The sequence below is a fragment of the Dreissena polymorpha genome, chromosome 14 (assembly GCF_020536995.1).
Source record: "Dreissena polymorpha isolate Duluth1 chromosome 14, UMN_Dpol_1.0, whole genome shotgun sequence".
In the NCBI taxonomy this organism is placed as follows: domain Eukaryota; kingdom Metazoa; phylum Mollusca; class Bivalvia; order Myida; family Dreissenidae; genus Dreissena; species Dreissena polymorpha.
Genome location: NC_068368.1, coordinates 65,864,262 through 65,926,761, shown reverse-complemented (window position 1 = coordinate 65,926,761; position 62,500 = coordinate 65,864,262). Strand labels below are relative to the sequence as shown.

The 62,500-nt window shown below is 34.9% G+C and overlaps 3 protein-coding genes across 5 annotated transcripts in view; all 3 read right to left on the bottom strand.

Moving 5' to 3' along the window:
- Positions 1-17,128, bottom strand: part of LOC127859071 (uncharacterized) — a 21,423-nt gene extending 4,295 nt beyond the window's left edge. The window contains exons 1-4 of one of the 2 annotated variants that reach the window (XM_052396480.1): positions 16,997-17,128; positions 9,990-10,096; positions 2,040-2,138; positions 1,414-1,509 (exon numbers count right to left, since the gene is read on the bottom strand). In XM_052396480.1, coding sequence (XP_052252440.1) covers positions 1,414-1,509; positions 2,040-2,138; positions 9,990-10,080 — 286 coding nt within the window. In that variant the 5' untranslated portion in view covers positions 10,081-10,096; positions 16,997-17,128. Of the gene's footprint in view, positions 1-1,413; positions 1,510-2,039; positions 2,139-9,989; positions 10,219-16,996 lie in introns of those variants that run through there. The other variant, XM_052396481.1, reaches the window with a different exon arrangement.
- A 7,467-nt stretch (positions 17,129-24,595) lies between these two features.
- Positions 24,596-49,309, bottom strand: LOC127858848 (C-type lectin domain family 17, member A-like). 2 transcript variants are annotated; one of them, XM_052396179.1, is made up of 6 exons: positions 49,142-49,309; positions 44,778-44,863; positions 43,950-44,046; positions 43,166-43,281; positions 41,595-41,692; positions 24,596-24,706 (listed from the first exon to the last, which is right to left on the bottom strand). In XM_052396179.1, exons 1-6 carry the CDS (start codon positions 49,197-49,199, stop codon positions 24,685-24,687), a joined length of 477 nt encoding a protein of 158 aa, XP_052252139.1. In that variant the 5' UTR covers positions 49,200-49,309; the 3' UTR covers positions 24,596-24,684. The 2 variants fall into 2 exon arrangements, with proteins under 2 accessions (XP_052252139.1, XP_052252138.1); XM_052396178.1 differs by lacking the exon at positions 24,596-24,706 and adding an exon at positions 40,268-40,378.
- A 5,625-nt stretch (positions 49,310-54,934) lies between these two features.
- LOC127858751 (zonadhesin-like) overlaps positions 54,935-62,500 on the bottom strand; it is a 13,075-nt gene continuing 5,509 nt past the window's right edge. Inside the window, exons 5-10 of the mRNA XM_052396006.1 lie at positions 60,838-62,166; positions 60,562-60,702; positions 59,698-59,850; positions 57,964-58,200; positions 57,036-57,248; positions 54,935-56,829 (exon numbers count right to left, since the gene is read on the bottom strand). Coding sequence (XP_052251966.1) covers positions 56,782-56,829; positions 57,036-57,248; positions 57,964-58,200; positions 59,698-59,850; positions 60,562-60,702; positions 60,838-62,166 — 2,121 coding nt within the window. The 3' untranslated portion in view covers positions 54,935-56,781. The remainder of the gene's footprint in view (positions 56,830-57,035; positions 57,249-57,963; positions 58,201-59,697; positions 59,851-60,561; positions 60,703-60,837; positions 62,167-62,500) is intronic.

Here is a 62,500-nt window from a genome sequence, read left to right as displayed (position 1 = left end):
GTCTTCGACTGGAAATGAACCCGAAACATGAGGACATGCATGGGCCAATACTGAGTCTTCGACTGGAAATGAACACGAAACATAATGACAGGCATGGGCCAATACTGAGTCTTCGACTGGAAATGAACAGAACACATGAGGACAGGCATGGGTCAATATTGAGTCTTCGACTGGAAATGAACACAAAACATGAGGACAGGCATTGGTCAATACTGAGTCTTCGACTTGAAATGAACACAAAACATGAGGACAGGCATTGGTAAATACTGAGTCTTCGACTGTAAATGAATATAACACATGAGGACAGGAATGTGCAAATACTGAGTCTTCGACTGGAAATAAACACAAAACATAGTGACAGGCATGGGCCAATACTGAGTCTTCGACTGGAAATGAACAAAACACATGAGGACAGGCATAGGACAACACCGAGTCTTTGACTGGAAATGAACACGAAACATGAGGACAGGCATAGGCAAATATTGAGTCTTCAACTGGAAATGAACATAACACATGAGGACAGGCGTGGGCCAATACTGGAAATGAACACAAAACATGAGAGCAGGCATGGGCTGATACTAAGTCTTCGACCGGAAATGAACACGAAAAAAAGGGACAGGCATGGGCCAATACTGAGTCTTCGACTGGAAATGAACATGAAACATGAGGACATGCATGTGCAAATACTGAGTCTTCGACTGGAAATGAACACAAAACATGAGGACAGGCATAGATCAAAACTGAATCTTCGACTGGAAATGTACATAACACATGAGGACAGGCATGGGCCAATACTGAGTCATCGACTAGAAATGAACACAATATATATTCCAGCCATTAGAACATGAGGATAGGCATGGACCAATACTGAATCTTCGACTAGAAATGAACACAACATATAGAGTTGAAACGTTAAAGTGTAAAAACTACATTGTTTTACGTTGTACATTTTTTCTCCCCAATATTTAAACTTTTCCAAATGTTATATATGTTTTTGGAGTTAATGTTTTGCGTATTTTTGTAATAGTGTACTTGTGTCAAAATGTTATGACATGTTGTTATTCTGCAAGTCTATGTTTATATTGTGTTGTCAGCTTTCAAATCTTCTTATATATTATTCATCTGTCAAACTTTTACAACTTTGTGTCTGTTTGCTGTTTTTGATGCAATACAGGATTTTCATTATTATGCGTAACGTACTTTGGTGTAACAATGAAAATTACGGTAAGTATTTTTGAACCAGAAAAATCCACTTTTATCTCGACACTACTAGTTGTTGATTTATTCTATTATGTATTATTTAATGTTTGTTTTTACGTGTTGGTGGTATTGTTTGATTTTAGCATGTGTCTGTGCATTTTTTTAAGTTTTGTTAACTTTTTGTTTTGTCACTAGTCATTGTATAATACGTACGTTTAAGTCCGACTGTCTCGAGGATTTTTGCGGTTTCATTCCCGAACTCCTCAATCATGATTGCAGCACTTTCGCACTTCGCGTACAGGGCAGCGACTAAGAATGAAACAGATTTCAAAAAATAAGCACCGCCCTGATAAAACGGGGCTTCGTTCATGTGCACATAGGCGTTAGACCCTGTTTTTCCAGAGCTGTTCTAAAATATTTCACAATGTGCTACAATTATTTATCAAACTAAAAGCCAATATGTGTAGTATTAGGCGTGTTGATTGTTACTAGCAACTGCAACGTAAAGGAATCTTCATTCGAATGTGCAACAAATCCTATTAAAAGTAACTAAAAAACTGCCCTATTAGTGTGTAACTTAAGTTATATATTGGAATCAAACATAATATTTACTACATGCATGTACGTTAGCCACACCTCTTTATAATATGCAATCTAAGTTAATTAGTACTAGAGCAATTTAGCTTAAACCATCAGTGGCAAAAAAATGAGTTAATTAATGTAAACAACAAACAAAACAAAAACGGTGCGTTTAAATCGAGAGATATATTGAGATATCGAATAGTGCACTAAATGTTAATACCTACAACATATATAAGGTAATGACAAAGGGAGCTTACATTCCATCCAGCCTTTTGGCCACGACACTGCATCCTCTCCTCCATTGTCCTCTTTCTCATCGGCGGAACCAATGTTAGGCTTGTCTGGGAGGTTTTTGCCTTTTAGGCATGAAATATATTTTAATATAAAACAGATGTTACATTGATTAAATGAGTCGCGATCTGAGAAAACTGGGCATAATGCATCTGCGTAAAGTGTTGTCCCATATTAGCCTGCGCAGTCCGCACAGGCTAATCAAGGACGACACTTTCCGCCTAAAAAAGATTTTTGCTAAGAATAGACTTTCTTTAAACATACAATGTCATAAAAGCGGATGGTTTCGTCCCTGATAAGTCTGTGCGGACTGCACACGCTAATCTAGAACGACACTATACGCACATGCATTACGCTAAGTTTTAACAGAACGCTTCAGTCTGGTAAATCTCTGCGTAAGCGTAAAGTGTCAACCCAGATTAGCATGTGCAGTCCTTACACAGGCTATTCAGGGAGGACTCTTTCGTTTAAATTAAGTCTCTTCTAAACGAAAATCAAGTCTGGTCGGAAGGTGTCGTCCCTAATAGCCTTTGCGGGCTTAACAGGCTTCCCTGTGACGACACTTAAAGCACATGCATAAAGTCACACACTCATAAATAAAAACAATAAAAAGGCATATTCTTCTTTATAATTTGCCCTGTACGTTATATTCAAATATGCTACCACGCCCTGTGCGGTACTCGTCACACGTACCGGTAATTAGGACTCGATTGGTCATTGTTGGCTCGGGTACTACTTCATGTACCCCGGGTACTCTTAAGTATACTTACATGCACACTGGGTACAGTAAATATACTTAAACGTATAACCGAGCATTTTAACGCAAAATCGGTCGTTGTCGGTTGTTGTTTTTAATTAAAAAGGTTAACATTTATATCACGTTTCTGTTAAATGGCCTCTATATTATCGAAACTCATACTCAACAAGGGACAAAATTGTCACAAAACCAGGTTTGCAGTTGAAAAAAAGTCTGAAAAAGGGGGACAATTCAAAATGTGTTTTGTTTACCACATTGTGTAAAATTGACCTTGATTTCAAGAAAACAAGGGCTGTTTGTAAAACATGCAAGCCCCCCATATGGGCTGTCAGTTGTAGTGCAATCCATTGTGTGAATACGTTTTTTGTCACTGTCACCTTGACCTTTGACCTAGTGACCTGAAAATCAATAGGGGTCATCTGCCAGTCATGATCAATGTACCTATGAAGTGTCATGATCCTAGGCCTTATTGGTCTTTAGGAATCATCCGGAAACCATTTTACTGTTTCGAGTCACTGTGACCTTGACCTTTGACCTAGTGACCTGAAAATTGATAAGGATCATCTGCCATTCATGATCAATATACCTATGAAGTTTCATGATCATAGGCGTAAGCATTCTTGAGTTATCATCCGGAAACCATTTTACTGTTTCGAGTCACTGTGACCTTGACCTTTGACCTAGTGATCTGAAAATCAATAGGGGTCATCTGCCAGTCATGATCAAAGTTCCTATGAAGTTTCATGATCTTAGACGTAAGCATTCTTGAGTTATCATCCGGAAACCATTTTACTGTTTCGAGTCACTGTGACCTTGACCTTTGACCAAGTGACCTGAAAATGAAAAGGGGTCATCTGCCAGTCATGATCAATATACCTATGAAGTTTCATGATCCTAGGCCTAAGCGTTCTTGAGTTATCATCCGGAAACCATTTTACTATTTCAAGTTACTGTGACCTTGACCTTTGACCTATTGACCTGAAAATCAATAGGAGTCATCTGCCCATCTTGATCAATGTACCTGTGAAGTTGCGCGGTCCTTAGGCCTAAGCGTTCTTGAGTATCATGGCCGGGGCACTGGAAATTTCAGAAATGCTTCAAGTGTTTCCCACCTAACTAGAGTTGTACTGGTATGAAACCCAGGTAATTCTCGCGTGTATTTGTTATACTATGAGCACGTAAAAGAACCAAGGTATCTATTCGCAAAGAGCTAGGGTATCGCACCCGGATTCCTTGTATCCCAATACTGTCTCTTCTGCTTGCTGTCTCTCCAGCAAAACCAAAGGACCCCATTGGAAATAAGTGCTTGCACTTTTGTGGGTTATCCTTGGCCGCAAGGTCAAATAAATACATACATACATACATCATCCGGAAACCATCTGGTGGACGGACCGACGGACCTACCGACATGTGCAAAACAATAAACCCGCTCTTTTTCAAAGGGGGGCATAAAAAAGTCTGATAAAGATAGACAACTCAAAATCAAAATGTGTATTGTAACTGATTGTTCATAGTTACATAGGTGTTTCAAAATCAACCTTCTTTTAGTTGTGGCGACCTTGACCTTGGAGTTATTGGCGTAATTCTTTCGTGCGACACACCGTCCAATAATGGTGAACAAATGTGCCAAATGATTTTAAAATGTCACAATGAATGACATAGTAATGACCCAGACAAGCTAATTTATGGCTATTTTTGACCTTCAAACTCAAATTGTGACCTTGACCTTGGAGATATCGACGTGATTCTTTCGCGCGACACACCGTCTAATGATGGTGAACAATATGCCAAATGATTTTAAAATCTCACAATGAATCACAAAGTAATGGCCCGGACAAGCTAATTTATGGCCATTTTTGACCTTCAAACTCAAATTGTGACCTTGACCTTGGACATATCGACGTGATTCTTTCGCGCGACACACCGTCTTATGATGGTAAACAAATTTGCCAAATGATTTTAAAATCTGACAATGAACGACAAAGTTATGGCTCGGACAAGCTCATTTATGGCCATTTTTGACCTTCAAACTCAAATTGTGACCTTGGCCTTGAAGATATCGACGTAATTCTTTCGCGCGACACACCGTCTAATGATGGTGGACAAATGTGCCAAATTATTTTAAAATCTGACATTGAACGACAGAGTTATGGCCCGGACAAGCTTGTTCCGCCCGCCTGCCAGCCCGCAAGCCAGCCCGCCCGCCGACATTTGTCAATCTAATAACCAGTTTATTTTTCTACGAAAAAACCTGGTTATAAAGCATGCATTTGCTTTAAAAGAAGTTTGTTTAAGGTAAAGAATATAGTTTTACGATAATCGGTAGCGCGTTCTAAGACAGCGGATTTTGGGCGGGAATGCAACTCGGGTACACTCTAATATCGACCGGGTACGTTTAAGTATATGTACCGTACCCGGGGTACATGTTAGTATACTTAAGAGTACCCCGGGTACATTTAAGTAGTTCCCGGGCCGACAATGACGAATCGAGCGTAATTAGACCGTCGTCTGATCTTTGTATACACATATGCTGACGACAAATTATGTAGAACTTTAACTGACACTTGACATTTCCTGTAAAATGCAATAAAGCTGTATCGGTAGCATTTACTTTGTTAAGGTCGAATTGATAGGATTAGCGCTTATTGTTAACAACTTTATTGCCCATTGTGTGTATTGTGTATTCCATATATATTCTCCCCCTTGTATTGTTGTCGATGAAGGTAAGATTGTCATCAGTTTGGCCATTGTTGTAATTAAATGACTTATTGGAACATGGCTTCGTTTCTTCACACACAAGGACGTGGGATTTACAAGCACATACTATTATTTTCTCATGCGCCGTCATACAGAAAAATATCCAAACGTCGATGCAATATGTATTCTTAGGGGTCTTTATATTTTTGGACACTGAAAATAAGTTTTTATCTATATAAATTTTCGAACATGAAAGTTCAAACGATTTAATTAGCTTTAAATGGACCGTCAACCACAAACGACGAAAAAAAAGTTCTAAAATACCGTATTGTTTTATCATTATTAGTTTATATTGATTAAAATATCACGACTGGTACCTAACATTACTTGAAAACGTTGTTAAATTTTCATATTTTCAGTATATTTGGTAATATAAATTTACTAGGTACAGGTACCAGGTAACTACCAGTTAACTATATATAAAGCAAGTAGATTGATCATCATCGTCACGCGGTAAACCCAGGAATGCAAATTGTGCATGCGTAATGAATTGTATATATTATATATATAGAAGTATCAATCTACTTGCGTTATTTATTGTGTGTATATCGTTATGTCACCTATTTTCGCGATGTACTTTAGATTTCATATCGCGGAATTTTATAACCGAATATACTGAAAAGAAGTCTACTCTCGTTCGGCGGGAACAAGAAAAAATATCGAGATAACGAGAGCTTGATATATCCGATTAGGCGTTTTCAAAGAAATAACAGATACAAATCAATTTCATAGAATTCACTTCTTTTTCACGAGTGGAGCTAATCTTAATCAAGTTAATTAATGCGAAAATTACCGACAAGTGTACGTTTTTAACAATAAAATATATAATTTGTAATAAGATAAGTACATTCCGAATGAATGACACCGATGATTCCTTTATTTGTGTTAGTTAATGAGAAAAACGAGGCCTTTTATCGCGTGACGAACATAGCATATTTGACACGGCCGAAAGATGAAAGATTTAATGTTATGTTAATGTATGCACACCTTATATAAAATGTTTAGTAAAAGCGTATTTAAACGCTTATTTTCAATTAGTCTTTCGGCCTTGAGACAGGCTTTGTATTCATTGCCGTTAATTGCAGTAAAAGTGACAGACCCTACTCAAGTTTTAATAGCAAACCACATTAGACACGTGTGATCATTGATGCAATTAACGGATCAACTATCTACCGCACAGTATCGGGAGCAGCCGGGCGAAGCGGGACGGTGAAGTATCAAAGAAAAAAACTCTCATCTTTGCCGACACTGGGAAAGTAATTCGCACCAGAGCTCCAGATAATTTTTTCAGCCGAGGGGTATTTCACTCATGAAATTTTTAATTGATGAGTAAAAATCAAAATCCAATAATTTTAAGGAGTATTTATGTCCAAAGGATCAGAATTAATAATAAAATGTACATGTAGTGTTAACTCGCTATTACAAGCAGTCTTGTACACAATAAAGCAATCACTTTTGTTTTATTTAACAGTTGTTCTGTTGTTGTGTTTTGCCCATGGCTTATAAGCAGCCATTAATCTATTTTTCCTTCTTGATTTGGCAAGCCACTGTTTAGCACACACTGCACAGCCACGATCAAAATCTTCTAGGCTTGGCCCACAAAACTTGTTTATTATATGTGTATTTCGGCTGCCATTTAAAAAGTGCTTAAAGGAAAAAGGTTTGTACATAGTGCCACACAAGAGATGAACTGATAGCAAAAATTAAATGCTTGAACTTGGGCGATTCGGGGTTTATCGAATGTGATGTCAAATGTTTTCACCATAAGCGTATATCGATTCTCAACAATGCAGCGGGAGCCCGTTGTGTCAACATCGGCCTTTATCGTGGGTCAACATGAAATAATACCGTTCTGACTGAGGAGTGAATAATGTCGGGAACCACATTCTATACATAGATGGTCATGTCACAAAGTTTTAACTTGTGTGGACACAATGACGGGAACCAGTCATGTTTACATGAATTTATATGCATGTATAAACGGCTAATACGCATTAAAACTGCACACGATGCGTAATCCGAATTTAGCCAGGAGTTATTTTACGCAACAAAATTTTAAGTCATGCGTATTTCAATTGGTTTCATGCGTATGTTACGCAAATTCGCATCTTATCTGGCCCTCTGATTCGCACTTGAGATAAACCACAGTAAATACATGTAAATCGGGACTCGGGACAAATTTTACTATCGAGACATCGAATTATTCGAGATAACAAAAATCGAGATATGCGATGTTTATTAATATAGATAAAGAAGGAAAAAGGTTGGGACATTGAGCTTACCTCGACATATCGAGATAATCGAGATAACGTGAGTAGACTTCTTTCAGGTAATATATTGTGTGAACTTCTTTTAGGTAATGTAAAATATCAGTCGTGATATTTTAATAAATAAAAATTGTAAACAAATACGGTATTTTAGAACTTTTATTTTTTCGTCGTTTGTGGTTGACGGACCCTTTAAGCGTTCGAAAAATTAATAGCTTCGACAGTGCATCAATATGTTCCTGCGTTGACGCTTTTAATCGCACAATGTGCTTAACAATTATTCATTAATGACGTTTTGCACAGGGATAAAGTAACATCATGGGGATTTGGTTAAGTGACAGTTTTGTCCCTAAAAGTCTTGACCCTTTATTTTGAATAATTTTTCGGAAACGAAAAAAAGTTTTAATTTTCCGAAAAGCTTCATTAATAGTCATTTTACAAATGGGACCCACCTTCTGCAAGCGACTTCCTGAGATCCGCGAATGAACGTGTCTACGAAATAGTCTTTTTTTTAATTAAAAACAAACATATATGTCGACTAAAACGGTTTCCCAGTATGCTGATTTTAAGCATATACTACTTCACACATATGCTGCAGACACATAAAGTGTCTCAGGGACACTCTTTTTTTTTGGATAAATTGACACTATTGACATCCATACCGGCAGCATTCAAGAAACAAAACGCAAGCGAAAAATCCTCACAAAAAGGTACAAATTGCATTGAGAAATAACAGATAAACCCCCATTGTGGCTTTTTCAAAGTATTTTGTTGACGGCACCACTGATGATTGAACAGAGCCGTGCTCTGTGAAAAGGGGGTTTAATGTATGTGTAAAGTGTCATCGCAGATTAGCCTGTGCAGTCCGCACAGGCTTATCAGGGACGACACTTTCCGCATAAACTTTATATTTGCAAAAACAGAAGTTAAAGAAAATATCATAAAAGCGGAAAATGTCGTCCCTGATTAGCCCTTGCGGATTGCACAGGCTAATCTGGGACGGCTTTTTACGCACATGCATTAAACCCCCTTTTCACAGAGCACGGTCCATTAATATATTTATGGATGTGTTTTGAATTATACTAAAATAAGCCATAAAATTACAACAACAAAATACATACTGGTAGTTCACAATATGAATTTTAAAGATTGTTGATAGGATATGACCATGCACAGTTAAACTACTGAATACTTGTGTTTAATGCTGTACGAGATGTTATATGGAAAACGCATAAGCGTCATGCGGAGGCGTTCTATAAATACTCAATATGATTGTTTAAAGGAAAGTCTTTGCCATTTTAGTGTTCATACCAGTAATTAAAGCTGGCAAAGTCGATATGTTACAGAGCACCGATTTACAATTGCCTTTTTACACATGTCGATGAAATTAAGCTGTTTTTTTTCCCTGCGCCGGAATGTGTAGGATACCAACTTTAAATAGGCTTAAACGCTAATTCGATTGAAATTGCATATATGGACAGATACCTGTATTTATATTGTTTCGTGGCAAATTCAGCCTAATATTTAATGTTTTTCCGACTGCCTATTACCTCAATTAAACACAATTCTCCCGCAGATAAATTTTCCCATTTATACCTAGCGTCTAGAAAAAAGGCCTAGGCAAACATCGTAGACCCAGATGAGACGCCGCATGATGCGGCGTCTCATTATGGTCTGCGCTGTTTGCTTAAGTCAATTTCTGCAATAAATATTCTAAATATAGAAATAAATATACAAGACATCCCTAATTTTGGAAATAAATTGATCCAATTTAGAAGGATGGGAGAGTCCACTAGGAATAAATGGGTTAAATAAAGCTACTTAAGACGCGCAAGTAAATACCGATTCTACAGACCATTCATGCCATTCATGTGTTTGAATTTAAATTCAAATATTGTGAAGCAAATCTTCATTAATATATTCGTTATTTCAAACTTGATAAGAACATAAAACTTCATAATATCGCATGAGATTTTAATGCACAACACTAACTACTATATCTTACCGAAAATTCGTTCAGTAATCTGCTCCTGAAGTCGTTTGTTCAGCAGATTCTGAACATAAACTTCTCTGTATTAAACGCTAACCTAGTATTCTCTATTTATAAATGAACAAAAAAATCAACGGCGCCTTACCTCGTGAAACTGGTTTTTGTTTATATTGCCCCCTGCATTCCGCCAGGACAGCGAACAGAGCGAGTCCCAAAACTGCCAGAGTAGCCTTCATGGTTGTTGTGTCAAGTCTCGACCAAGAGTGATGACAACGGGTAAAAGGTGACAAATATATACCCCCGCCCGGAGCTCGGGCGATTCATTATCAGATATAAACTAGGTGGTCAGTTTTCGGTTTTGTAAATTTCCATTAAGGGGTGTTGCTGCAGTTTTGATGATTTTTTTCCATCTAATAACTTTTGCTCAAAATTTTTATTCAAGTACTACATACAAATACTAAATGAAAAATGCAATAAAAACATAGGGTCACCGGCTTTGTTTGGATTTTATTCACCATTATATAATATGTACTTTTTCATTAAAACTGAAAAATCTCTAATTGCATAATAATGATTAATAACCTATGAAATTGGAAACATGTAGAGATTATATAAGCTAATATATATCATATACCGTTTAAGTAAACCACAAACAACCAAAAAAATGGAGAACACAAGTTAACTTTTAAGAAATTTAATTTTTATAATTTTTATGTCACCCAAAAAACGTCATTTTTTTACTATTTTTACTACAAAAATGAAATTTAAAAAAGGTCTATTTAATAACTTTTTGCGAAACTTCTCAAATATGTTCATCTATGTATTGTTATCATGAAACAAAAATATAAAAAAAGGGGGTCACCGCACTTTTAACGGAGATTTTTTGTTTTAATTATCCCTACCGTCTAGACGTCAAATTTCATTAAAAAACAGCAATAAGACAAAACCCAAGTACCGGTACATAGATTGTCAGAAATATGCATAAACATTAGAAATTGTTTACAATCTTAACTGGGATCACAACAGCTTACAAAAAGAAATTAATAAAAAACAATATTTAATCACAAACATTATACCATACAGTATCAAACTCGGCCTTAATCATTAATAACTTACATGTTCACAGATTTCGGCATGTTTTGAAGTTTGTGTTTAAATGCTTAAAATTGATAAATGTAAACAACAGGACTAAAGAGCTCCAGTATAAAACAAGTATGAAATTAAAGAAAGAAAAAAAAGTAAAAAAAAAGTTAACCCCGCCTGGAATCGAACCACTGACAATTGTATTATGAACCAACTCGGTCATTTCTGATGATACTGATAACAAAAATATTGAGTCGTGATAATAGCATCATCGGTGTTGCTAATATGATTATAGGTGCTACCTAATTTACGGGCAAAAGCTTTTTAAGTTTTTTTGATAACCATGTATCAGGGTTCGACACTAAGGCACGTCCGACAGACATTGTCTAGTAAGATCGGTGGTCGGGCTAGTAAAACTGCGGGCTAGCTTGTCCGACTGGTCGTACATAAAAAATCTATACTAATTCATGTAACTGTTACTAATTGCTGTGAAAACCTTTATTTTTAATGGGTAAAATTACTCTCGTATCCGTTATTTACATTATAACAAAACTAGTGTATATAAATAAACGCGGAGCATTCACATGATTCATCGCTATTTTTAGACACAAAGGAGAGCTTCCTGCAGAAATTGCTTGTTTCCATTGGTCAAGGGGTCATGCATATTAATGATTTTTTGCAGTGTTGTAAAACTGAAGAGCATGATTTTATGACTTCTATCGAAAATCGGTATCGTCAATGTAAACATTTTTGCGTAGCAGACAAGAGAATGTAATTTAAAGAATGGCTTTGTTCAAGTTCGGCTTTTCGTCCGACAAATCAGTAAATAAAAAAGAATCTGACGCTTAAACTGACATGAAACTTTAATATGAAGAAACAAGAAAACGTCAATTGTATCCTAGATGGAAAATCGAGTCAGCTCCCATGGCTTGACTTTGACGAAGAAAAGCAAAAAAAGAGTTTTATTTTATTGTTTTACTCTATGCATCAAAAAAATCTGTTCACTGATTATTTACTGATAAATTCTGATTAAACAGTTACATGACACAATTGTGTTAATTTACTATGTCATTTATGGTCTAGTAGACATCAGGTTTGGGCTAGTACATTTTAAGAGGAGCTGGTCCGACGGTCTTGCTGTAAAAAAAGTTAATGTCGAACCCTGGTATTATTATTAAATATATGGACATGATTGTGTTCAAAATATGATAATTGTTGCAATAATTTAGTAATGCATCCAAAAAAATCAATCTTAAAACGAGTTACATGTTCCAAGCTTGAAGATCTAGCATCATATATATTTTTTTGTTTTCTAGCCACAGGAATTTATAGCTGGTTCGATGTCTGTGGTATAGTGGATGGGGTGTCTGCTAACTGGCTTAGTCACTGGGAGGTCTCTGTATTGATCCTTTAAGTGGGAGCATTCTTTAGATAACCCTAAAGACGTACTATGGCGTACCATTTGGGTTGAAAGTCAAGAAGACCTACACGTTAAAAAGAGAAATGTACGTCGAAGTACAATAAGTACGTCGACATGAATATAAAATACACTTCCAAGTATATATTTGTACGACTAAGTACAATTTGAACTTTGAGATACATGTTTGTACTTCTACGTACACATTTTCTGAACAGCCAATCAAAACACTAGTCTCTTGAGCCGCTTTTCCTTCAGATTTATTCATAATAAATGTTTAAAACTTTAGTTGAGGACAAAATGAATAAAAATGAATAAAAATATCAGAATGTCAAAATAACGTCACATAGAAGTTTCAAGTATTTAATGCATTGAAATAGATTATATACAAATTTGAAGAAGATTCAATTGTTACCTTTTTAAAATTAAAATTGTTCAGCATATTGTGCGTCTGAAATGATCATGCGGGGCGGAGTATCACGACCGTCCAGCGCATTACTGTGTTGGAAATTCCCAACGGTAACCAGTTACCAAGCATTAATGGGATAAATAATGTATTATAAACTCCCCGTTGGTGGTATTTTGTGATAACCATAACTTGCATAAGTCAGAGGTTAATTCCGCCACGCCAGGTCAATAAATACGCACAATATCTATGAGTTAGCGGTCGATAGTCGCATAATTTGGTATTAATTATAATAATAATAATGTTTCATAAATACGCACAATATCTATGAGTAAGCGGTCGATTGTGGCATAATTCGGTATAAATAATAATAATAATGTTCAATGTCAAAAATCTCTAAAAGCAACAGACGTAAGGTGTCTTCTGATTGGCTAACACTTAAGGGTCGGTGAAAATTGTACGTCGAAGTACATTTCTCGATCTACTTAGTAGGTCTTGCAGACTTTCGACGTCATGGTACGTCATATAGACACTAAGTACTGGTCCTACTCAGGAAACAGTTTGTTTCATCAAATGTCTCAATTCAACTTGACAGCTTGCTAAAGCAGTTGCATTTAGCATACAGTACACTGATTTAACATAATCAAAATCATGTGATGTGTCAAATCAATTTTGATTGACAAATTTGACAGGATTTTTGTTTAATCCAATAAGTTTTAGACTGTCAAATAACACACACTACGTATTGAAAGCCATACCTGGAGCTTTCGTCTGTATATCACTGACTTCATCAGAAGAATGATTTCTACTGTTGGGAAACGTTAACACCACTAATTGTCTTCTTATTTATTATCAATGTATAATTATGTGTAACAGCATAACAACATACTTGATTCGCAATTAAAATATTTAATAAATACAGGTATCTTGCAGGTTTCTAATTTTCTTTCGCAAACTATTGTTGAATAGTTTAAATTTTGTCGCCACTAAAAAACTAGCCATTTTGTAGCAATTCTAAAATCACAGTCTAAACTGCATACACTTAGCTCTATAGTTACAATATGAATGCAAATATTAGAATGGCAATGCATCATGTTATATAATCCATTTTTTTTTATTTAAACATTCAAATAACACATAACACAGTACATATATAAAAAGGTATGTGGTATTGTGTGGAGATACAAAACACTTCACATCATTTATTTGCACATAAAATAATAGTTACAAAATAAGTAAAACTAAAACACAATCATCAACCTACATTTCAAGAATATTTACGTATATGAAATTACTAAGTGGTGTTATTGTATTACCTTTTACAAAATTAACATTGCTGGTTTTGTACTAGCCATAAAACATTTATCATGGATTAACAAGTAACAACCAATTTATTAATTACACAATAGAACGGAAATCATATTAATTACATTATGCATTTACTAAACAAGCTATTTGCTACTGTTTAGAATTACACTATCTTACTAAAAATGATCACAGGTACTTAGTGCTTTTACATACTTGTGGTAAGTTTTGTATTACTAGTTTGACAATTATCGGCAGACACTTGTCGATATACAGACAAAATTTGCATGGGAACTTCCATTTTTTTTCAGCATAATTGCCTTCAAATTGTTAATTTAACAACCCTTTGAAATTGTTTGCACATCTGATCTTATTATACAATAGCTGATTTTTGTTTATAGATAGACATATATAGACTTTTCAAAGTTCTATAAAAGTTCACACATGTTCCATCCAAGTAAACAAGCAGAACCAATAAAGATCACCACAGATAATAACTGTGTGTATAGCTTGGAAATTTGATAAATCAGGAATCCCTCCTTTGTTGATTTCTGTAAACCAAAACTGTAAGTTTTGCTGGATAGAATGGCTTGTATGATGCTCAGCTCTTGCCTTCGGCTTCGCAGAACAGCTTCTAAAAACGGAAAACCAACAAATATCGTAAAATTTGATCAATTATGCAGACAATTTATAAATGTCTTGTTTTTTGTTGATTTCGAATCTGGAAGATTTTTTACGTAAGATTGTAGTACGAAAATCCAACGGTATCGGATTTTGTGGTTTTAGGCCTAAACTAATTATAGTGATATGTAACCTTTCGGGATATCGGTAAAGTGCGAGCAGACGAGGTGTAAATACGTTAAAAATTAAAGCTAAAAGACTAAAAAGTTAGATCGGAATATCTTTAAATTTTGTGAATAAATGTGTTTCTGGTGGATAACAACGACAATTACCAGAATATTGCTCATAATAACACGTAAAACGTCTTTCTGAGACATTGTGTACACACCGGTCTTACTCACAATAACGAAGTGACGTCACCATCTATGTATAGAATGCTTTCTGAGAGCGAATGAAAATGCGTCACATATTCTGACAAATAAACAGTAGGGTGTCGTTATTGAAATACCGCGAGAATACTGGAAGAATAGAGATGCCAACTATAATGTTTAAAACAAATAATTTTTTAACAAGCGTTTGTGATTTGTCAGGATAATAATAACAATAAGATATCGAAAAGATCAAAGCAAATACATTCGACAGAAATCTAAGATTCGGCAATATATTTAAGACGGGTTATGTTCACTTAAATTGTGTTTGGTAAAGACTGTAACTATATGTAGTGAACCAGTCTTCGGCTCATACTCACTGAAGAAGAGCATTCAGGGGAGATAATTGAGTAATGACTTAATTCTGGAACGGTTGCGAAGAAAAACAAATAATGCGAGAATATTTAGTGCGATTCGCTACACAATTATGATGTCATTGATATAACTTTTCCTGAGGTATGTATTTACATGTGATTTAGCATATGTCAAAGTGTTTTTGATTTGTTCAAGGCCATAAATAGCATCGCGAAAATATATGTCGCGTGGCAAATTTTTTTGAGACGTATCCATATGTAGTATTCTTATGTAATTTTATGTCTAAATTCCCATATGTATGAACGGTCAACGCCCGCTTCGCGGGCTTTTGCCCGTATAAATATATCCTCGGTTAAATAAACTGCCGCAACACCCCTTAAACCATGTCATTATTGGATTGTCAAATACAAGGACAAAACGGAGGCCCGATAAGGGTTAAATAATTAAGTAATGAAATCATTGCTAGAATGCCATATGCAAAGGCTCTTTAATTTGGTTATCGTTTCAAATCCAAATGTGTTGTCTCGTACAATTATTGCAAAGAACTTACATAATGAGTTACTTTAAAGGGGCCGTCCAACAGATTTTGGCATGAATTAGAGCTTGTCATTAACTGCTTTAAATGCTTTATATTGATAAATTTAAACATTTGAACAAAAATGTCCAGTAACAAATAAGAATACAATTAACGAAAAGAAGAAAAAACGTTAACAGGGCTCGAACCACTGACCCCTAGAGTCATGGAAGCTTGGAGTAAAATGTCTCCCGACTTTACCATTTGACCATCCACGCTCACGTCAAATGCGGAGGTTTTTTTTTTAGCTATATAAGCAATCCTCGTAGTTTTCCAAAATATCGATTTGCGTCGAACTACGCTTTAATCTGTTGGACAGTCCCTTTAATGTAATCTGCACGATATCGAACGCGATAAAAATGCTCCTCCCGTACATTTCAATTTTCGTCACCTGTAACATGCTTAAAAAATACGGCATAACAATACTATATGATGTTTCACACTATCCACTACACGATACAAAACAATACAAGATGTCCTGTCACACTATGCACTACAAGATACCAAACAATACAATAAGAACTGTCACACTATGCACTACAATTTACCAAACTATTCACTTTGACCTGTCAAACTGTGCACTACAAAAGACCAAACACTACATTATGACCTGTCACATTATGCACTACAAGATACCAAACAATACACTATGACCTGTCACACTATGCAGTACAAAAGACCAAATAATACAATATGACCTATCACACTATGCACTACAATTAACCAAACAATACACTATCACCTGTCCACTACCAATGACAAAACACTACATTATGACCCGTCACATTATGCACTACAAGATACCAAACAATACACTATGACCTGTCACACTATACACTGTACGCTACAAGTGACCAAGAAAATCAGTAGACTAATGTGCTAAGCCATTATGCACTATGTACTAGGAAAATATTACATGTTTACGAGTTGTCTATCACAACAAGCACTGTAAACAAACATAATGTGCTTTGTGAACTAACAATGAACACTATGAAAAGTATACCTGCCAGGAATCTGCTTCGTGTAATTGATTTTAATTTAGGAAAATACGTCAAGAAGTATATTAACTCCTGGAAATGGGTTTTAAAAGTTTAAAATTGACACGATCGGGCTTGAGAATTCGTACCAATAAAATTTGTAAACATTAAACTATGAACTCTCATATCTTTCACTTTTAACGTGCATATAATGTACTATGAATACTGATGCAGTTTGTAATACCGGTATTTTGAAACTCGCTATGATAATGCGTGTGAGCTACGTGTCATAATGCGTTATGTTAGTAAGTTTCTTTATGTACGATAATAAAGATAAACCCAATGTGCAGTTGAAACTACCGTTATTAACCATTTATGCCTAGTGGACTCTCCCATCCTTCTAAATTGGATCAAAATATATTATATATAATATATATATTATTTCAAAAATTAGAGATGTCTACTATATGTATTTCTATATTTAGAATATTGCTTACAGAAATTCCTTTAAGCAAACGGCGCAGACCCTGATGAGACGCCGCATCATGCGGCGTCTCATATGGGTCTACGCTGTTTGCTAAGGCCTTTTTTTTCTAGACGCTAGGCATAAATGGGTTAAAATGTATGCTTTGAAACGAAATATTTGAATGAAAATTGATTGAGAATCTTCAGCTGTTATGTAACACGTTCGTGGCATTCTTTTTTTCAAATAATTTTGCATCATTTAGACGTATTTACCAAACAGGAAATCAAGAAAAAGCACTTATATGTTTTGTTGGTCATGAAAATGTGAATGCGTTTACAGTTATCTTTGAACGGGCCTCGTTTTATTTACTTACTTTCTTAACTTTTCCCAGGACACATACAATATCCCATGCATTTAATGCGCCTGGTTCTTTGCCAATTTCTATTGTTATCATCTATTTGAAAGATGGTCAAAATGGGTGTAATTAACAGATTTTGGGGAGCTTATGAATGACTGTATTGTTGTTCATCAATGAAGATTCGAGTTGCTACCATTTTCTTTATGCATAAAACGCTGTGTTTAGAAATAATTCCCTTAATTGAATACTTTGACAATAACAGTGTATTTTTGTACTTAATTTTATATAGAATATTGCGAGGGTGGAACATTTCGAAATTTAATCTCGAGTGTCCTTCAAATAGGCGAGCTCAAAAACACATACGACATAATATTTCCTTTTCCATTTGGAAGAAAAAAAAACTCTGTAGTATGTTATTGACGGTGTACTATTGTATTGACTGAAACAAGCAGATTGTGTTTCGTTTGTTTTTAATTCGACGTACATATGTAGTGTAGTAGAATGCGTAATACGTGACCCGGCGGTCGAGCGCAGATGACTTCAATCGCTTGACCGATACGTTTTTGATTCACTTGGTGATTGCACATTAAGATCACGCTGGCCATGCGGATACTTCGATATCGGATGACAATTCGATAACAGAGAAAAACAACAGCCAAGGGCGAAATACAAGTTTCGATGTTTGGCTTCATGGTACAGTTGATAGATGGTATATCCATTTGTATTGGGAATTAAAAAAATCAATAAAGAGTGGTAGATTTTTTTGAGAAAATTATATCGGAAAGAACCATGCAATGGATGATCAGTACACATTTCAATAAAATAAACATACATAGAAATATTGCAATACAATATTTAATATTCCAGCATGAAGAGAAATTACCGTGCTTTAAATACTGTTATTTTGATATTGCTCAATGAAATATGAACGAAGATAGAGCATGTTTTAAAAGGTGGTATGCATGATGTTGTAAATATTTTGATGCCCGATAAAGAGACGGATAACATAGACTCTCAACACATTTGGCACTCTGAAATCCGAATGTTATCATCTTCCATAAATGCGTTTATTTATGTAGTTGCTATTCTAACCAATGTGTTTTCTATTTCAGCATGTCGAGCTATAATGGTGCTAAAAATACTGAAATGGTGATAGTACTCAGTACGATATGGACGAAAATAGAGCAAATTTTAATAGGTGGTAAGAATGGTTGTGTGGGCACCTTGTTTCCCGATAACGGACACGTAGGATAACGGAGACTGTTACCAAATTTGACCATCTGATATGCTTTAGACCAACGAGAGTACTGGTGGAGTGTTTAGGAAGTAGACATCGAGAGGAATTTTGTAAGCTTTAATTCTAACAATCGATATAAGAAAAATAATTTTAAACTTCACGCTAAAATGGTCAGACGTTAATCCCCAAGATGTCGTTTCTTAATCGAATGTGCCATGAAAAACACAATCATGCTCATATTCACCTTGGTAGCATTGCTGGCAATGATTCCAGTGATAGCGATATCAGCGGTAGCATTGCTGGTGATGATTCCAGTGATAGTGATATCAGCGGAGTAATAGCGATATCAGCGATAGCATTGCTGGCGATGATTCGAGTGATAGCGATATCAGCGGTAGCATAGCTGGTGATGATTCCTGTGATAGCGATATCAGCGGAGTTATAACGATATCAGCGATAGCGTTGCTGGCGATGATTCCAGTGATAGCGATATCGGCGGTAGCATTGCTGGCGATGATTCCAGTGATAGCGATATTAGCGGTAGCATTGCTGGTGATGATTCCGGTGATAGCGATATTTGCGGTAGAATTCCTGGTGATGATTCAGTGGTCGTGTTAGTGGTTTTATACTATGAATACCGATGTTTCTGATGATACCAATGATGACTAGACGTGTTATGTTTATGTATTGAATATGACGGACATACAAATCTATGGATGGGATTGAGATGAGCATTGTGATCATGATAACTTTGATGATAATAATGATAATAACAATGATATGAGCACCAACATAATTGATATTTACGTTCAGATTAATAAACAATATTACTATGTCACTAAGATTTTCAAATTAAGATTTAAATGCTAAAGTCCATATTGTGTTTTATAGAGGATTTATTATTCATCAATTTAAGTTATACAATGTTTGTCGATGACTTTTTTCTTACAAAAAAATACAATAAAGGTTGCTAACTGTCTCTCCGCATTTTTTTTTTTTGTTTTAACGTTTAACATCTATATAATTTCAAGAAATGTTTTATGTAAGGCATCAATATGGCTGAACTGTAAAACTTATACGTCTTACAATCAATTAAATGATAATAAGTGTAATTAAGTCTTAATGTCCATTTTGACATTATTAAATAGGCCAGGTATGCTTTTTTATCCTCGATTGACTTGTTCAGACAGAGCTTATACGACATAAAACATATTTCTAGTGTTTGAAAACTTGATTCCCTTATTTCAGGAGTAGCCAAATATTCACAATGGCTGCTCCTACAATTATGAACTATTGATAATTGTTTTGACATTGAAGTTTCTTAAGTATACAATTTTACTGTTAATATAATTTTAAACCACATTATTTCGAGTATTTCGATATGCTTTTAAGTTGTGCCTGAAGACATAACGTATTGATGGAAAAAATGCTTACCGCTGTGTACATGTGACCGCTTGTACATGTGACCGATGTGTACAAGTGGCCGATGTGTACAAGTGACCGATGTGTACAGGTGACCGATGTGTACATGTGACCGATGTGTACATGTGACCGATGTGTACTGGTGACCGATGTGTACAGGTGACCGATGTGTACATGTGACCGATGTGTATATGTGACCGATGTGTATATGTGACCGATGTGTACATGTTACCGATGTGAACAGGTGACTGATGTGTACATGTGACCGATGTGTACATGTGTTCAATGTGTACATGTGACCGATGTGAACATGTGGTCGATGTGTAGTAATCGATGAGTATATGTGACCGCTGTGTGCAGGTGATCGCTTTATTCAGGTTACTGTTATGCCAAAATGGACTGTAAATGCCAGGGAAGGGATGGGCTTGCCCTGTTTTAAAGTTTAAACTGATTCAAAAAGCAAATAATTCTGAATAACACATGTCTGATGTGAATCAGACACATGAGAATAATTTACGTACATATAATATATTATATTAATATATTATATTGTTTATAAATTAAATGCTTATTTAAAAGACTGTAAAAGTCTCTATAACGCTCAAAATCAACGAAAATTTCGTAAAGTATTTCGTAAAATAAAGTTAACAACTAAATAATCAGTGTTACTTATAGCAATAGCCACAATTTCAACGCTAATCACTAACCGTTTTTATGATATTTTTTCGTTTCAATAAAATCTCTTCTTAGAAAAAAATCCAGTTTAGGCAGAAAGTGTCGTCCGAGGTGAGCCTGTGCGGACTACACAGGCTCATCTTGGACGACACTTTGCGCACATGTATTAAACCCCATTTACACAGAGCACCGCCCATATCTACATGTATATGATTTTGAACATGATCTGGCGATCCATTTTGTAATCGCTCTTTGATCAATTTAAGATCTTGTAGTTGTATATGTACTGTCCCACAGACAGCCCGGACATTTCATTGATGTTTTTAACAGCTAAATTTGTTTTCCAATATATAACTGCCGTTCTAATCCTGTAAGTGCATCTCTTTACTTTTCTTGAAAAGATTTTCGTTGCCTTTTATAACATTTATGCATGGTCGAAGTTTATGACCTCAGGCGATAAGTCTTAACTAAAGTAAGATATTTCTTTAATAAAAATTTACGCAACGTATTGTGTCTACAACACACTATTTTATTTCGATTTAAAATGGTCAATACAAGAGATTTCGCCTTCCTGGCGTTTAGATCGGTTATTAAATCAATACGAGTTTAAAGCTTACACCGATCCGTAACACACTTTTCTGAATACGTAAATTACAGTCCCAATTTAATGACTTAACGCAATATTGTTGAGATGACTGAATGCCTTTATTTCGCAAGGTAGACTTAGAGTACAAACAATATATAATACTGTTAACCGTGCTTACTGAACTATGAAACTTCATACCAGTATTGGTCATATTTCTGCTTGCCATATATGTTAACTGTATTATGTGACCCTGCTTTAGAATGTATCATTGTCGACAATAGTTATAGCAAATTATATGAGTTCATATAATTATATACATGTATATAGAGAATAATAGGTAAGTGTTAATTATAGATCAGGTTTATCATGCGAGGCTTAGAAAACAAAAAGCAAGAGCCTTGCAGAGTGCTTTTTCGTTTTTGTGCCGAGCATGGTAAAACTGATCTATAATCAACACTAATCTTTTATTCTATTGATCCCACTGTTTATTTAGTAAACCTTTTTATTTAAACAAAATTAGTTTTCATGAGTGTTTGTCGTACTTTGATAATGACTGTAGTGTATCCAAGGTCAGTGTATTACTCCGCGTTCCAAAAATAAACGCTGATAAAATAATCATTTTTTTAAATCATTAGTTCGTTCTGTGACAAAGAGTCGTGAGTTATTTTTTTATAATGTAATTCTATCCTATCAAGAACTCAAAACCTATTAAAAGCTTTATGCGACTCGACGCGCTTCTAACCAAATAAACAAAAGTAGGTGTGAAATTTGTGACCGGGACTTAAAAATCTGTTGAGCAATCCGATAATAAACTGAATTAAAGCCAATATAGATGTATATAAATCTATGTTGTACATGTCTATGTAAATTGATTATATATATACATGTATTAAGAAATGAATAAAACTCACTCAAACAGGAAACAACAAAGTTAGTTGTGGTTAATGTTCCTGGACAATAGGTTGTGTTTCCACGATGGACAATCTTGGCACATCCTCGAGTATGTAGGTTTACCCAACCTTTTGCCTGATAGTTGGCCAATCCTTCTGTCTGTGGGTTTACCAACTCTTCTGTAGGTTGGTTTACCCATCCTTCCATCTGTATGTTTACCCAAACTTCCTAGTGTAGTTTACATCTGAAGGCTTATCCAAGCTTCCGTCCGTAGGTTTACAAACTGTACGTCTATAGATTTATCCCCCCATCTGTCTGTATGTTTACCCACCTGGTCTGCAGTTTACCCACCTGTCCGTGTGAATGTTAACAAACAATTTCCGTCTGTGGGTAAACTCATCGTTCCCTGCATATGTTGACACACCATTCCGTCTGTTGGTTTTCTCACCTGCCCGTCTATATGTTTACCCATCATTCCGTCGTAAGTTACCCACTATTCCGTCAAAAGGTTTACTTACCTGTCGGTATGGTTACACACCCTTCAGACTGCAGTTTCACACAACAGTCCGTCTGCAGATTTACCCACTTTCCATGTCCATCCAACATAGCGCCCCGTATGTTTGCAAACCCTTCCGTGTGTAGGGTTATCCATTCGTACGTCCATAAGTCTTCACATCTTTCTGTTCGGTTTACACGCCCTTCCGTCAGTAGGTGAACCCAGCTAATAGTCTTCTTTTTGCAATCAATAAAACGTTGCTGATTCATATGATGGTGGCAATTGTGTTTTACACGTAACTTTTCTTCTGTCAAGTATAAAGAATGTGTTCAATTTTAACTGACCTACGCATTCCGTTAATCCAAGACAAAGCAGAAGTGTTTGAACTTAGAATTGTGAAAATTGCAGCTGTCACTGCGCAGTGGAGAAACAAAAGTCTTTATCAAAATCGTTGACCACGTTGGTCATACGACAATGTGAGGAAACGATACCAAGTCCAACTAAGTCATAATAAACTGTTAATATTTTTAAATGTTGACAGTTGTTTGCTTCAGTGCTGAATTAGTTACGTTGACGACAACATGTTGGGCTATATTTTTCCTGAATATTATTGTAACAAATGTGAATTTGAAATGTGGAATATTTTATTGCGTCAGTTTTGTAATTAGCATTTGAGTCAGGTTTGTTATATTTTATCGATTTATGTTTATACAATGTAATTGAAATAGCACGCGGACGCGTTTAAACAGCACATGCGCATTACAATTATATATGAAACTGTCATGATTACGCACATGCACATTTATATTTGGTTGCATAGTAATGATAAACGCATATTGAGAGCGCACATTTCGTGGCCAAGTTTATTAATTTAAGACTTCAAACAACATATTCTGGTTACGTTATTTAGATACGATACTATGACCAAAACTAATTTTTCAAATACATTAATTTGTATATATAGAGCTATAACAGAAAATAATAAGATAACCAAATTTCAATCGATAAACTTCAATTGTTCTAGGAACAGTGTGCTAACTCTGAGGTAAAAAAAAAAGTTTAAAATGAACTGCGAATACAGAGCTTTTTGAGTTTGTTTTTCAAGTGATATTGACTAAGCAATAACATCAGACGCAGCGGGGCCAATCTCATCAATAACATTGTTCTGCCAAACATTATGGTTTGTCAAACGGTCGAAAAAATGGAAGAATACAAAGTCACAAAACTCACCGATACGGAATGTTTAATATGTATCAAACCGCAAAGTAATAAAATACTGGAGGATTAACCTCCATTATTCAAACTAGAAAAATTTCCGTTCGTTAAAATAGAAGAAAAAGAAATGTATTTGCTAATGTAACATTATGGCAAAGAAATATTTCAGGAAATAAGATCTTAATTTATTTTAACCATCAACGGCATTGGCAAGCGTGAAAACTAAAATTGCAATTGAAAACAAAATTCTATTTCGTATTTTAGATCTGAAGAACGAGGTTCACATTGATTTTTTTATTTCATTTGAACTAAAGAAGTGGAGTTTATTTGCACCGTACACTGTATCTTTGATGAAATGCGACCAATTTTCAACCCACTGGTCTCGGTTCCCTGGAAAGATAACGCATCGTGATAAGCTAAGGGATCCTTTAAAGTAACATTTCTACTCAAAATCAACATTTTTTCATAAAATAAACTTAACCAATAAAAATTAGTGTTCCTTGTGGCAATAGCCGAAATTACAACGCCAGATGTGGTCTGGTAAAACAGATGTGTGTCGATACAAAATGCTCGTTTTTATTATTGTTTCGCATATTTAAATCCATTTTAATTTCCCGCAACGATATCTTATCATACATGAACACTAACTGGAGTGTGTCGTATGAATAGATATATTCGCGGGAACTTAAACGGAATTAATTGTGTAACATATACATAAAAACGAGCATTTTGTATCTGCAAAAATCTATGTAATCATACCATATCTAGCGTTAAAATTGCGGCTATTGCTATTAGGTACACTGATTGTTTAGGTGTTAACCTTATTTAACGAAATACTTTACGAAATCTTCGATGATTTTGAGCGTTATAGAGGCTTTAAAATCGCGTATCGATGGCTACTGCAATTCAGTAGTATAACGGGAGCTGGCGCTGAAAGCATAGTTGCAAGATACAGGGAAGTTGCTGCTGAAGTAAATGTTTAGGTCAAAATATACTTAATAGTTTCCTTATATGTTTCGATGTAAAAGTGACAACTTTGAGCGAAAATAAATACAACATTTTACACATAGAGACCCCCATAACCATACCTTTTCTTGACGGGCATTCTTAGCTGAATCGATTTAAGCACTTAAAAAGATATGTCATGTTCAAACCAAAAAAGAATTCGACTCAAATCAAAATCGTTTGTTTTTGCGCCTTGTTTTCGGCCGTTTTCTAGTGGATTGTAACCTTTTGCAGTGCCATTTTTTGCTTTAATCTCCAACTTTATCCTATTTCAGGGATTTAGTAGTGAACACCTATGCTTACCCTATCAATATCTCCAAACGATAAAACCAGAACAACAGTCTAAAGCGTATAACATGCCTTCGAGAAAAATATGATGATTTGTTTAGAGAGTACAGCCCTTCATGACTCGATTATTTAGTATATTGTAACCTTAACGATTGCTGACATCACGAGTCGCCCCCCTTGTTGTTGCTACCAAAATGTTCTATTTTTAGAAACGGGAATTCTAAATAGTGACGAATGTGAATGGTCACAAAATGACATAACTATGAAAATAAATACGTACAATTACATTATTTCACGCATACCATTATGCAACCATCCGTTTTCTTTTCCGACTTGATACATTTACAGCTTTCCATTTAATATTTTACAGACACAACACTCGTCCAGAATTCGCGCGAATCCATTAAATCAGATGCCACATTTAAACTGTTAGCTCTACTCGTAACGTTAATATCTGGCTCAAAGTAAATTATTTTAACTTCAATTAACACATCTCTATTACTTTTAAATTCTACTTCATCAAATCCATAGAAAGTCAGGTCAGAATCCATGTCATAAATCAGAAAACATTCATCGTACTCCGCCATTTTTTACACATTTTCAAAGAATAAAAGTGCTTTATGCCCTACTTCCTGCTGAGAATATGTTTTAATTTCTATTTAAAATTAACCGATGAAATGATACATATCCTTAAAACAGGGCCTTATGAATTCAGTTAAGTAAACATTTGACCTCTCACAAAACAGTAAACAAAGGAAATAGAAATTAGGTGTGAGGTCACTTTCAACAAGAACAGAATTGTTTTACGAACGAAATTTGTTTTAGTTTCTTAGAAGGTTTTTTCACGTAAAACGGTCTTAGAAAAATTCACTTAAAACGGTGTCAGCAATATTCTTGGAAGAAAACTTTAGAAAAACGTTTCTAAAATAAAATTGTAAGAATTACCATGTACTAAATTAAATAGATATTTCGTCTGATTTTTGATCAGGTAAGGCTTCATAATGGTCAACCGATCGATGTGGGTTTTCGAAATGTAGCTTATACCTTAAGCATAGGTGCGTTGTAAGGAACCTTTTGGAGCAAGTCAAGTTGAGGTCAGGTCGGTTTTCACCTGGTGCCTGTTATGCATGTATTCGCTTAGGGATATGGTAATAAATCGCTGTTTATTGTTGTCGGTGTAATGAGCGTGTAATGCACCTGCGAGTTATGCGTGACTTTTGGTATTAAAATCGATTTTATATCGGAGCGCTATCGATTTGGCGCTTTTTTACGAACCTGATATAATTTTTGAAAAGCGAGCGGTATGGAACCACAGGCGCGCAGAACGTTTACATGATTTGGCGCTTTTTTGTGTGCAAACCCTATATATGTTTGAATGTATTTAAAAAGCGAGAACTTATTTGGTATAGTTTTCTACAATGTTTGTCAATAGTGGACGGTTATAGAAAAACAAGATAAATTCAGATTATGTTTTATTTGTTGAGCCTTAGATAAATGGGCATATTGTACGTGTAAAGAATGCATGAGCATTCAAGCAATATGAAACTAGATGCAACCACATAATATTAAACTAATCACATAAAGGAAGTATTGAGGAAAAAGACAATACACGCAAATATTCATCACTTTAAATATACCAAGGCAAAAGAACTGTTAGCACATTACGTTTTTGTGCTTTTTTTGTGTGTAAACCCGATATATTTTTGTATGTATTTGAAGAGCGATCATTCCTAGTGAAATTTACACTCCATTGTAATATTTAGTAGCCGAGTTACGATACTCTCACTTATGTTAAATATCAATTGAAAATGTTCGAGTAAACTGTCATTAAAATTTGCAGTAGAAGTTAAATACAATGCAAAACTTTAGGGACCCGTTGTTTTCAAAAGTATCGTTCAATGTTTACAGTTAGATAAAACACGTTGATTGGTTCGATCATGAGTGTATAATTGATCGAAATCAATACCTTTACGCTAAACAGTGTTTTAATTTGAATAAGCCTGATTTTAATGGCGTTTTGTCGACATGATAAACGACAAATAAAAAGACAGACACATTAAATTTCAACGAAAAGTTAAGGAACGCTGAAAAGTAAAAAGTAAACATGAATTTCGGAAATATTTTAATTTAAAAACGAAAATGGCAAGAACATTTTGTAATTCAATTCCTGATTATTTTGAAAGCTTGAGTAACGCTACTGCTAATTTGTTTAAAGATGAAGCTGAAGAAATCAGTTCCTATAATACTTTTTACGATGAAAATTTGACATTGAACTATATCAACCGATAACGGCAAATGAAGTTATGGATTCACTGAAACGTTTACAACAACGTAGTAAAGCGATAGGCAGTAATTTTTCACATGAATATTTTATTGAAAGTATTCTTATTATACTCGTTGATTTTGCTGCCTGTAATAGTATTTTAGGTTTTGAGATTAAGATAAACATGTTTAAGTATTGATTCTTTTCATATATTGATGTCGATTAGGCTGCATTATTTAAACGAAAACACACGTTTGCATGTTATTTTTGTTTATCTGCTTATATGTTTTGATATAAGGCGTATATGTCGTAGAGAATTATGGCTTTAAATGTACGTGTAAAACAATTTTACAGCACGGCGAATAATATGGCCGCCACGACAAGAAAACGTGACTGCTCTACTTCATTGTTTTTTTAGAACCATGAAAAATCAAACTGACCAAACAGGCTGTATACATTTTTGATTTGCCATTATTAATATGTCGGTTGACCGACTCTCTTATGTTCCGATTTAATGAGCGGTCGGCAGGTGCTTTACAGAAATTATCTTATATGACCATGTCAACGAATATTTTTGATGGCTTTTCAAGATAAGTAAATTCGGACTGTGTTTCATAACTAATCTTGATTGACATCTTGAAGTATATACCTTTAGGCAGTAACGTTTTAATTTGCGCTGTGATAACCGTGGTACGTTTTGATGTAAACTTAATTACTTTCTCTTTTCATTTGGTAAATATTTAAATTAAGATTCTATAATTTTCTTTAAACCATTATTATCTCTATAATTTAACAAATAGAACATTATATTCTTTATAATTAAACATCTATAAATAATCTCCACAATTCCAGAATCCTAGTTATGAAATTATGGTTGTTGTGAAAAACGATTTATGAATAATTTTCTACGATAATTAGTTTATAAATACCAAGTATGTTACAAGGATGAAGACACTAAGATCAGTTCCAATGTATCATTCCCTTACTAAGAACAGTTACAAGAGTTACAGAATTTGTATAAACTTAGATGAGCTATGAAAAATTTTCATGACGAGAGTCAGCCTTTTATGTGAATATATGAACCTTGTTCGGAGAAAATTGGGCAAAATGCATGTGCGACGACACTTTCCGCTTTTATGGTATTTTTAGTTTCAAGGAAGTCCCTCCTTACCAAAAATCAAGTTTAGGCGGAAAGTGTCGTCCTTGTTAAGCCTGTGCGGACTACACAGGCTTATCTGGAATGACACTTTACGCACATGTATTATGCCCAGTTTTCTCAGAACAAGGCTACTATTAAGATGATTATTAGTACAATCCCCTAAAAGTACCAGGTTCTTAAGCGTTAATATCAACTCTGCGGTTTTATTGATTTGTAAAGTTAATTAACAGTGTGTTTCTAATAATTACATATTTCTGTTTCACGTACATTGCTCTTTTTCGTTGAGTGTTTTAATCGTTAAACATGCGATAATACTATTCTGCAGAAGTCTGCAATAAACAAAGGCATTTGCTCTTTTGATTGTTTTTGTTTTGTTTTTCATTTGTAAGATTTTTTACCGTTTTCAACAGTATTTCATTCCTATTTAGGATAACTTTTACACAACTGACACGTGTCCTGGTCCAAAATGTTCACCTGTAATGTGTGCAAATACGTATTTCAGTGGCTGCCCTAATTGTACTAGATTAACCCATTTATGCCTAGTGGACTCTCCCATCCTACTAAATTGGATCAATTTATTTCCAAAATTAGGGATGTCTTGAATATTTATTTCTATATTTAGAATATTTCTTACAGAAATTCCTTTTAGCAAACAGCGTAGACCCTGATGAGACGCCGCATCATGCGGCGTCTCATCTTGGTCTACGCTGTTTGCAAAGGCCTTTTTTCTAGACGCCAGGCATAAATGGGTTAAGGTGAGATTAAATTTAAAATTTGCCGTTTAAGAGATTGACTGATAAATGATGACATATTTTATAATGTCGGGCGGAGAGCGAACCCGAACCTGCTTAGAACTGCACGAAAGTAAAGACCTTTTTGCCACAGACTTTCACAGTATCACGGCCGTGTTTAAATTTGTATCCCTGATAAAAACACGTTACTGTATTATACAGTGACCAGTTTGAAGGGGTTTTTATCGGTTTGCAAAGGTTGATTATTTCCGAGTATCCAATAATCTTTTAGTCGCGCCTGATTTTTGTTATGTATCACTTCTGGTAAATCTAGTAACAACTTTATTTTTCAGAACATGTTTCTTGTTTATTATTGAACAAATCATAACTTTTTTGAATGACAAGAATTTAAACATTGTTAAGACTGAAACGGTGTGCTTCCTATAGTCATATAGATAATTTATAACTTGCGATTCTCTCACGTCAATTACATATTCGAATAGGATGATTGGGGTTTGTGAATAAAATGTATCAAAAAATAATAATTGCACATCTGCTTGGTCATTAAAACGAAAACCTTTTTTATTATTATGGTACACGTGGTTTACTCGACCATATGCTTAGTTAAGGGCTCTTTTCTTTCAGTAAGAGCTTTTGTATACGGCATGGAATATTTATAAAATTCATGAAAGACAGTTTCAAATGACCTAAAAAGATTATACTAATTACCGGCTAAGTATATTTACAGTTTCTTATTTTACAAAACATTTTACCTTAAGCCAATGTCAAATTTACTCGCCACGGTTGAACTGGGTCGTGTTTCCTTTATCAGATATCACGTTCAATCTTTAAAGATTACTCTGATTTTGTACGACCATAAATACAATTGCTATCTCAACCTTACATTAATTATTCAGGTTCAATCGGCAATCTGGTTCATTTCGGTAAAAGATGCTACTGCGATACAAAATCGGCCAATGGTCATCCACAAAAGCATCTTATCAAGAAACACCATCGCATTGGTTTGATCTTAATGGTCACGTAAATGGTCATTTAAATACACTTATTGCATCTGGTTCATTTCGGTTTAAAGATGCTGCTACGTTTCAAAATCGGTCAACTGAATAATAACCCACTAGGGATATACATAAGTAGCTTATCAAGAAATACCATCGCATCGGTTTGATCCAAATTCGTAAATGGTCATTCAAATACACTAATTGCATATAATAGCTTGTCTCTATTTAACAACATATCACAAATACCCTCTGTAATATGTTTACACTATTATTATATTTGATACTTCGCGTATATTTATTAGGTAGATCCGATTCTAAAATAGTAGAAAGAACTAAATGTTTGATGAAAAAATAACTAAATAGATATACGCCTACGACATTCATGATATGCCTTTAACGTGGTTTTTTGATGTTAAAGATATGCAAACACATGTAATGAAGATTACAATTAAGCTTCTACGGATCTTGTTAATATATACATCAAGTCCGAAAATGCTTTTTAAAAACTTTTATATAAGGAACCGAAATAATGAACCATTGATAATTGTTTTGACATTTAAGTTTCTTAAGTATACAATTTTACTGTTAATATAATTTTAAACCACATTATTTCAAGTATTGCGATATGCTTTAAAGTTGTGCCTGAAGACATAACGTATTGATGAAAAACAATGCTTACCGCTGTGTACATGTGACCGTTGTGTACGTGTGACCGCTGTGTACATGTGACCGATGTGTACAAGTGACCGTTGTGTACAGGTGACCGATGTGTACATGTGACCGAATTGTACATGTGACCGATGTGTACTGGTGACCGATGTGTACAGGTGACCGATGTGTACATGTTCCAAAGTGTACATGTGACCGATGTGTATATGTGACCGATGTGTACATGTGACCGATGTGTAACAGTGACCGATGTGTACATTTGACCGATGTGTACATGTGACCGAAGTGTACATGTGACCGATGTGTACATGTGGCCGGTGTGTACATGTGACCGATGTGTACATGTGACCGATGTGTACATGTTACCGATGTGTACATGTGACCGATGTGTACATGTGACCGATGTGAACAGGTGACCGATGTGTACATGTGACCGATGTGTACATGTGACCGATGTGTACATGTGATCGATGTGTACATGTGACCGATGTGAACATGTGGTCGATATGTACATGTGACCGATGAGTATATGTGACCGCTGTGTGCAGGTGATCGCTGTATTCAGGTTATTGTTATGCCAAAATGGACTGTAAATGCCAGGCAAGAGATGGGCTTGCTCTGTTTGAAAGTTTAAACTGATTCAAATAGCAAATAATTCTGAATAACACATGTCTGATGTGAATCAGACACATGAGAATAATTTACGTAAATATAATATATTCTATTAATATTGTTTATAAATAAAATGCTAATTTAAAAGACTCTTTATCATTTTCCCAGTTGGTATTCCAGTCGGCATATTTGCCCTGATACACTGTACATTGGCCCTGCATAAAATATGTAATCATAATATTTTTCCCGCGGCTGCCCAAGATATGATCGAGCATGATTTTAATCAATAGAGCGACCGTATCTGTTTGACCTTTTATGGTATTTTTGAGAATATTTCATGGTCTGTTTATATTGACTATTAAAATGTCTTCGTTCGGCTGCGTCTAAAAATGATTCTAAAAACCAAAGGCATTGTATTGACCGCTTTTACACTTTTGGTTATAGCAATTGTTTTGTTATAGAAGGATCGCATAAAAGAAAGCATTCATCAGTTTATGAAAATCGTCAAACTTTTGACACGCACAACGTTTTTCCTTAAACAAATTAGTGTTTTAAACCTGATAGTAATATTATTAAAATATGAACTCAAGAAACCTTCACTGTCACGGTATTTATCGGCCAAGAAAAAAAACGAATTGAAGTTAAAGGCGAATTAAATACACCTGGTTATAATTATTATATGAGCCTCGCTCTGAGAAAAAGGGGTTTAATGAATGTGCGTAAAGTGTCGTCCCAGTTTAGCCTGTGCAATCCGCACAGGCTAATCAGGGACGACATTTACAGTTTTAATGATATTTTTTCGTTTCAATAAAATCTTTTCTTAGAAAAAAATCCAGTTTAGGCAGAAAGTGTCGTCCCTGATTAGCATGTGCGGACTACACAGGCTCATCTTGGACGACACTTTGCGCACATGTATTAAACCCCATTTACACAGAGCACCGCCCATATCTACATGTATATGATTTTAAACATGATCTGGCGAGCCATTTTGTAATTGCTCTTTGATCAATTTAAGATCTTGTAGTTGTTTATGTACTGTCCCACAGACAGCCCGGACATTTCATTTATGTTTTTAACAAATTTGTTTTCCAATATATAACTGCCGTTCTAATCCTGTAAGTGCATCTCTAAGTCTTGAAAAGATTTTCGTTGCCTTTAATAACATTTATGCATGGTCGAAGTTTATGACCTCAGGCGATAAGTCTTAACTAAAATAAGATATTTCTTTAATAAAAATTTACGCAACGTATTGTGTCTACAACACACTATTTTATTTCGATCTGATCTATAATCAACACTTATCTATTATTTTATTTATCCCACTGTTTATTTAGTAAACCTTTTTATTTAAATTAAATTAGTTTTCACGAGTGTTTGTCGTACTCTGATAATGACTGTAGTGTAACCAAGGTCAGTGTATTACTCCGCGTTCCAAAAATAACCGCTGATAAAATAATCATTTTAGTTCGTAGTTCGTTCTGTGAAAAAGAGTCGTGAGTAATTTCTTACAATGTAATTCAAATTGAATTGCTAATCTAAAAGTTTTTAAACATAAATATAGCATTAAGTTGTTATATACGAGGAACTACATTTGTTTACAACGTAGCCTAACAACGTAGCACGTGCCGTTGACTATAGATAAAATTTAATAAATGGGGCTTGAATCAACCGAATTCGCTGTAAAAGTGGGATTTATAAGTATTTCAAGACACTGTATGAATTGGATCAGTGATTATAATTGTATCCATCAACATATTTATCCTCAGCGCCTCAATCCGTTCGCGTTTAGTTCTCTATTGTTTACTGCGTGTCTTGTTCTGATAAAACTGGGCATAATGCATGCGCATAAAGTGTCGTCCCAGATTAGCCTGTACAGCCCGCACCGGCTCATCAGGGACAACACTCTCCGCTTTAACTAGATTTTCGGTAAAAAGGGACTTTCTTTACACGAAAAATACCATCAAAGCGGAATGCGTCGTTCCTGATTAGCCTGTGCGGACCGCACAGGCTAATCTGGGACGACACTTTACGCACATGCATTTTGCCAAATTTTCACAGAACAAGGCATACTGCGAAACAAGAGGGCCGTGATTGCCTTAACGCGGTCGCCTTAGTTTACGGTCACTATTTTGAAGACTTGACCTGGTGATCTAGTTTTCAGCCACCTGTGGCCAGTATTCAATAATAGCATTTATAAAACATGAATTTATTATAAATACAATGTACAGTTTCAAGTAATGAACATAACGATACAACAAAATGCATGAATATAGTAAACGGATTTTTCCGAAATATTATAATCAGTTCCAGGATTGTTTTGTGCGTGGTAGTTGAAAAAAAAAACGTATTAACTGAAAACATCTTCACATATTGTGTTTTGAATAAGACTTGCTTCGCTATATGTCTTTGTGTCGTTGCTGAAATAATATTACTTGTGCCCGTGGATTAATAATTTATCTGGACACCACGCGTTTTAAATAAGAACGTTTTGTAAGTTATATAGTAATTTAGTTACATATTTTATCACTTACTAAAGTAGTTAATTCAATGTAAAAAAATCGGTTAATTAATAATCTTTCGTTTACACATACACATGAGCGTCTCTATGTTTAACAGTTCGTCCGAATGCAGTTTTTCTAGCCATCATGTTCTTCGCATGTTTACCAGTCAGTCCGTAGATTTACTCGTCCTTAAACAAGTTAACTCACCAACCTGTCCGTCTGTGTGATCAACCGTCTGTCTCTAGGTTCCCACCCACCCTTCCAACTGTATTTTATCCTCCCCTCCATGTGTAGGATTACACAACCTTCCATGCGTATGTTAACGCACCCTTTCATCAATGGGATTACTCACCCTTCCATCTATAAGTTATCCCACCCTTCATCCGTTCTCACGGACAATCGTTCTCCGCTCTTTTTTAACAAACCGGCCTTTCGTTTCCGCACTGGAGTCGTCGTGATTGCCCACATTAATAATTTAATTAATTAAATGTAACGGTCAAACTCACAAACATTCATAAATCTACATCCATGCGAAATAAATAAATTAACCGTTGGTGGTATAAAACCCACATTTGTGTGACGTAACAAACCAACATGACTTCACTTATTTCAAACTTCCTGATCAGAAAATATGGCAGATGCGCAACTTCTCATTTACATGTATTTGGTTACTTAGCCCTTATTCAACGAAGCTATATTTTTCTATATCGATTTTTAATCCTAAAAATCAAAAATGGTTGACTACAATCTAGTACTCACTGTAATGACATTACTTAGGAACGAATTTTCAGAGTAGCAATAATGCAGGATACATTATCTTGTGTGTTAATATAATGTAAGAACGAATTCCCGGGCTGTAAAATAACGAATTTTTGATTTCAGTTTGCGTTTATTAGGCAGCGACAGACTTGTATGTCCAGGGGCAGAGTATTTATAATGCCTATACTCTGCAATATTTTCTATTTAGAACTTAACAAAAACTGAAAATTTAATGTTATCTAAAATATTTAAATCCGGTTATTATACATAAAAGCAAATATAATAATATAAATGTATATTAGATCAGCTCGTGTTGACGGAACACATTTACGGGACACTATATAAACATCACATAAATATTTCACAACACTAAGTATTCATTAAATCAATAACGTCTGAGTCGATGAAATATTTTACTCAAATCAATTTAACGATTGAGTCGATGACAAGTTAGCAAAGTCTGTGCCATCAATTTTAGAGTGACAGTTATCAAGAACTCAAAATCTTTTAAAAGCTTTATGCGACTCGACGCGCTTTTAACCAAATAAACAAAAGTAGGTGTGAAATTTGTGACAGGGACTTAAAAATCTGTTGAGCAATCCGATAATTGACTGAATTAAAGCCAAACACCAGAAATGTATGTGCATAAACATCGCAAATTCGGGTTTCGACTGTATATGGTTATTTAACATTTAAGAAATACGTTGTTGCGACCGTATTTATGTTGTAAGGTGTAAGTTTGTGATCCTTATGAATTGAAATACTGTATTATTTATATTTTGTATGTTACATCTTGCTTTTAGACAGGTAATATTGCCTTTATTGATGAGGGGTGAAAGAGGTCGCTCTTATTTGTTTATCAATTATCTTTAATACAGTTTTGCCAATTTTCATGTAATATATCTGTGAGAAGTGTGTGGCACATGGGAGCGGACAGAACCTTTTGTTTAGAAAAAAATTGTGTGTTGGTTATACCGTTTGTATTATGATATGGTGTATGTATAGCATAATAACGACAGCAGTTGTTTGACTGGTAAAAATCTATACGCCGTAGTCTGTATGCTAACGTTCAATGTTTTCTCTATGTTTATCTTTTCCAGAAACCCGTTTGATCCATGTATTCCGCGATTCCGAAGGCGTGGCGGGAAGACTTCATGGAGAATGTGACCCTGGCGGAGCTGAACAATACCTTGGTGGAGCCGCAATCATCTTCTTAGCGATCCTCATGGTTGTCGGTGTGTTTGGCAACATTCTCATTGTCTACGTCTTTACCTTCAAGAACTCACCGTCCACATACCGCTCGTTTATTTTATGGCTGGGTTGGAAAGACCTCATAGCTTGTACTGTTGGGATGCCTCTCTTGATCGCCAGTTTATTACATCCGTACATGTTCCCGTCCGAGGCAGCGTGCAAGACTCTCAGATTCTTGCATGTGTTTTTCGTCGTTGCTTCAGCGTTTATAGTAATAGGAATTGCAATCGAGAGGCATCGGAGAATTTTCTATCCGTTGTCGGCAAAAATAACTCCGATTAAGATTAACATAATATGCTTTGTGTCTTGTGCTCTTTGATGTTCCGTGGCTTTACCCGCCATATTTGTCTTCGGTGACGCACCCGTTGCCACAGGAGTTCACGGAATTAATGGAACCGAATGCTTTATTGACCCGAAGATGAACGAATCAAAATTGCCACAAGGTTAATTATGGGGATATTCCACGTTCGGATTGGTAGTACGATCATGCGTCATCATAAGTTTATTCGTGCAAATACTTGTTCATTTATTGGCATGAAAAGCACTACGAGTGGAGAACAGGAGTCTCGGAAGACTGAATATCTTCGTGTTGACGAGCCGGAAACTAGCCGGAGTTCAATTGGAATGGTCTACGGACAAAGCAAGTGACTTTAATGTTGTTCATTATCAAAGTTGTGTTTGTGTTAAGTTTCATACCTCACTTGGTTCTCATGGTGACGATTTCCATAAAATCTGACTTTCTTAAAGAGATGTCTCCGGCTGGTGTGGCGATGTATAATATATTTCTCCGTTCCTTTGTGATCAACCACATGGCCAATCCAATCATATACGGCTTCTAAGACACAAAATTCAGATGCGAATGCGCTAGTGTGGCCTCAAACGTGCGTAGATTTGGGAGAAGAAAGTAGATTAACTATATAACTATTGTTAAATTTACATGGACATACAAGTCTTAGAGAATCACGTACTTTATTTGGAGCCTTGTTTCATGGTATATAGCCTGATAAGACTAGAATAAATTCATTCATTCGTGTGGGATTGCACTCGTATTAATGGGAACTTTGTGCATGAAATTTAATTTTCGAACCAAGTTACGCGTGTTCCTTAAAACCTAGCAATGTTCATAATATACTGCATATATAATGTCATTAATGAAAAATGACTGTTGTTTACCTAGCAACTCTCATTATTTTAATAAATTTGCTACATGTGTTTTAACTTTTAAGTTTAACATTACGTAGTTTGCATGTCGAATTCAAAACTAATTTTTTTTTTAAACTGTTTTCTTTGTGTAAAATCAAATACTGTTTATAATGTTGATTACCATTTCAAGTAGCTAATGGTACATACTTGCAGTTTATGAATAAGTATATATGTAAAGTAAACACAGGTAAAAACGCATAAGTTAGTATGTAGTTTCAGTTTGTGCTTTGATAGTTATAGCACAGTTAAAACACATATGGTAAAATAAATCTATGTTGTACATGTCTATGTAAATTGATTATATATACATGTATTAAGAAATGAATAAAAATCACTCAAACAGGAAACAACAAAGTTTGTTGTGGTTAATGTTCCTGGACAATAGGTTGTGTTTCCACGATGGGCAATCTTAACACATCCTTCCGTATGTAGGTTTACCCAACCTTTTGCCTGTAAGTTGGCCAATCCTTCTGTCTGTGGGTTAACCAACTCTTCTGTAGGTTGGTTTACCCATCCTCCCATCTGTATGTTTACCCAACCTTCCTAGTGTAGTCTACATCTGAAGGCTTATCCAAGCTTCCGTCCGTAGGTTTACAAACATGTACGTCCATAGGTTTATCCCCTCATCTGTCTGTATGTTTACCCACCTGGTCTGCAGTTTACCCACCTATCCGTGTGAATGTTTAAAAACAATTTCCGTCTGTGGGTAAACTCATCGTTCCCTGCATATGTTGACACACCATTCCGTCTGTTGGTTTTATCACCTGCCCGTCTATATGTTTACTCATCCTTCCGTCGTTAGTTACCCACTATTCCGTCAAAAGGTTTACTTACCTGTCGGTATGGTTACACACCCTTCAGACTGCAGTTTCACACAACACTCTGTCTGCAGATTTAACCACTTTCCATGTCCATCAAACATAGTGCCCCGTATGTTTGCTAACCCTTCCGTGTGTAGGGTTATCAACCCGTACGTCCATAAGTCTTCACACCTTTCTGTTCGTAGGTTTACACGCCCTTCCGTCAGTCGGTGAACCCAGCTTATAGTCTTCTTTTTGCAATCAATGAACCGTTGCTGATTCATATGATGGTGGCAATTGTGTTATAAACGACACTTTTCTACTGTCAAGTATAATGAATGTGTTCAATTTTCACTGACCTACGCATTCCGTTAATCCAAGCCAAAGCAGAAGTGTTTGAACTTAGAATTGTGAAATTTGCAGCTGTCACTGCGCAGAGGAGCAACAACAGTCTTTATCAAAATCGTTGACCAAGTTGGTCATACGACAATGTGAGGAAACGAGACCAAGTCCAACTTAGTCATAATAAACTATTAATATTTTAAAATGTTGACAGTTGTTTGCTGCAGTGCTGAATTAGTTACGTTGACGACATGTTGGGCTATATTTTTCCTGAATATAATTGTCACAAATGTGAATTTGAAATGTGGAATATTTTAATGCGTCAGTTTTATAATTTGCATTTTAGTCAGGTTTGTTTTATTTTATCGATTTATGTATATACAATGTAATTGAAATAGCACGCGGACGCGTTTAAACAGCACATGCGCATTACAATTATATATGAAACTGTCATGATTACGCACATGCACATTTACATTTGCTTTCATAGTAATGATAAACGCATATCGAGTGCGCACATTTCGTGGCCATGTTTGTAAATTTAAGACTTCAAACAACATATTCTGGTTACTTTATTAAGATACGATACTATGACCAAAACATTAATTTGTATGAATAGAGCTATAACAGAACATAATAAGATCACCAAATTCCAATCGATAAACTTCAATTGTTCTAGGAACGGTATGCTAGCTCTGAGGTAAAAGTTTAAAATGAACTGCGAATGCAGAGCTTTTTGAGTTTGTTTTTCAAGTGATATTGACTAAGCTCCTTGAACTGTTTAATTTAAACGGGTAGGCAACACATGAAATGAAATAGTAATTAAAAAATGTTTCATTTCATGTTTTAATTAATGTTTTTGATTGAATGTTTACTTTTGTTATTTATGTTTTAATAACATTACTTTTAAAGGTGATTCATATTTTTTTTTTTTTTTTTTTTTTTGTAACACGTACAAAAGTGATAAATCATCAATTACATCAGACGCCCCGGGGCCAACCTCAGCAATAACATTGTTCTGCCAAACTCTAGGGTTTGTTTAAGGGTCGGAAAAATGGAAGAATACAAAGTGACAAAACTCACCGATACGAAATGTTTAATATGTATCAAACCGCAAACTAATAAAATACTGGAGGATTAACCTCCATTATTCAAACTAGAAAAAATTGCGTTCGTTAAAATAGAAGAAAAAAGAAATGCATTTGCTAATGTAACCTTATGGCAAAGAAATATTTCATGAAAGAAGATCTTAATTTATTTTAACCATTAACGGTCATTGGCAAGCGTGAAAACTTAAATTGCAATTAAAAACAAAATTCTATTTCGTATTTTAGATCTGAAGAACAAGGTTCACATTGAAATTTTTATTTCATTTGAACTAAAGAAGTGGAGTTTATTTGCACCGTACACTGTATCTTTGATGAAATGCGACCAATTTTCAACCCACTGGTCTCGGTTCCCTGGAAAAATAACGCATCGTGATAAGTTAAGGGATCCTTTAAAGTAACATTTCTACTCAAAATCAACATTTTTTCATAAAATAAACTTAACCAATACAAATCAGTGTTCCGAATAGCCGAAATTACAACGCCAGCTGTGGTCTGGTAAAACAGATGTGTGTCGATACAAAATGCTCGTTTTTATTATTGTTTCGCATATTTAAATCCATTTTTATTTCCCGCAACGATATCTTATCATACGACACATGAACACTAACTGGAGTGTGTCTTATGAATAGATATATTCGCGGGAACTTAAATGGAATTAATTGTGTAACATATAAATAAAAACGAGCATTTTGTATCTGCAAAAATCTATGTAATCATACCATATACAGCGTTAAAATTGCGGCTATTGCTATAATGAACGCAGTTTGTTTAGGTGTTAACTTTATTTAACGAAATATTTACCGAAATTTTCGTTGATTTTGAGCGTTATAGAGGCTTTAAAGTCGCGTATCGATGGTTACTGCCATTCAGTAGTATAACAAAATGGCGCCGAAATGATTGTTTTTATACTACTCAATTCGTGTATTACATTTGCAAACTGGAATTTTAGGTACTATATTTTAGAAATTGTTGCATCTTTGGTAAGCATATATGAATCGTTTTTATAAGAAAATAATAACATATTTTTACTATTATTTAAAAAACAATATTGATGCCCGCTGATGAGATGACAACGACGGCCAGTCAGGAAGTTATTGATACCCTCGGTTAGAAAAGTATCGCGAATATAATTACACACATTTTTTAGCGTTACATATAACGAAATTTTATATTTTAATTCGTACTCCATGTAGTACTACCACCAAATATCCATTCGTTTATACTGATGTCGTTAAAGCATGCATTACATTATTTATTGGCGAACAGGGGCTTTAAAACGTTTTAAAGTAAAAAAAAATGTGTCGCGTTCTGAGAAAACTGGGCATAATGCATGTGCGTAAAGTGAGGTCCCAGATTAGCCTGTGCAGTCCGCACAGGCTAATCAGGGACGACACTTTCCGCTTTTATGTTTTTTTTTCGTTTAAAGGAAGTCCCTTCTTACCGAAAATATTGTTAAGCGGAAAGTGTCGTCCCTGATTAGCCTGTGCGGACTGCACAGGCTAATCTGGGACGACACTTTACGCACATGCATTAAGCCCAGTTTTCCCAGAACGCGACTCAAATTTACTGAGAGGCATCCGTCTCACAAATGTAGTTCTTCAGTTGAGAGCATGGAATGTCGTTCCAGTCTCCGTCAGGCCTCAATTGTGCGCAGTTCTCGTCATTCTGAGTTGTAGAATATGCGCACATAAAGTTTCAACATTTTTCAAACGTGAACATATTTAGTGTATATACATATTACATGTTATTGTATTCTACAGTGAAATAGTATTGAAATATGCGAATTAAATGTTTATAAAAACAAATGGGCCTATTTTTATACCAGCGTCCTAAATGGGCCCTAATATATTAATCAATAATATATCAATAGTAGCAAAATGTCAATGGCATACCTTTTTTCAGAGATTTTCGTTCAAAAGTGTTCATTAAACTGAACAAACGCATCATAGAGGGATCAAGAAATATATTTTTAATTATTTATCAATTATATATCAACGTTTTGAATTGTAAACATTATTAACGTAAAAAGCGTAGTCCAGTTGTTTTTTTTACTGTTTACGTTTATTGGTTAAGATACCAATGTGTTTCGAAAGAGAATCTTTACATGTTATTTGCTTCAGTTCATCCCATCTAACCTTAACTAGATTCATCATCCAACCGACATGACCATACATATCAGGTTTATATAAGAGTCACCTCACATTAGAATTAATACATTTAACTGACATGTTTCCCTAACTAGATTTATTAGCCTATATGTTTTCAAGACTATATTTTCCAATCGTATGCTTCTTTAAAAAGATTTAATATTCATCCCGTGTTCCTATTATTTGACTTACGTTTCAAAAGTAGATTTATTATTCACCTCATGCTTACATGGCTAGTTTACTATTCATCTGTTGTTTTCAGATCTATATGTATTATCAACATTTATCCCAAAACAAGAATAATCATCCATCCGTGTTTCAATAACTATATTATGTTTAAATTTCATATGTCCTTAACTACATTTTTTATCAAACTCATGTATCCATAACTAGATTTATTATCTATTACATGTTTCTATAATTAGATTTTTATCCATCCCATGTTTCCATCAAAGGATTTGTTACAATACATAGATAAATAATCCATCCCGTGATGGAATAAATAAATTCATTATCCATTCCAAGTTGCAATAAATAGATTCATCGTCCATCATACGTTACAATAAATATATTCATAATCCACCCTACGTTACAATAAATAGATTCAACGTCAATCCCACTTTATAATAAAAAGATTCATCTTCCACTCCACGTAGCAATATATCGATTTTTCATCCATCCCGCTTTAGTAAATATAGATTGATCATCCATTTAAACGAGCTATAGGCTTAGCGTTTTTGCTTGGTTATTTTTCAGGTATTAATGTTCATCACATGTGAACGGCATTGATGCTCGATCCGTAATCCAAACAGGCAAAGACGCTAGAAGCTTAATATTACCACCTTATCATACATATCGGCGTCCCTTCACATGTTTCTGTAAATCAAATCAATGATACGCATTGTTTCTATAAATATATTTTATTATACAGCCAAAGTTTATAAACATAGATTTATTACCCTTCCCATGTTTACAAAAATAGATTCTTTACCGTCCAATTGTCTGGTTCCCCAGGTGTCCACTTGGTGAACTCGGCATGTCTAAGAGAGTGGCTCCACACCCACTGCCCCTCCTCTGCTAAATCGTTCAGGCCAATTCGGTAATATTCTGTGTAGAAATTTATAAATACTGTGTTTGTTTTTGTTTTGTTTTTTAAAAAGAAAAGACCAAAAGATCATAAGTCTTTGTATAGCTGAACTTAATCTCACTGTCTAAAATTTTATGTATTAATGATATTTATTTTGCCGAGAGCTAGTATTGCTGATTGCTCAAATAAAAACTCCAATTATGAACAACATATTATATACGTTTCTAAACATTGCGACTATTTTTTAAAAACGATTCAAATAACTTTGTTACGATTGAATCAAGTTTCTTCCTATTGTTGTTTGTTCCTGAATCCGTGACATGTTTCTTGAAACGCATTTTATTACTGATACATTTTTCATTGGGACAGGTTTCATATTATTAGGACTTCTTTGTTTTAATGACAACAGTTTCCTATGACTGGCAAAAGTTTCGTATACTTGAACAAATAAGCTAATCCTTGAGTTAATTTTGATGTGAATAATAAAGATTCGAATGAGACAAATTTCTTACGATTAAGGAAAGTTTCTTACGATTAGTAAGTTTCTTACGATTAGGCAAGTTTCTTACGATTACGGCAAGTTTCTTACGATTAGGCAAGTTTCTTACGATTAAGGCAAGTTTCTTACAATTAAGGCAAGTTTCTTACTATTAAGGTACATTTCTTACGATTAAGGCAAGTTTCTTACGATTAAGGCGCTTTGCTTCCCCCGCGAGAAAGTTGTTTTCCTCCATCGAGTCGATTTCCACCAAATAACCGTTGCCGAGGTCCTCGCTACAAATTGCCTTAAAACATAAGAAAATTGCATTTGATTCATTTGTGTTAAAAAAGAGCTTATCTCGTATAGTATGTGTACAAACCGATTATTGATAGACAATTGAAACATCTTGCTCGAGCTACTATTATTGCAAAGTGTAGGTAAACAGGAGCGTCTGTAGGTAAACAATGTTTGTACGGATGTAAACTTTTTCCAACATGAAAGAATTTAAAAATAATTTGGCAAAACACTTATGACACGAGTTGCCGCTTACAAGCGCTAGGCCCCTAGGTCCAAATTTCAAGGTCGAATGTTAAATTTATTAAAACTGTCTTTTTACTATTTTTGAAACATAATTGTGTCTAGCATGGATGGATTCTCAAAGTCATCGTCAGAACTGATTAGCATGAGCCACAGTTATGTGCTTAGGAACCACTTCCCTATGTTTAATGTTGTAGTCATTATTCGAGGTAAATATAAATATAGAAAGGAGACCTTCAACTTTGTCCGGAGTATACCTTTTTCGAGAAGTAAAAATGAAATGTCCCGCACAAAAACAAGATCCCATTTTGAAGCTTATGGTCATAAAAGTTCAAAGTTAATATTTCGGGCCCTGTTTCATGCGCTATCTTTAACTATCGTCGTCTCATCGTGCTGAGGTTTTTTGAGCGTCTCAAAAGGTCATTGTTCTTGATACATTTTTAATTATTAATAACTCTGTGATTTGATTTATTAAGTTATGACGCATGTTACGCTTACCCTAGCTCCGCTGTATGTCTCTGTGTCATGGCTGAAATGGTAGCACTTTTCCCCGTGGGTCAAGAACCCGTCAGGGCACCGAGCGCCTGAAACGGAAGGTGTTGGTTAGCTTTTCTTAAAGTTGGATGGTCGATTGGTTTGATGGTTGGTTGGTTGACTGGCTGGTTGTGGTTGGTTGATCGGGTGGTTGGTTAATTTCTTCGTTCGTTCGCTTATTGACTGATTAGTTTGATGTGTCATTTTGTGTGGGTGTAGATTGATATTTTTCCGTTTGTACCTGTTTTTGTTTGTTTGTTACCGCATAAAAGTTGATACGGTTTAATTGTATTTATTGTAATGTAAATTATTTTATGCGGATATGTAAAACTATGCTCCAGTACATGACTACATGTGCCAGTAAATTACTTCATGTGTAAGTATATGACTTCATGTGCAAGTATATGACTACGTGTGCTAGTAAATAAATTCATGTGTCAGTAAATGACCTCATGTGTTAATATATGACCACATGTGCTATTATATAACTTCATTTTCCTGTATATGATTACATGTGTCAGTAAATGACTGCATGTGTCAGTATATGACTGCATGGTACCATTATATGACAACATGTGCTAGTATATGACTACATGTGACAGTATATGATTACATGTTCCAGTATACGACTGCATGCGCCAGTATACGACTGGTTATCCCAGAATATGACTATATGTGCCAGTATATGGCTTCATGTGCCAGTATATGACTACATGCTTCAGTATATTACAAAATGTACCAGCATATAGCTAAATGTTCCAATAAATGACTACATGTGCCAGTTTATGGCTAAATGTGTCATAATATAACTACATGTGCCAGTATACGACTTCATGTGTCAGTATATGACTACATGTGCCAATAAATGACTACATGTGCCAGTATATGACTACATGCGCCAGTATATGGCTACATGTGCCAATAAATGACTTCATGTGCCAGTATATGACTACATGCGCCAGTATATGACTACATGTGCCAATAAATGACTTCATGTGCCAGTATATGAATACATGCGTCAGTATATGACTACATGTGCCAGTATATGACTACATGTGCCAGTATATGACTACATGTGCCAGTATATGACTACATGCGCCAGTATATGGCTACATGTGCCAGTATATGATACATGCGACAGTATATGACTACATGTGCTAGTATACGACTTCATGTGCCAGTATACGACTTCATGTGTCAGTATATGACTACATGTGCCAATAAATGACTTCATGTGCCAGTATATGAATACATGCGTCAGTATATGACTACATGCGCCAGTATATGGCTACATGTGCCAGTATATGGCTACATGTGCCAGTATATGATACATGCGACAGTATATAACTGCATGTGCTAGTATACGACTTCATGTGCCAGTATACGACTTCATGTGTCATTATATGACTGCATGCGTCAGTAAATGACTAAATGTGCCTGCATGTAGCTCCATGTGCCAATAAATGACTACATTTGCCAGTATATGACTACCAGTGCTAGTATATGGCTACATGTGCCAGTATATGTCTACATGTGCCAGTTAATTATTACATTTGCCAATGTATTGCTAAATACATTGTGTATGCCAGTATATGACTTCATTTGCCTGTATATGACTACATCTTCCAGTAATTGACCAGTCGCAAAATTATCGATCGCTTCGCTCACATAGCCACGTGGTCTAGGGGTTAGAAAACTCCGACAAGCAGATCGCAATGATAGCGGATTAGGCGAGTGAAATACTATATTTGTAACGATGTATCATGCTATTTTCTACAATATAAATTGTTAAAGCCGCACAATAAACTAAACTGCTTTGTTCATAAATGCTTTAGAGAGAAACGGCATGATCAATATAAATGAGTAAACGACAGACTATCAGAAACGATTCATATACATATTATATTGAGTTGAATAAAAATCCGTTGTAAAAATGAGCATTTATTCATATTGATTTTTAATTTGTATTAAACAGCCTTGCAGTGAATCCGGTGGCTATTCATATATAATTATGTTTTGAAAATATTTTTATTAAATGCAAATGACACATCTATATCATTATGTTTTTTTTTTGTTTATTAAAAATGTTAAGAAATGTGTTTTATTGTGTGCGTTTCTTTGTATTAAGATATACATGAATTTTTTATTGTAACAATAATTTAATAAAGGCACAATTTCGTGGTATCATAAACAGATACCGGTAGTCTGATATGCATTTTATTTAATGCATTTTTAATGCGAACCAGTTACATTTGACTATCGAAAAATGAAATGTTTGCATAAAGGTGCTGTTCACGAACATTCGAAGGGAAAATATTAAGCATATTATGCATTTGTTTATTTACAACAAGATGAACCTTATATGTTCATTGCAATGTTCACATTCCTCTCCGTATCAATATATGTTGTATTAGAAATGTTGTTGTTGTTGTATTATAAGCCGTACATTTTACACCTGAAGTCGCTAAAGCTGGCTAAGCCGCGTTGAAATCACCTTTTTGTTGTTTTTACTTAAGTTTAAACAATATTTAAATTTTCAATTTATAATGATTTTCTTTGTTTACGATCCACAGAAAATAAATATATAATTTGAAATCATTCAAGTAATTAAATAGTTTTCTTTTCTTGTGTACAGTACCTAACAATGTCTTAATGTTCCTTCATTCTGAGATCCGCTCAACATACTGTCATTTATTAATCATCGACAATTACGCTGAGATTATTAATAAGCACGTGTGGCAATCATTATGCTGCCCAAACTGCTTAATAATATTGTGCATCAAATGGTTTAACACGTTTTTATAAAACACACAACTGTTGTGGTCAAACTATTATTGTGTTTGTTTTCATATTACTCGTTCATATGTTCAATGAATAAAGGCTAAATAATGACCTTTTATAAAGTATGTATAACACCTACAATTTTGAACAGTAATAATCAGGCCTTTGACATAAAATCTGTGTTAACTCTTAACAAGAAATATCTTTAAAAAAGATATACGGCGTTGATAGTTCAATGAATGAGATCAAGGATAGCGAATGTCTTTTTCTGTGCAGTTCTTAACTGCATCACACGCAGTACGGGATGTTACGCGGAGTTTTCGCGGCTTATTTTACATTATTACATATTGCTGGTCATAAACCTATAGAAACAAAACAGAAAACCAGAAAAAGAATGGAAGTGAAATTAAAACATATGAGTCAATCGGCCACACGCGAAGTATCCGTATTTATAGGCGCGTTCTTCGAACAAACCTGTTTTAGTGGTGTGTCGGGCATTGCCATTTGATTCGATTATTAACAGTATCGAGAATCATCACGCCCATGCTTAATACATAAGTCAATATGGTGGAATAATTATTGTTAAATTAATCATAAATAATAGTTATCATTATATTAATGAAAACACATTAAGAATCTATTATTGACATACCATAATTATATTTCTTCATTTAACATATTTCTGGTCTATAGAAAATTCCAGGTCACCTAGTTCACGCATAGCGTCTTTATTATATAACGATTATTTTACTGGCCGCGCGAACTCCGGTGATGACCTGTATGAAAACTCGATACCTCGCGGGTTGAAATGCAATCCATTAAAGTGAGGCTTCGCTTCCACTGCTCTTTATACTTTGTTTACATGTTGACAGGAATATGGAAGTAAGTACTAAATATGAGAACATAGCCTTTAAGTATAAACGCTTTTGCGCTGGTAATTCTATGAAAATAAAAGGTGCACGCACAAATTGTATTGATGTCGAGAATTGATTGTAAAACTGTTCTATCTATTTAGCCTTTTCATTAGAGATAAAATTGTTTCATGCAGTAGAACACTGTTACAAAGACGCGGATATGTTTTCAATGTTCTGGTGGTATACTCAAATCAGCCAATGGACTTAATGAAGTGTATGCATTCGTACCTAGCCGTTGAAATTTTATTTGAATTTAATTGAACACTTACAAAGGTCAGGTAAGGTGAAAAGCTGGCTTAATACAGCTATGCCGAAAAATACGTACATTCCATACGTACGACACGCTTTGTTTTTCGGACAAAATGGCGGCCAGATAAGCGTTGTTGAGGACTGTGAAAATCGATATCTGATTGGCTGATCGGAAAATTTGATTGACAGGTGGCGACTGGTTAATGGACTTCATCTCGCCAGCAAATGACTGCATGTGCCAGTATATGACTACGTGTGTATTGATTGCGTAAATTCATCAATTGGTCCGTTGGTTAATCTGCCTATATCAACGTCTGACAATAATATTCATCAAACAAAACTTACAATAAAGTCAGAAACTATAAAATAAGATTTTTAACTTACCTGCGCATGAAGCTAATCCAAGAGAAACCAGAAATGTCAGAACAGAGTGACGAGACATTTTCAGCTATCATACACCTCTATAGACAAAAATGAGAAGTGGCCTTAAACAATTAACTGAACTTAAAACCTCGTAATATTGTGAGATAAGAATCGTCTCTTTTTCATAACAGCAGTTGTTACGATTCTCAATTAGATAAGATTGCACGTTTGATTTGCGACAACCTTCCCCAATATTTGCAAGCAGGCGTTGTTGGACCATATTTTCAGATTTAAAAATCGCATTCTGTACATTTCTTTGATATGTAATCTAATTGTAAAATGCAGCATTTTTTGGAAAGATAATTAAAAAACATGTGCAAACCACATACGTCATATTAAGCATGATAAAACAAAAATTATATATGGTCCAAAATTTTAGATTGTTTCATTTCGGTTCTTTAATATTAAATTATTGTTAAACACCATGTAAGTTAACGAAAGATGAAATTGCTATTCCTTATCACCATATTGTCTTGAATTGTATTATGATGTGTATATTTAATTAGCATTCATTATTATTATGTCTTGTACTGGCCCTTTTAAAACACCATTTCTTTCAAATAAAGTGCTTTAGGTATTTTCTTATTTTTTTAATTTGAAGAAATCTAATGTGATTGTTAATTATTTTTCATCTTGCATCAAGTGTTTTAAATGTTTTTGAAAACTTCTTTTGGGCGGCTAATCGATTAGCGCAGTTGTTGGTGTTTTCATCCAGGTTGTCTTATCTTTTAATGTTCATTTTATCGAGTGCACCGAGATTCTTCTATATGGTCATCGACCATGTTTTGTTTCTAAAATTACGTGGAATTTTGCAATATACAGGAAATATACATTCTACGGGACAAACCTGGATCTTTTATTGACTATAGAGGAAACCTGCTGTTTCAATCCGGGTTCTCAAGTCTCCTTTCACCAGCAACATATAATCACTAAACTTGCAAAATGTTTCAGTTAACCCATTTATGCCTAGTGGACTCTGCCATCCTTCTACATTGGATCAATTTATTTCCAAAATAAGGGATGTCTAGTATATTTATTTCTATATTTAGAATATTTCTTACAGAAATTGCTTAAAGCAAACAGCGCAGACCCTGACGAGACGCCGCATCATGCGGCGTTTCATCTGGGTCTACGCTGTTTTCCAACGCATATTTTTCTAGACGCTAGGCATAAATAAGTTAAAAATATATCATCAATGAACATTTCAGCTGTGATTCTAAATTTGACTCAGATGTCGATGGGTCTGAAACAACGGTGCAAGGACATCCCAGAGCTTTACATAATGTTAGATCGGCGCTGAGAGTCTTCAATATTATTTCGAACAAAAACAAGCTTATTGTTTTTATTGTATGGATACTTCCATAAACATTGGCAAGAAAGAGACATATGCTTTAAGATCGGTCTGTATTAAAAGAAATTGGCTTAAAGTCTTTGTCGAAATTGTTTTATCTGTTCTGTACCAGCTACTCTTTCAGAATTTTCGACCTTTTGTAAAGTATAAAGGTATAAAGTATAAAGTATGTACCAAATTAAATTCCATAGGTGATATCATTTTGATACGACTCTCGAATCATATACCGAACATTTCAGTTTTTAGCCTCCCGTCATTTGCTTTTTCTCCACCTCTTTGAAAATTTATGTATATATATATATATATATATATATATATATATATATATATATATATATATATATATATATATATATATATATATATATATTTATATATATATATATATATATATATATATATATATATATATATATTTATATTTATTCATTTATTTATTATTATTATTTTTTTTTTGATGTTTATGCTGCAACATGAATGTTTGGAAAGCAACAGTTTAATGTCAGTAGTGAAATAATCGGATGGTAATTATTTCTTTACACAAAATCATAGATCCTTTGGTTCAAAATTGCGCCAAATCATAACTTAGTTAGCTCAGTTTTTCCGAATTTAGAGTATTTTAATGCTTTCGTACATTTTTGAAGGAATTACTATCAATTAAATCGAACTGCATTGTCCGATTTTTTAATAAAGGAGAACATTTTTTTAAATCAAATCACTTTCAAGATTTTTGGCAACATATTAAAAACCTTTCGGTCATAAGCGCAACCACGGAAATATCATCGGCTCGTTTATAAACGCATCACCAAAAAGAGGTAACGTTATGTAAGAGTTAAACGAAATGGCATAGACGTCGTCTTAAACAATATCATTTTAATACGCACCAACAACTTAATTCCGAAATATATCAATGATGTCATTGTTCAAAAGTCTATTCTCGTGACATTGCTATACATCACAACTTTCAACTTCTTACACATGGGTATGTACCATATTGTACTTGTGACTCTATTGATTCATAGCATATCGCATGCTCAGAAGGAATCGAATATTTTCTGTTGATGTGACAGTGTCTAGAGTATTATTACCCATACTGAAGTAGCTATTACAAGTTTTATATGTAGAAGTTTGTGTTTTCGAAACTCTTAGTTGTTAATGGTCATCTGCAGAATGTTAAGTAACTGCATTGGGACATATTTACGATCAATACAATCTTTTATAGAGTCATAGTTAAATCAAGCAAATGAGACATACATTTGAATTTTGTAGTCTCTTTTTCGCTTTGTAATACGTTTTGAAATATAGAATCTAGTTTATTTTCTGATAATTGGTTTAGGCTCAAATTTTGGGGTTGCCTTGTAACCCCATATGCCTACCTCTTGGACGACGGTAACACACTTCTGTGATCGGCATAAGTAGTCCGTCCCAAATCACGTGATTTCAAGTCATATGATCAATACATTCAAAATGGCGACACTCATTAAAATGTCAATATCAAGACATTTAAAGTGTTGTGTATCCAGAATAAAGTAGACAAATGAGTGAACATGGAGTTAAATCGTCCAGACGCTGTAAGCGAACGTTCATGTATATTTATAAATGATAATTGAAAAGGCGTACGATTTAATTGTTTAACTAAAGACTTTAGAAACTTTAAAGTGACTCGCTTTGATAAATGAATGTTTTTGAATTTTACTGAATGCGGCCTGAGTGTACTACGACGAGGGAACAGTTGTGTAACTTCATTTTCAAAACTGCCAAAGTAATCTTATAATACGGGATGTCATTTCAGTGAAGAACAGGTATGGCTACCGGTATTATAATTATGTTTTGGTTGTACTTGATTTTAATCATTTAAGATGTATATTTTTTCTTACATCAAAGTCACACGATCAATATAAGCACGAACAGACGTTTATGTGAAACGCATTTTCATGACAGTAGTATATTGTATACCAACTGATAAGTGTATGTACGCGATCCTATACATGTATAAAAATAATATTTTAACGCTAACTCACTTTATACAAAAATATGCTCAATCAGTCTCATTATTATATATGAAAACTATTGTTTCATGTAACAAATCATACAAATTTACTTTACAGAATAGTTACGATCTAAAATAACTGGATACGTATTTTGAAAGTATAACTGGATACGTATTTTGAAAGTATAACTGGATACGTATTTTGAAAGAATATCTTAATAGGACCATACAAAACACAATATAAACAGATGTTCAAAAGACAAAACAATTTTAAGATCTGTAAAGTTGTTAACGATCGGCAAAAAGTCACCCTGGTTAACTTCATATTATAGCACTATTACTATGTAAATGAAAAAAAAGAAACATTTTTGGCAGTCACTTGCAGCTATGATACTGAAGATTATTTCTAGAATTTGCTATAATTTCAAAACCGAATTATATGTAGTAACAAGCAAACAAATCAAACATTGTTATGCCCCCGAATCGAAAGATCGGTTATATTGTTTTTGGCCTGTCTGTCATTGTATGTGTGTGTGTGTGTCCCAAAACTTGAACCAAAACTTTAACCTTAGTCATAACTTTTGCAATATTCAAGACAGCAACTTGATATTTGGCATGCATGTGTATCTCATGGAGCTGCATATTTTGAGTGGTGAAAGGTCAAGGTCAAGGTCACCCTTTAAGGTCAAAGGTAAAAAAAACAAATTCAAAAACTTTAACCAATACTTTAACCTTCTTCATAACTTTTGCAATATTGAAGATAGCAACTTGATATTTGGCATGCATGTGTATCTCATAGAGCTGCACATTTTGAGTGGTGAAAGGTCAAGGTCATACTTCAAGGTCAAAGGTCAAATTTATGGCTTCAAAGCGGCGAAATAGGGGGCATTGTGTTTCTGACAAACACATCTCTTGTTTTCAAAATTTCTCCCCACTGGGCGCACTTGTTTTCCTGGTTAAACATTCATTTCTCTGAGAAAAAAATGAGTGTAAGTTGATATAGTTATTCATCCCTTTACTCATCTAAATCACATTTACAGTCATTATCTATCTAAAATTAATTGGCAAGTCTACATGCTGAAATATTGTGACTTGTTATAGACACCCATTGATCTCTGCTACACTCGTTGATAGTTGTCATTATAGTAAGACTATACTCAAGTTATATTAGTATCCAATAAAATTTGGTCCCATTCTAACCAGAAATTTTAGGTAGAAAATGGGAAACAACTTTCTTTCCGTACACAAATATAAACATTCGAATGAGATCCCCTTATTTGTTCAATACATCAGTACGACAACGTTCACCGTTGGTTCTCTTTAAAAATATGTTCAAAGCAACGACCTTAGTAACTCAGTTCGTACATTTTTTTACATTAACACATTAAGCGCAATGATTTCATCTGAATAAATGTGCGTGAAACCAGTTCCTGAAATGTGTATAGAAACTACTAGGTTTGGGTCCGAATAGAGTAAATTACTAAATTTGCATGGCTTTTTGCGCCGTAAGTCCTACAAATTCAACACAATGTATGTAAAATGCATTTGTTTTGTTTGTCAATGTCTTGTAATTGAAACCGTTGCAGAGGTGTATGCGAGAGCTTGGAACAATAAATCTGCTGGGAGATTGACCTAATGCATTACATGGACTGTGCATTACAAGGCGATGGCCCCAGGTATAATCAATTTATGTTTAGTCAGGTCTTGATTAGGTTGTTGGAATTTGCCTTAAATAAAAGTACAATGATATGCTATAAAGAATATACGAGCTGCGTTCTGAGAAATCTGGGCAGAATGCATGTGCGTAAAGTGTCGTCCCAGATAAACCTGCGCAGTCCACACAGGCTAATCAGGGACGACACTTTCCGCCTTTATTGGATTTTTGCTAAGAAGAGATTTCATTTAAACGAAAAATGTCATAAAACGGAAAGTGTCGTCCCTGATTAGCCTATACGGATTGCACAGGCTAATCTGGGACGACACTTTACGCACTATCATTATGCACAGTTTTCTCAGAACACGACTCATATCTACTGATCACACTTCTGGAGATTCATAATTCCTATATTTTCTCTATTTTTATCGTTTAGCGGAAAATTGCTCTGATAGTTCTTATCCATTGAATAAAATAACATTGAATTGATATTTTTTGTCATGTATTTTTAATCTGAAATGTTATCCTACAAAGTTATTGATTATTCAACCATATGTGTGTTTTTTCTGATTAATTCTCGGCTTAAGCTGAGTCTATATTAATACTCCAAAAAAGGTTTGAATTGACCGTTCCAAGGCAATGAACGGCGTTAATCACTGTTTGTGTACTTGTCTGCTGTGTAATGTCTATATAACAAATTTTTAGCATTATATAAGCTAAAAACAGTAAGTGGTATACTATTTATAAGATACGCGTATGCTTGATTAATTGATTGATTTTTATTCAGGTTAAAAACACAAAATATACATGTTATCATCAAATTTACATAACAATTATTACTTAAAAGTACGTAAAATTATTTGTGAGATTGCCCGTGACCTCCCGGTCGCTAATGGATATGGTGTCCGCCTAGCGACCGGGAGGTCACGGGTTCGATCCCCACCGTGCGAGCGTTCTTTAGATCTCCCCCAAAGACACAAAGTACTGGTTCTAGGCCCAGGAAACGGACTCGAGAGCGTTTATATAAGCGTTGGGCTTTCGATGCAATCGAGCTAAACATAAATAGGTTTAAACTTTAAACTAAAACCTATGGTCTAAAAACTGCCATAAAAATAATATGTAATAAGATTTGACAATGAGAAGTAACACGAAAGTGCGAAAAAATAAAAAAAGTCTTTAAAAAGCGTATCACCTCAAATTACATTTGAAGGGAACAGATCAGCAACTACCTCACACTTAAAATATGATTTAATGTTACTCTATTTAATGGTATCTAATATATTATTTGAATATCACAGTAATAAATGTATGTCAAATATAATTACCATCACAGACTTTCAGCATAGACTCGTAATTAGATATATTATAGAAACAGATTCACAATTTTGGGAAACTTAGTATGTAAAATGAAATAACTTGGATAATATAGTGTTAAAACCTAGGATTGCCCAAGAAAGTCCGAAAGCTTATTTCCAATCGGGTCTAGGTTAGGTTATACTTACTATAATATAATCCTAGGCCAAAGTTGCACAAAACGAACAATAAGTCCCTGATAATTATTGAGTATACATGTAAGTTGTTACAATCATGTTTCTATAATATATTTGCCATGATGACTAGATACCAAATATTCTAATTAGTGCAAATAAAGAGTTTTAGTACAGCACAATAGATGGTTCTTAACAGCTAATTTGATCTTGTGTTTATTATCATTTTTCTTGTTTGTATCTGGCAAAGCATTTCAATCACTAATTGCACTGTAGTAAAAGGTAAAATTTCCTTTCCCATAGCATTCGGGCACTCTAAAATTGTATGTATTTGCCATTGTTGCATATGAATGAGTATCTTTAGCATAGATAAAAATTTCTTTCATGTTTGATTGACACTAGTCTTAAACAATTTTAAATACATGGTTCAGTATTAATTGCTTATTTCTATTCTCAACATTTAGCAATGAAATATCTGACAGGTCACATTGATTAATACTATCTCTAGGACCCATTCCATAAATAAATCTAACAATTTTATTTTTACATATTTGTAATATGTCTTTTAGACCTCTAAACTTAGATACCAATAGGAACAAGCATGATCAATGTGACACTGAATCAAGGCAGAACATAGTATTTTCTAGTTCTTATATCTAAATACTTTGCGTTTCTATACATAAATTTAAGACTAGGGTTTACTTTACTAACAATGTTGTTTACAATATGTTCACCAGAAAATGTGTTATCAATTTTAACACCCACATTTTAACAATTGATTTGGTAGTTCCGTAGATTGGAACGGACGCATTCGCAGCAGAAATACGGTAGGTGACCACCACACACATAGTCAAGAACATTTAGTTAAGACATAGTTTTGTTTTTAAGTCTACTGGTTTTCGTGGGCAGTGATGCGGATACCAGTTCACCAGGTTAGTAGATGACCAATCAACGAACATTTACACGGACCTACCATCCATATCAATTGTTAACACTATTACAACTATTATAACAATGCGCAACTTTCAAGCATATTCACAACCTACTGGTATAATTTATTTTCAATAAAATATGTATGTAAATTAAATATATTGCAAGTTTGGAGGGTTTCTGGAAAATTCAGATGACATTTACATGTTGACGACAGTTTGGACATGTAGCCCTTTCCTGAAATAAATATATATATAAAAACATCTTAATCCATATATTTCCTTTTACATGGTAAACAGTTACACAGATTGGTTTGTTCAGGAAATAGTATACATTATCACTTAACTTATTTTTGCGGTACAGAACATTATATTATATTGAATCTTTGTAACAAATATCAATAAAGCGTTAATAAAAGGTTAGGTTACAGCACATAAACTTACCATTAACCAATTTTTTATACAATTTGGGTGGTATTCATGTCGACAAGGAAGCGTTGTCTGTGCGTCTCCTGTCTCATAGTCTTGACAACAAATTGAACATTCAGATTGTGTGTCTTCTATTTCGTTAAAGATCTTTGTTGGAAGTCTTGAAAAATCGTGATCAGAGAGGCCAGGAGGAACCCTTTCAATTTGCTCGGCAAAATCAAATATGCCCTGCATATACAAAGCATACACAACCCTTGTTAGACTAAAATAGACAATGACAATATACATAAATAAGCAGAATAAGGACGGTGATATCGAAAGTATTTACATTTATTCGTATTAGTTTCAGTGAAAGTTGTGTATATACGGTGTTCTATTCCGACGAGAGCATAGCAGCTTACCACATTTTAACCAACGTGCGCGCTATAGTTTTTCTAATTGCTTTTGTTCATTTCCATTTTAAGCTAGCTAGACATTATGAAAACATTTATTGCATTTATATCTATAAACATAGACGTTTGTTTCGTAGACATAAATTGCTGACGACTGTCATAGTTTGTAAACATTTTGTGAACGTGGTGACGCTTATTAATATAACCTCAATAATAAATTTATTAATGCGGTAATAAATTTGTTGCAACGGTTGCAAGTGAAACTATTTATATGTTAACATCTATTTTAAGCTATTATATGCACATATACATGCAATTTTGACCGAAACGACTCAGCAAACGATACATGGTAAGACTGTCGAAACCAATTCGGCACACACATACATGTTTTAAAAATATAATTTAATATATGTATTCACTTCCTTACTTACTTTTTTGTACATTGATTATTAACATGATTCATTATGTGAGCTTTTAAGACGTTATCAGTCAATTCATCGTGAAAAGATGCACGCTCTACGTTGAGTTATTCTCTAAAAGACAGAAATTACATTTTCATCTTCCGACGAGGAATACCCATATTCCTCTCTCCACTCTCTCCATCGTGAAGAGTCATCATCATCTGATGAAGACTCATGTTCCTCTTCCGATGGGGAAGACTCTGACGACATCTCCTGCAAGTGCATCGCGAACTCGTAATCTGTCCGCTCAAGATCACTCCGCTCTTGTATTGCCGAGAGAAGCATTGACTGCTGAGCCAAATCCTCGTTTTCTTCATGAGAACTCGCCTGAACATTTGTTTAAAAACTTAAGTAACAATATAAGAAACTGTAGCTCAATGGTCAAGCGGGACGGGAAAACTGATGGCATGATAATTGTGTGGTCACTGCTTCGTTTACAAAAAGAAACGATATTGCTTTTTATGTTTAATACGTTCATGTGACACGTTACGTTCTGACTTTTTAAACGTTTTATGATATAAAACGCATGGGCTAATTCTTATGTTTTTATATATGTTTTTCTTCTATATTACAGGTTATGGTTAGAGTTAACTTTTACAAACTTAATGGTCTGTTTTGTTTGAAAATAACACACAGCTTTGCTTTGGCAAAGTTTTTTTATTTCGTATTATCATCTTCAGTTTTAATTATAAGATCATTATTTTTTATCAGTGACATTGAATAGGTTGAATCAGTAATAATCGATGCGTTATTATTGGGAAACTTTTCGTATAACACATGCTCTATTAGAAAAGTGTTGGAAGATAGTGTTTGTGGGTCGTGCTGTACATTATAATATGACTTATTAATACTGACACTACCCAGTAGACGTTAATTCAATTTATGCTTGTAAATACCGTACGGTAAATATTGTGGGTACATACGTGTTGTAATAATTTAAAATGCTTAAATATTTTGTATTCACGTAGTATAAATACACTGTCTTAAAAAGAATGATACGTGCAGTATATTATTGAACATTACTAGATCTAAATACGCTTGCCTGACATTAAATATATTTTATTTTCTCGCGTAAATATTTTTCTGACAATTGTAATTATTTTGTTAAAATTCACTGACAATTCATGAATCAATAAAAGGTGGTTGCATTTATTCGCTTGGTTCAAAGTGCACATCTTAATAACAAAAGAGTTTATCTAAATAAATTATGAGTTATGATTTACGATTACTGTGAAACCATTATTAATCATCAGACATTAATTTTCGTCTATTTCGTCAGTCGACCGATTGACGAATTTAAGTTCATAACGAATAATTATGTCCAATATTTAAACAAAATTAATTAAGAAACTTCGTCTGTTTCTCAATCAAGATAAATCCGGTTTTGACACAAAGGGGTGTACATTATACAGTGTACTGACAACTGACATTTCCTGTAAAACGCGAATGCAGTAAAGCTGTATCGAATGCGTTGACTTCGTTTAGGTAGAATAGTGTTGATTAGCGCTAATTGTTAACAACTTTATTACCCATTGTGTGTATTGTGTTAATCAAAAAGGTCAACACATGTTTGTTAATAGAACGAAACTGTCAACAGCATTGATTTCAAATATGATTATATGATTATATGATTATCATTATTATTACCCTTTGTATGTTCAATACAATGTTAACTGCATGTATTATCATGTTTAAAAAGTGTATCAATATTGACCATGTATTTACAATAGTTAATTTCGAGTAAAAGCATTTCCAAAAGAGGAAATATTACACCCACGTGAAATGTCGAAATAAATAAATATTACAAAAATCAACTGAACGTACATAATTTATAGTAACGCCATCGCAACTGACAAAGGATCCGGAAGTGTTCCAGTCGGCTGTGCCTGACTCAGACGTTACAGGGGTCATACTGGCTGTGATGTCTTCCCCAGAAATCGGGTCAATGATCGGAATACGGTGGATACGCCTGGGTTGCTGCGAAAAGAGCTGATAGTTTTTAGAGTTTATTTGATTATTCGTCGGACATATGTTCAGGAGTACACAAAACATCTTACATACATTTGTATTAAGTAAAACGCGTGAACAGGTAACTTATTTGCACATACTTTTACATGGAACGATTGACCATTCGCCAGCTGTCAATCAACCTCACGTAATAATCAATCAGATTTCGTTTATTGCGGCCACATGGTCCGACAAACAAAGACTGTCGGAGTAATGGAAAAGCGATTTATGAAAACACAACTTAGTGGGCGGAGCTATCGCGTATTTGGCGACTGGTCAATTAAGAAAAGAAACACATTTGCATAATTAAGTTTTAATTTCAGCTATACTTTATTGTTATTCTTAAGACAATATTGTATGACACACATAGATTTCCAGTATATTTTAATTAACCGATATTTTAACAGTTAATTAAGCGTCATATGTATTTAAGTTTGAAATGATTGTTAACATAATACAAGGTTGTGATTTGGTCATTTATTTTCAGACTTTATCAATGCAATGAATTCACAATTACCATTTATCAATTTTCAGATTTATTGTGAAAATGATACTGATCATTTTGTAAATTAATATTCAGATTGAAACAGGTTAATGCAATCTTTCAGACTCAATATAAAATATGTGACACAACCTCAAATCGAATAACCGGTAGGTCGTTTATTAACTTCAAAATGCAACCTGTGAAGTAGTGGGTCTACTATTCTGTTGTTGGTTGTAGAACACAATGGAGTTTGGAGGATGCATTTGGTGCTGATCGGGCTGGTAACCAAACATGCCTCGGGCTGTCTGAGGCCTTAAGGTACTGGTGCACGGAGTCATCTGGAATGGCCGCAAGTAGGGTCAAATGCTAAAACGCTGATTGTGGATATTTGATGCGAGTTTTCTTGACAACTCTTGACAGATATATGCTGTGCAATGTCAACTATTACATTTAAAAATAAGAAATAATGTTACCTTTGAAGTGGTCGTGATATGCTGTGGTTGACAGCAGTACAAATGGCTGTTGCAATGTTGGTTTTGTTTGGTCGGTGGGTGCATTCTGTTGACACAAGGCTGGTTAGGTATGGCCGATTGGTACATTGGGTTGTCACCAGGCTGGTTAGGAACAGTCGGTAGGTGTATTGTGTTGACAGCATAATGGTTATGCATTGTCGGTGGGTGCATTGTGATCACACCAGGCTGGTAAGGCATGGTCGGACGGTGCATTGTGTTCAAAACATGCTGGTTGGGTATGGCCGTTTGGTACATAGTGTTGCCACCAGGCTGGTTAGGTACAGTCAGTGGGTGCATGGTGTTGACAACATGCTGGTTAGGCATTATCGGTGGGTGAATTGTGATCACACCAGGCTGGTAAGGCATGGTCGTTGGGTGCAGTGTATTTAAACCAGGCTGGTGTGGCATTATCGGTTGGTGCATTGTTATGACACCAGGCTGGTTAGGAATGGTCTGTGGGTATAGTGTGTTGACAACAGGCTGGTTACGTATCGTCGCTTGGTGCATTGTGTTGACACCAGGCGGGTAAGGCATGGTCGATGGGTGCATTGTGTTGACACCAGGCTGGTTCGGTATGATCGGACGGTACATTGTGTTGACACCAGGCCGTTGTGTTATATCCGGTGGGTGCATTGTGTTGACACCAGGCTGGCTAGAAATGGTCGATGGATGCATTGTTTTGACACCAGGCGTGAAAGGCATGGTTGATAAATGAATTGTTTTGACACCAGGCGGGTAAGGCATGGTCGATGGATGCATTGTGTGGACACCAGGCGGGTAAGGCATGGTCGATGTGTGTGTTGTATTGACACGAGGCTGGTTTGGCATGGTCGATGGGTGCATTGTGTTGCCACAAGGCTGGTTAGGAATTGTCGGTGGGTGCATTGTGTTTCGACTAGGCTGGAAAGGCATGGTCGGTTGATGCATTGTGTTGCCACCAGGCTGGTTAGGCATGGTCGGTGGGTGCATTGTGTTAACACCAGGCTGGTTTAATATTGTCGGTGGGAGCATTGTGTTCACTGGCTGGTAAGGCATGGTCGGTGGGTGAATTGTGTTGACACCAGGCTGATAAGGAATTTGGGGCGGGCGCATTGTTGTGATTGCCGGCTGGTTAGGCATGGCCGGTGGGTGCATTGTGTTGACACCAGGCTGGTTAGGCATGTTCGGTGGGTGTATTGTGTTGACACCAGGCTGGTAAGGCATGTTCGGTGGGTGCATTGTGTTGAAACCAGGCTGGATAGGAATGTTCGGTGGCTGTATTGTGTTGACACCTGGCTTGTTAGGCACGGCCTGTGGATGTATTGTGTTGACACCAGTCTGGATAAGTATAGTCGGCGGGTGTATTGTGTTTTATATCAGTGACATTGAATAGGTTGAATCAGTAATAATCGATGCGTTATTATTGGGAAACTTTTCGTATAACACATGCTCTATTAGAAAAGTGTTGGAAGATAGTGTTTGTGGGTCGTGCTGTACATTATAATATGACTTATTAATACTGACACTACCCAGTAGACGTTAATTCAATTTATGCTTGTAAATACCGTACGGTAAATATTGTGGGTACATACGTGTTGAAATAATTTAAAATGCTTTAATATTTTGTATTCACGTAGTATAAATA

Excerpts from the sequence above, each read along its gene's own strand:
- LOC127858848 (XM_052396179.1), bottom strand. The coding sequence starts at position 49,199 with ATGTCTCGTCACTCTGTTCTGACATTTCTGGTTTCTCTTGGATTAGCT. Across the intron at positions 41,693-43,165 it reads GGGAACCAGACAATTGGACG|AATGACGAGAACTGCGCACA; the intron begins GTAAAGAATCTA and ends TCTACAACTCAG. Across the intron at positions 24,707-41,594 it reads TGTGAGACGGATGCCTCTCA|GGAACCGAGACCAGTGGGTT; the intron begins GTAAATTTGAGT and ends TTATCTTTCCAG.